General features: G+C 38.0%; 1 long non-coding RNA gene across 1 annotated transcript; it reads right to left on the reverse strand.

Annotated features, from left to right (window-relative positions):
• Window positions 1-8,828: 8,828 nt before the first annotated feature.
• Window positions 8,829-34,099, reverse strand: LOC124168244. The gene is made up of 4 exons (XR_006866881.1): window positions 33,986-34,099; window positions 33,164-33,523; window positions 27,971-28,074; window positions 8,829-9,132 (listed from the first exon to the last, which is right to left on the reverse strand). It is a non-coding gene; the product is annotated as an uncharacterized LOC124168244 (long non-coding RNA).
• Between the last annotated feature and the right edge of the window lie 37,990 nt (window positions 34,100-72,089).

Raw genomic sequence — 72,089 nt, forward strand, 5'->3', positions numbered from 1 at the left:
TATAAAATACGTATATGAACAGAGTAAGGACGTTTACTTTTTTCAATTTTCACGATTTTGCCCAGGAAGGATGCCTTGCCTACGACGCAGCTTCCGAATCTCCAGCGGCTCCAAGCCATCATGGGGCAAATCATTGCATAATCTGACGTATGCACGATGGCGCAGTCAAAGTTGCGTCGTGTGAAGCGGTGAATTGCTAGAACGCATGCGAGATGGCAAAAAAGCGACTTCTATGCGACTGGCCAGCTGCTAGTTGGCTGGGACTCTACGTGGCTGCGAACTACAAGTGGGTGCGGGCAAGCTACACCTCCGCCGCTATGTCTTATTCCTTTATTTATTATTGTTCAACAACATAATTATTAAAAATATTCTGTATTTTGTCATATAACTGTGTTTCACTACATTTCATCGTCATCAACCTCATTATGAAAATAAAAATATAGACGCTAAAAAATGCGATAAACTGTTATTGAAAGAGCGATTTTCACGTATCTCTAACCATTACTAAATGGCGTCTGTAGGACGCCGCGCGACTAATTGCGTTCCAAAATGCGACGCGACTGGCAGAGGGTTAATCAACCCTTCTGACAATAAAACATCGCGAGGACATGAGTTTCGTCAAGGACAATTCCAAGCGTCCATTCAAGAAATGAAGTACAAATAAACCTTTCGTTGCATTTGTAGGCAAACGATCCGAAGGATGACGTTACGCCTCGGCTCCGAAGTACTGAACCGTTTTCAGTTCTCTCAACGAGGCATAAGGAACCACTTACCGCCGCGGAGTCGGTCCCCAAGAGGGGAGGGGGGTCTCAATGGGCGACAAGGCGTGCAAGCGACAGACGGCTCGCTGAACTCGAAACTGAGTCGATTCTCCCCCTCCTCCCCATTAGTCAACCGCGGCGGCTCAAATTTCGACTCGAGTTACAACTCCGCCACCGAAAAGTATATCCAGCCCCTCTCTCTTTCGGCAGAAAATGCTTTTGTGAGATACACCGCCCCAACCCCAAGCGTAGCTCTGGCTGGACTGGCGTCCGCCACCCTGCCTTGAATCAGACAGAGCGAAAGTATTTGCCACACATTTTAGGCATTTTTGTCGGTTACATTTACTTACTAACTAGAAAGAAATGGGCTATAATTCGTCATGAAAGTAATCAGTACAATACACATCAAGCATTCTTATTTCCAGCAAATAGACGAACTCCTATTTACATAATCCCATCAAGTATAAGTACAGATACAAACATAGGCGGATCTAAGGGGGGCACAGGGGCACGTCTCCCCCCCCCCCCCTCCATTACCTTAAACAATATGCAAGATTTTTAATACGCTCCCGTAATCATTGCGTTCGTTTTATATTACGAGGCGTACTTGTGCCCCTCCTTGAACAAAATCCTGGATACGGCTTTGCTTCTGCCCCCCAGAAAGAAATCCTGGATCCGCCCCTGGATACAAATGTATACTACAACAATAAAAGGAAAGAAAACACTTTAATGAAACATATTCGAATTATTTGTTCGTGTGAATTTTGTTTGCCAAAGTAGCATACTCATTTTAATTAGAAATTGAAATAAAGGGAAGTCAAAACACGTCAACTGCAGGGGTTCTCAAAATGAATGTTACAATGTTTCCCTAAGTCAATTTTTACACATTCATTTTTTACATCATACGTCAACTTAATCCGTAAAAGATCGTATTCCATGACCATGAAGTACGCCTAAGCTTTCTTCGAAGGTATGTAGATGACACCAAGAATATGACATAATTTGCGAAATCAAAGAAATGTCACAATCATGGAAAATGTGAACACGTATCTTTGAACATCAATACTCCGACTCGTTAAACATTCTATTGCAAAAAATAGATGAAAAATAAAACAATTTCAAAAAATTTACCAAAACATTAAGCCTTTTGATCTTGACTTCAATAGGTACTTACCAATTTTTTCTACTTTTCGAGCTTAAAACTGGAATTTCTGTCCCAATCACTGCTAACTTTGGCGCGCATGTTCCCAGGAAGGTAATTATGTATTCCAAATCGATTTTAACCAACGCCCACTATTTCCCAACAGCAGTCGTTACTCATTTATCTCAGGTTGATTTCAGCCCGGCGACTTAATTAGTGCCCGCTATACAAGACTCTGAATATAAAATAAACTCGAAAGGCACTCTTTTTGCACGGCTCGAGTCACGATACATGCTTCTACACCGGAATAAATCAAGTAATTGGATCACGATTATAAATTAGCCTATGAACTCCATCGCAACTTGAATAAACATTGACTAAGGTATCTTTTCTTAAAATAAAAATTAATTCATCTATGCCGAGTTTTGTGACGTAACGCATCTAGTTCATTATTATAATGCAAATAAACACCAAAAAGCAAATTGAATCAGTTACCAAGAGCGCAGTAAAAAATTAACTGCGACACATTTTAATGCACTGAAATCATTTCGTCCCTGCAAACCTACATCAAAACCGTAAAAAAGAGAAACAAACATCACAGCCACGATACGATAGCTCCATCACCCGCCTTCTAACTACTGCGTATCTGCATCGCGCCTCCCTGGATAAGGCAACCATAGGCGGAATTAGGGGGTGGGCACGGGGGCACGTGCCCCCCCCCCCCCCCACCGCCCAGACGCTAAAAAATTATACAAGTTTTTAATACGGTTATCATTAAGTTAGTTTAATTTTATGCACTACGGAACCTCCATCATTTAATTTGATATTAATAACTAACTATATTTTTTATTTATTTTGATAATAATAACTAAGATACTAACAGTAACAAGGAGATTGTAAATACACTGGAGGCTCTATATTCAAGATGAAAGCGTAGTTAGAAGTCCGCCATCTTGGTTTGACCTTTTTCGGACTTAGTCTCAAACAGTGTAAGTATTCTGTTCCTTGTATCGCCTCTGATTCATAAAATGAAAATGCAACAAATTACTCCTTGATTGTCGTAGGAGTTTCCCGATCGTAGTCATACTGCTGTGCATATTGAACTGTCCACATGGTCATATCGTGATGATAATATATCAAGAAGGATTTGGTTCTGAAGACTGGAAAGATTCGCCCTGAAGACGATGGCAGAGAAGGCCATCGAAACGTTGGCAGCAATGGCCATCATCACCCGGCTGATTTCCCGAGAAGATTTCATCAATGATAATATATCGTCGTGAATATACTTTCATACTAATATTGCGACCGGTCCGCTACCGTAGGATTTCCTGTGGCTGCAATCTTATTAATTACCAGTAGAAGTGCTAGGTAATGGATATTTTACACTTGTGAAAATGTTATTTTCGGCTAAGCTAGTTGCACAGTGGAACCGTGGAGATTAACAATAAGTTTTCCTTGGGGAAAGATATTCGAGGCATATTTTCACGAAGCCTTCCCATAATAATAGAAAAAAGGTTTACTGCGTTCGTTTGCGATAGTTTAATTTAACGTAACAACGATCATGACCGAATATTTCACCAAATATTTAGCATTGACTCTTATGGGATTATCAATGTTATGGTCAAAGTATTTGGCGTGGCTATCTTACCCAAGCACCCCCATTCCTGCCACACTGCGCTCAACGCTCGGAACCAGTTAAGCCCCCTCCAGTACGTTTACAACCTCCTTGTACAGTAATAATTGTTGTATTTTGTTCTTAATCTCAAGTATAAGAATACCAATGAGACCCTAATGCTCTTCCCTCCTAGAAAAAAATCCTGGATCCGTCCCTGAAGGCAACGGCGCAAATGATTATCATCGATCGACACAAATGATTATCATCGATCAAATGGCGAATTCTGATATCCTCGAAATTGTAGGTGGGTCGAAGTCTACCGCTCCTTCGCCTGTCTATCAGTGACTCGTCGCCTTCCTTCACACGCCTTACCCAGCAATAAACAGTAGTCCGGGACAAATTCAGCAACCCAGCTGTTCAGGCCCAACTGTAACCCTATACACACATATTGATATTTACCTCCAAATCCATCAAAATGAATGCATGAAAATTAATAGATGCAGCTTTTGCATTCATCGAAAAACAATAAAAACTCATTATAAAAAAATTGATAAAGCACAGGACTTCAAATCTTTAATGATCACAGCTGATTCTGTTTACACTTACAAAAAATAGTTTATATACAAAGGTAATCGAATAATTATCGCTATTATATAGCACACACAGACCCTACACACCCATGTAAAATAAATAAATAACACATAATTAACTAAAAATGATATATACAATCTTGTGAAAAATAATGCATTTGACAAGTATAACCGTGTTTATTTTATATTACCTCAGTTTTATAACATATTTAATACATATCAATAAAGAACGATTTTTAGAGCAGTTAAATGTATATAGATATCACTGAACCTCCATGGGAATAAAATAAATTAATAAATAAATAAAGACAATAAATACATTTCAAATTAGTTTAATATTTAAAAAGAGACAGCAATACTTATTAAACAAATGATAGCAATGAGAAAATTAAAAAAAAATGCAAAACATTTGTCCAATACATATAAACAGCAACAGGTATACGATGATTAAAGCAGTAATATTACTTTAAAATGTATTTCAAACAAAGGAAATAAATAGTACACGATTAAACCAATAGAAACAGAACAAAATTACACTAGCAAAAAATTGGATAAAATTCTTCACATCCTAAATACACAGAAAATACACAAAATTACGAGCTAGATACCATACTGCTTTAGCCAGAGTAAAGTCTTCTGTCACAATTCAACCATGAGTTAATATTTATAATTCATTCACACCAATAATTGAACTGTATAGACTTTCCTCTGTTTATCCCCCTCCCCACGTAGAGGGAGCAGTTTGGATTTGAGGGGGAGGGAGGGTGGGGAGGGATATTTAGTAAAGGAAGGGACATTAGTGTTAGTATTGCTACTAACACTACCATTAATACTACTACTACTACAAGCAAACAAACTCACTCACTCACTCATACCAAACAACATTCATTCACACACCTACGATACACCCCCATGATAATCTAAAGTGGGTACCCATCATCGCAACGATCCCTATGGTCGAAATCAATACGGATCTAAGTTCCTGCCCCTAGCTAAGCCGCCTAAGTACAAAGTCAGTTCTATCTAATTCCCTGGTAGATAAGCTACGAATGTCGACGACCTAAGAATCTAATTTCCTACTCTCCTGCCTATATTCCCCAAATGCTGTAAAAAAGCAACACATTACAATAAATAAATTACAATTAAACGCACAGCAATAAAAAAGCACACTCAAATAGTCAAAAGTCCACTGATGAGAAGAGCACGAGTCCAGGTCTTGTGCTTCTTCTGTTTCTTCAATCTTCGGCTCTTGAGAAACCCTTCGGAGCACCTATTCTCCAGGTAACGCAGCATTATGCAGATCCACCTGTTACAATAAGAAATATCACTTTTACTAACGATACAACTAACTACGTTGTAGAGGTTTTCCCCTCTGAATGAAAAAATAAATATGAAACAAGAATAACTAAAGACAGATAGGTTTAGTCAGCAATGGACGAGGAACTTCAAATAATTCATTTTCCAATGCATTAAGAATTATACATATATATGATGATAATTGGAATAAATTGGTACCTGATGAGTAAAAAGAATTTGCAAGTTCCATATGTTCTATCAAATGAACACGAATTTAAAGATTTTCAAGTGCAAATGAACTACTGCATACTTTATTCCATCGACTTCTTTAAAAAGACGCACAGTGATAATCTTACGTATTTATGAAATGCAGAACAGGATGGGATTACAAAATATACTAGAGTAGTGGTGTAGATCTGAATAATTGAATTTATGCATGAACTCGGGTAGACCCTTTTCACGTTAATGTCACACGAAAACATACTACAATTCCAACAAGCTACTCAGAAAATTATTACTACATTTTTAAATATTCCATAAAACGAAGGAAGTAAGAATATAAATTAAACTGAAAGTCTAAAGAGAAATAAGAACAAATGGCATCACAAAACTGAAATGAAGGATAATAATAAATTCAATGAGTCTATTCGGAAAAAAGAAAAAGCTTCTTTCATGATGCATTTTCGAAAAAAAATCACATCAAAGAATATGATTAATGGGACTGTCTCATGACGCGAACTTTTTAATTCTACGTGATTCTAAAAAGAATAATAGCTTACTATTACTGGCTCATAATTTTTTATATCGAAATGGAAAAGTAATACGCTAAGAAGCAAGTAAGCAAAATGCTATTATTTATAATAAGTCAATATTACATGTTTCTAAAAAGTTGCTTACTTTTTCTTTATGTATGAACAGGATAATTTTTTGATTTTCATGTGCGTGAGTTGAAAAGATAAAAATTAAATCCTTCCCTACCTCGTGCGTGACTGGTACAATGCCCTTTGAAGTCTTCTCAACCCACAGCAAATCTTTTTCTCCCAAATTTCGGGAATGAATCACACCTATGAAGAGAAAAATGCGTACATTAGCTTAAAGTCAGCGTTGCAAACGCGAAAAGACCGGACAAAGACCTCTTAAAAATCTAATGAATGAGGCAGTTACTTAAAATAATATATAATATATATCGTCATTAACAACAGAATTTTATAGGTATTTATGATAAATCGTAAAACGGATTTATCGTCCGATTTAACGGACGAAAAGTTTAGACAATCCTTGGAGTAAAAATACTTATAAACTGCACTCACTGTTTATTGTAATGGAATTGCGGCAAAAATATTTTTTTAATATTTTCTCATTGACGTTACATGTAACTGGAAGTGTAAAATGTGACACCAGAATGAAACGAAGTGCTAGCTCGAAAATGAAATTACTTTTACTGAAAATGTTCTCGATTACTCAATTGATTTTATAAAATTTACAAGCTTTTTAATTTAAAAGTGAGGTCTCGATACACATGAATGTGAATGAAAGTGGAATTTAATCTTACTGTGACGTGATGGCGCCATTAACTTATGTTCTTCAAGAATCGGAGAACAATGCTCTCCTCTTCGACCGAAGTCTTCTGCTCTTCGTTCCCGGGGATGACTTGAGCCTAGGGAGAGGTAGGATTAGTAGGCACACACAAAAATAAAAAAGCCCTTGCACTAAAAATCCCCAAGACGCATATCGTCTAGCCTTACGTTACGCAAATTATTCGGCTCTATAAGCCCAAATCAAAGCTAACACTCGCATTATCTTCTTGTCTTGGTCCTCTCGACCGATGTCTTCCATCTTCTGTTCTTCAAATCCATAGATGACTTTGCTGTCTTTTCTTGGTCCTCTTCTACTGATGTCATCTGCTGTTCAAAACCTGGGGAGAGGTAGGATTAGTAGCACATACAAAAATAAAAAAACCCTTGCACTAAAAATCCCCAAAGCCTCGCATACACTCCACGACAACATACAGGGGGTATCTTATCACTTAAACCAAGTGAAAGTCCCATTCCTGTACGCTGCAATGGATTAGCGTGCATACTTAACCTTGGTTCAAAAAGCTAATATTAACGCACGGATATAATCTCCTAGCCTTACGTTACGCAAATTAATCGGCCCAAGCAGCCCAAATCAAAGCTAATACACGCATTATCTTCTTGTCTTGGTCCTCTTCGACCGCTGTCTTCCATCTTCTATTCTTCAAATCCAAGGATGACTTTGCTGTCTTCTTGTCTTGGTCCTCTTCTACTGATGTCTTCCGTTCTTCAAACCTGGGGAGAGGTAGGATTAGTAGCACACACAAAAATAAAAAAAGCCCTTGCACTAAAAATCCCCAAAGCCTCGCATACACTCCACGACAACATACAGGGGGTATCTTTGCACTTAAACCAAGTGAAAGTCCCATTCCTGTACGCTGCAATGGATTAGCGTGCATACTTAACCTTGGTTCAAAAAGCTAATATTAACGCACGGATATAATCTCCTAGCCTTACGTTACGCAAATTAATCGGCCCAAGCAGCCCAAATCAAAGCTAATACACGCATTATCTTCTTGTCTTGGTCCTCTTCGACCGCTGTCTTCCATCTTCTATTCTTCAAATCCAAGGATGACTTTGCTGTCTTCTTGTCTTGGTCCTCTTCTACTGATGTCTTCCGTTCTTCAAACCTGGGGAGAGGTAGGATTAGTAGCACACACAAAAATAAAAAAAGCCCTTGCACTAAAAATCCCCAAAGCCTCGCATACACTCCACGACAACATACAGGGGGTATCTTTGCACTTAAACCAAGTGAAAGTCCCATTCCTGTACGCTGCAATGGATTAGCGTGCATACTTAACCTTGGTTCAAAAAGCTAATATTAACGCACGGATATAATCTCCTAGCCTTACGTTACGCAAATTAATCGGCCCAAGCAGCCCAAATCAAAGCTAACACACGCGTTATCTTCTTCTCTTGGTCCTCTTCGACCGTTGTCTTCTGACTTCTTTTCTTCTAATCCAGCGATGACTTGAATCTGTGGAGAGGTAGGATTAGTACGCACATACAAAAATATACATGAAACTCCCAAAACACAATCAAAAAGGGGGAAACACAAAAAATGGCCACACACACGCACTCACACACACACGCACCCCTACCTACGTTTGAGCTCATAATCTAAATAAACCATACTAAAGGTTTATAAGGCCTTTCATTTTAGTATTCATTTGGGGGCATACCTTTAGCGCTTTTTTCATCATTTTCTTTACCTTGTTCTTGGCCAATCACCTTTGTGATTTTTTTATTCACGTGATTTGGTACCAGTTATTATAACCTCACATTAGTTGCAACCATTTAACCATGTGTTTATTTTTTATTCTCGAGTCAATTTTGACTCTTTGCATTTCGTTCATTTGATTGATGTCACCACAAGTGTATCGCAGACCTTTGTACCTTGATTCATACCATGTGTTATTTTTGTGTTAATGTGAATGTATGTGTAAAGGATGGATTCGTTTAAACCCAGGGCATTGTACAATAACATCACTCTTCAGCCATAACTCCTAGCGATGAAGAGCCTATCACTCCCCCTCTCCTATCCTTGAAGATGTATTTCTTCCTTAAATTTCTTTTCCGCCGACGATTTGAATTTCTTCATTTGGTGATTTCAATTTTCGTTTCTTCGAAGACACTTTTTCAGTATCCTTTCATTCTGTAAAGAAAAGAAAAGATAATTCAAGTGAGTTTGTAAGTCCGACATTACCCATGAGAACAGGACCGCATTGCATAAAAACCTTGCTAGTCTATTGCTCAGAGGATTATAAATAAGTCAAAAGCTAAATTTACGGCATATAATAAATGATATTCATCAATTAATTATAGAGAAATGACAACTATATGTACAATAAATTTAGTATTTTATACATTAATTGAAATAAGGCCAATATTTAATTAATGGATGAGGTTTCATTTTCTTTGGCGTATTGTAAAGTTTGAGAAACTAATCTACGCACATGAGCTAATTACAAGTCATACGAAAAATATAAAATTTACTAAAACCTAATGTTCTTTTAATATTCCCATACATTGATCTTCTCTTCTCTGACCAGCTAAATTAACAATAATCAAGCCAAATAATTGATAACTATTAGAATAAATATATAAAATATATTTTTGTTCAATTGATGTTATATGATTACCATGTTCGAAGGGCTAGGTTAACATTCAAAGTTGTATTTTATCAATTATGTAGATTTATTATATTCAAGCTATATGAAGGACTGCAAAAGTTATCCACGGGCAGATATCGATAGTGACCGTAACTTAGTTATGATGAAATGCCACCTTGAATTTTTTAAATATAAGAAAGCCGTGAAAAATACATGGCAGGTTGAAAATTTGAAGGAGCTTCATCATCAACTGGATTTTCAAGGAGCTGTAGAAAAGAGAAATAGGGGAGGATACGATCAATAAACCAGTGGAAGAGAGTTGGAAAACCATTAGAAGTGGTTTGCAGGCAGCAGCTGAGGAAGTTCTTGGTAAAAGAAGAGTCGTCATGAAAAAAAGCCATGGATTACGCAGGAAGTATTAGATCTCATTGAAGAAAGAAGAAAATACAAGGCTGCGGAAACAGAGGAAGGAACAGATGTCGCAAGAGAATTAGGAACGAAATATGTCGTAAAGGGCGGAAACTTTCCACATGGATGAAAAATATTTGTGAAGGCGTACAAAACAGTCTTAAACATGGAAAAGTTGAGGCAGCCTATAGGACAGTGAGATACCACTTTAAGGAGAGGAGCGTAAGATGTAATACTCTTGGGGACAAAAACAAAGTCTAGAGTTTTTCTACAGAATTTTATGCTTTTACGATGAGTGAGAATGAGCTACAAATATTGACAGTATGCAACCCGCGTGCCACCCACAGTGTTTAACGGGGGTGGCGCGCGCTCACTCTCGGTGCGATATCTCGGGATCCAATGAGCAGAAATGAGAGAAATTTGAGGTGATACTCTAATGGTGATGTCTAATGAGTCGTTGTAGAAGACAAAAAAATGATTGAAAATTCGAGAGTGACATCACATTCTGTTATGTCCGAAAAACGCCTATAAATATCAACATTTCAATACTTTAAGTGCAATGCGGCACGTTTTCCCGATATCCGATTGCAAAAATAATTTTCATGACTTATTTACTCTTCAAATGGAACAAAACTGGGGGGCGTCTCAAAATAAATGCGAATTTTTAAAAATAAGGACCAACCTAATGGAACATTGTCAAAATTACGCGTCCAAAATTAGAATTATAAATCACATAACATTCAATAAAATCTGATCTAATGGGAATGAAATTATCAAAAATTACAATTCGCTAATAGGAGAATTTAAAGATCCACTGCAAGGTTAGTATTGACCGATGAAATTCGCTGGGACATCCATCACGTCTTAAAAGTATACATCATTCCATTCATTAAGTCACACTATATAAATTGTAGAATTAACGCCTTAGGCGTTACAGCCCATTGTTCCATACATAAATTAAAAACATACGGATAAGATAGCATGATATCAGCGATATAAAAGGGATACATAAGCTACATATTGAGATATACCGAACTTCCTTCTTACACTAAAAAATGGGCGAAATCAAACACAAGGATGCAAAATGAATTTACCTTTATAAATATTTGACGGTAAAAATAGTTGATAACCCGTACCAACTCCAATAAAAAGTGCAGGAGGAAAGACGCTGAACAAGCTGCACAAAATCACTTGTGAAATGTATTCGACAAATGAGATACCTAAGGACTTCGAGAGAAATATTATAATCCCAATTTCCAAGATAAAGTGTGAAGATTCTGCAATAACCATAAATTAGGTTTACTTCACAAACGAAGCCAACGCTGGTGCCACACATTCAATATAGAATATTAAATTTTTTCTCCTTTCGCGGGACCTACATGAATATTAATTCTCTTAAACAGCCACTACAAACAAACGCGTAAATGCATCATTGTGATGTACAAAAATAACAAAAATATCTATGACTATCAAAATCACAACCGTATAGGGATACTAAACGAAGGCATACTTATGGAAGACCACGACTCATAGATGTCTTTCCCCTCAAAAAAGATTCATTCCCGTGATACTTCGAAGGCCGTACGTGTCCACGTTATTCCGAGCGAAATGGGAAACACTGGGATAACTACGTTTAGGGTTAGCGTTCTGGGAGTCAGGGGGGGTATTTGGTCACTCATGACCAGAGACGAAAGCAGACCTTCGCATTTGGAACAAATATGTCAAATGGGCTCCAAATCTAGTTCCCGTTGAGACGAGAAATTGCACGGCCTAATGCAAAAGCCAACGTGTAAAGAAAAATTCAGGGTGCAAAGCCGTGATGAACAAGAATAAATGAAAAAATAGAGCCTGTTTCAATTCTGAAATGAATGCAGGCCCAAGTGAGAAAACATCACCAGCTGGATGATGTGGAATTTCATGCTCCGTGCTTAATGAAGAAAATATGGAATAAACATGCAACACAGAAAAGTAGGAAGGCATTGTTTCAGATCTATTCGATCGCCGAATGTCATTAAGTAACCGACAGTCAGTACTCGAAAATCTCAACAACTAAGTTTCCATCTTCGTTGAAAATTAATCCTTTATTAATTTCAAAGAGACTTGATAGTAAATCGACTGCTTTATATCATGTAAAAAATATCTCATTTACAGTTTCCCAACTAATTATCCTTGGAATTGAAAAAAAAGATATCGTATTGAAGTTCAATTGGGAAAATATCAACACACTGATTCCCTGTGGAAGAGGGGCATGGACAGTGATAACAGCTGAGAAATCAAATGTAATGTGGTGCTTCAGATGAATAATGAGGATGAAAAGGATCGACCGAGTAGGAAATGCGAATTAGCCTAAGCAGGGCACGAGAGAAGAGAATGAAAACCTAGATAAGAGGACGGAACAACCTTATACGTCACATCTTAAGACATGACGGCCTGATGAAGACAATCTTCGAGGAACAAGTGGATGTAAATGACGGAAAAGAATTATATCGTGTAAGATATCCGGAAGAGACGATAGAGAAGAGAGCAGGAGAAGAAAGAAAAGAAATATGTGAAATTGAAGAAATAAGTTGGTGCGAAATGATTAGCCGACAGGATTAATTATGCGCAGAGCTGCGAAAAACCAATGCTAGGATTGTTGACCAGTAATGTTGAGTTAGCATGATTCGTTAACACTGAAACCATATGTAACTAAAAAATTAGTGGATTCAAAATACAATAATGTTAATAGATAGTAATTATTCATTTCTAAGCATGTTATTTGACTAATTAAATGGAAAAAGACGTCTCTAAAAGTCTATTCATCTGGCACTTAACATTTCTGTCGACACACCTGAGTATAGTTGTAATAATTTTAGTCGTATGCGCTGTTTTGTTTTGCCAAAAAACTGTTTCTACGATACTTCGAGTGCTGCACCGGTTTTGAGTGGGGAAACAACCCAACGGCGAACCTTTGCTCAGTATTTGTTTTTAATGAAGGCGAACAGACTATTTGAGAATGTGTGTCGACAAAACTAGAGGAATCTTCGGCTCAATTTTCAACCAATCATAACGCACGCCCGCTAACAGCAATTGGAAAATGGGACGGCATGAATGACTGTTTAATTAAGGAAATGATGGGTCGAGCAATCACTCTTTAAGTTCCTGAAAACCTATCGCTTGACCTATCATTCTAAGGGATGGAAAAATCTGTCTTGTGATTCCGGCTTTCTGGATTCCGAATCAGGAGTTAACCTTGCAAACTAAAGAGATTTACTACTGATGTTTAGGCTAAATTTTAGTTCAGTAAGTGAACGAGTAATATTATGCACGATTAATAGTGAAATGCACCTTAATACGATGCCAAGAGTTTTCGGCAATTAATTGAAACCTCTCGCGGCTGAGCTTGTGCCAGCCACCGAGTGCGTCCACCGGGTTGCGGATGGTGGGTCAACCTCTAGATATAGAGGTTGGCTGCGATATAAGCGAGTTTACTTGTCAAATAAGCAGCCGTGGCATTCCGAGGTGGTATGAGTCTATCCCTGGGTAAGATAGGCCATCTAAATGATACATTAAACCTGTGAAGATGCCGTGATTTGGTGATGGGAGACCGCCAACAATTATGCCTCGCATCACCCGGGGGCGAGGGCAGCAGCTCTTCTTCATATGAGTGAAGGTGGAGACCACGGTGGTTAGTACAGCGACACTACTTTTACTTCAGGCGCGATAACATTTACTTTAACGGCTGCAGTACTGCAATGTGGAAGGCAAGGGGAAACCACCACATTACTATCCCGAGGAGTCGCATCTACTCCAACTTTAAATCATCTGACATGATGGAATTATCTCAGGTAAGAAATTCTGGATATAAACTAGTCCCCCATTCGTATCACCGGGCGGGGACTAGCCGAGAGAGTACATCGGTCAATTGTGATAAAGTTATGAGGATAGGTAAATAGTACGTGAACGTAGGACTTGCGGTAAGCTAGAAACCCATATGGTAGAATTGCGAAGATCGAATATCGACGTGCTAGGAATCAGCGAAATGATGTTGCCTGAGGACGGAGACTTTTGGAGTTGAAGCTATAGAATTATACACACGGATCTCTAAAGGGTAATGCTGGGGTTCGGATAATGTTCAAAAAGAGCGCCGGAATGCGTGTGAAAAGCTTCCTACAGTACAATAAAAGATAATCGTGGTAAAGTTAGAAACTAAGCCGGTAGATACCGTAGTGGTACAGGTTTGCATGCCTACGACAGACTACAAGGATGAAGAAGATGAAGACGTCTACGATGACATCAGGGAAGTAATCAAACAATGAAGAAAACCTTATAGTTTGAGGTGATTGGAACGCTGTCGTCGGCGAAGGTCAGGATGAAAGATCAACCGGAAAATATAGATTAAGAAATCGAAATGAAAGATGAGAAAGGCTCCTGGAATTATGCACAGAACACAAATTAGAGGTTTTGCCAACACGCTATTTAAAAATCACATGCGAAGAAGATATACATGGAAAATGCACGGAGGCAAAAGAATATTTCAACTGGACTATATTTTAGTGAAGCAGAGGTTTAGGGACCAGATAAAGGACTGTAAAAGCTACCCGGGGGCAGATATCGACAGTGATCATAATCTAGTGATGATGAAATGCTATCTGAAATTCAAGAAATTGATGAAGTCAGCGAAGAACGCATCGCAATTAGAGAAACTTAAGGAGCCAAAAAATCAACAGACCTCCAAGAAGTAGCGTAAAGTAAGATAGGATTAGATCAAACGGAAAAAATCAGTGGAGAAAAGCCATACAAATATCAAAATTGGGCTTCAGGAGGTCGCTAGAGAAGTTCTGGGAAAAGAAAATTTGTTAAAAAGCCATGGATCACGGATGAAGTCCTGGACCTCACTGAAGAACGGAGAAAGTATAATAATACGAATACTGAGGAAGAACAGGCTTGCTACAAGAGAATATAGAACGAGATTTGTCGCAAAGCGAGGTGAGCCAGAGAAGAGTGAATGAGGGACATATGCGAGGACGTGCAAAATAACCTCGTACAGGGGAAAGTGTAAGCGGCCTATAGAATAGTGAGGAACCATTTCAAGGAACGAAACACAAGGTGTAATACCATAAGGGACAAGACTGGAAATATTCTAATTGAAAACGAAAACAAAGCCGAGAGATGAAAGGAATACCTGGAGGAATTATAAAACGGAAGCAAACTTAGCTAAAAAAATATCGGAGAAGGAAGTGAAGTTGAAAAGGATAACTTTGGAGCGACCAGATTGAGACCGGAATTTGACGCTGCAATAAGAGACCTACGAAACGGGATATTTACCTAGAGAATTCGAGAAGAATATCATCACTCCCATACCCAAAAGAAGAGAGCAGCGCAGTACGAAGACTTTAGGACCATATGCCTGACCACACATGCGTCGAAGATTCTGACAAGAATCATTTACAGGAGAATAGAACTAAGAGCAGAAGAATTCCTGGATGAGAAAAGCAAGGGCGCAAGAGAAACACTTTGGCTCTTAGGCTTATCATAGATAAGATGGAGATAAATAAACCAACTTACATAGCATTTGTTGATTTAGAGAAGGCATTTGATAACTTGGAATGGAGTTCATTGGTTAGAATTCTTAAGAAAAACCGAAGTTCTCTACAATGATCGTAGAATTGTTCATAGTTTGTATAAAAAGCAAGTAGCTGTGGTCCAAAAAGTGCAAAAGCAAGAATAAGAAAGGGGATGAGACCAGGGTGTGCGCTTTCCCCCTTAATTTTTAATGTTTACATAGAAAAAGCCATCAATGAAATCAAGGAGAAAGCTTCGGTTGTCAATATCCACGAAGAAAAAATTAGTATGCTGCGATATGTTGACGACATAGCAGTCATAGCCAAGTCAGAGAAGGATTTGAAGAAGACTTTGAAAAATATGGAAAGGACAATGGCCAAATATCAGCTGAAAATCAACAAAAGAAGACTAAGACATTAGTTTGCAGCAAAAGAGAATAGGCTAAGACAAACATTGAACTAGGAAAGCATGAGCTTGAAGAGGTGAAAGAGTTTTCTTACCGGGGAAGCCGAATTACCGACGATGGACGAGGCAAGAAAGAAAAAGTAGAATAGCGCAGGCGAAGATGACTTTCCACAAAAAGAAAAATCTTCTTACAGCTAAGAATACGCGCATAGAAGTAAGGAAACAATTCTTCAGATGCTACATATGGAGTATGTTTCTCTATGGAAGCGAGGGTTGGACGTTGACAGCAGCAGAGATGTCAAGAGTGGAAGCATTCGAAATGTGGTGCAACCGAAGAATGATAAAGATAAAATGATTGACCGTGTATGTAACGTGGAAGTGCTAAGAAGAGTGGGAGAAAAGATAAGTCCTGTAAAAGACGGGACAACTTAGTTGGCCACAATATGAGGCATGATGGCCTGATGAAAACAATCGTAGAAGGACCGGTGGAAGGGAAGAAGAGCAAGGGATGCCCCCGAATGAGTTACATAGAACACATTAAAGAGTATGTAAAAGAGAAGAAATATGTAGCTATGAAGAGATTAGCGGATAGGAGAGAGGAATGGAGAGCTGCGTCAAACCAATCTTAGGATCGTTGACTAATGATGATGATTTGAAACCTTATTGAATTAAATCTTTCAAAGGATGCGCTTTAACCAATGAAACGGTAATAGTAACTAACAAGATCAATGAGCGGATTCATTCACTATCATTAAATATATTAAGCGTCACAAATGTCCAATAGAAATCCAACTTATGAGAGCCATAAAGGAACTCTAAAGGAATAATCATCCGACATTAAATTTACACGTTCAAACACGCCGCACAGTAGACTGAAATCGAAAAAAGGTAACAATTTTTTTTTCACTATTGATTCAGGAAAAAACGATTATCTGCCGAATTATAGAATAATCAGTGAACTTATCGCTGAAATAATTTCATTTCTTTGTCACTTTTTAGAGCAGGATGCGTCTGTGAAGTTGACATTAAATGATCTCAAAATGTTTTGAGAAAATTGACTTAAGTATATTGCTGCAGTAGCGTTTTTCTTTACAATGCATAAAATTAAAAGCGAGCCATGATAAAAATGAACTTTTAGAATTTTTAAAATAAGGTAGGGGAAAACTATGTATTTCTCTTTTCTTCACAAAGTGTTTTACGCCACATTAGAAAACTAACTGTCAACTTTAATTCTCAAATCATGCACCAACTCGCCCCCCAACCGATTTTATTGTGGTAAATGAAAATGATGTCGGGAGGTTTTCGCGCCCCGTGACCCGCAATACACAGGGTGGGTCCTCGGGAACTTAGCGTTATATGCGCAGCAGTCCGTTTAAGAGACTGTATTTTCCCTAAATATTGAGTGAATCGAACTCAATTACTTATTATTTGCGGTGCCTTTATGGTATGTACCGTTTTCTGACGGATTTACAATTGGGTCTTTGCGAGGAAGCCACGTTCGGACGGCGATTATCCTAACAGTCCCCCCACCCCCAAAGGTATTTGTCCTCGGCGGCTATCCCTTTATGCAATCAGATTTGATCTTTTACTTTGAATATGTGAAAATTTTGCCATTATACGAATTGGGTTTTCCCAAAGTATGCCGTCTAAGCGATTGGCTCGCTCATTCCAGCCGAGTGCCCATCATCAGCCTCCCTTCCGTATTTCTTGCCCAAATTTATGCCAAAGAACATTCACCATGTAGTTGCACAGTTATTGATACAACGATTGTGACTCGCGAAGATTTACAAAGCATGAAATCCTTAGATTCTCCGATAAATTGCTCTCTCATACTGAAAAAAATATGTTGACTACAAAGTAGCACTCGTGACTAGTCAGCTATTTAAGTTTCAGCTGTATCCATCCCATAGTTTCATTGTTGTTACCGATTGTAGTGAGCAACTTTCATTTGTTTACAAAAATGGATAAAAGGAAGTTTCGTGCGGTGATCAAACACTTGTCTTTGAAAGGGTTAGCGCTGAAGGAAATCAAAGCTAAGCTGCATAAAGTTCATGGCACATCTGCTTTTGCGTTTGCCACTGGTTACAATTGGGTTAATGAATTTAAATTAGGCCGTACATAAAATATGAACATTGTTCCGGATGCCCTGTCGAAGTGTCTACCGCCGAAAAGCACCTTCAAGATATGGTGGTATGTGATAGACGATTCAAAGTACGCGATATAGGTAAGGTCACAGACATATCGCAATGAACTATTACTTTAATTTTGGTGTGAAAAAATCTCGGTATGATCGCTGCCGCGTTCGCCACAGTGGAGAATAGACGCAATCGTGTGGTAAACTCAGAGGCTGTCTTGGCGCTTTTCCTTCGCCATCCTTAAGATTTTCCGCATCGTTACCTAACTTTTGATGAAATATGGACCCATCACTAAGAGATAAAAACGGTAAAACATTGGAATTTTGATGATGAACGGGCTCCAAAGCAGGCGAAGAGGGTGGGACGGGCTGGTCAGGTCATGGCAACGATATTTTGAGATGTACACGGAATAATCTACATCGATTACTTGGAAAAGGAAAAAACGATAACAGGCGAGTATTATGCATCGGTATTGGACCGGTTGATAGCAAAATCAAGATAAGCGTCCTTATTTGAAACAGAAAATTTTATTCCTTCAACTAGATAATGCACGGTTACACACCTGTTCAGTTGCAATAGCCTAAAAAGTTAAAGTTCCGATTATTACAACATTCACCCTATTTACCAGATTTAGCCTCCAGTGACTTTTTCTTAATCCAAAACTTGAAGGAATGGCTTCACGGGCAAAAGTTTATGTCAAAGGAAGAGGTCATCAACCAAACTAATGCCTATTTTGAGGATGTCCTGAAATTTTACCTTTACGATGGCTAAAAATGCTTTGAAAAATGCTCAGAGAAATTTATCGAGCTAAAAGGAGACTAAAATGAGAAACATAAAACAATTGACCCAAATAATTCGTTTTTATACCTATTTCTAAAGACTTATGGAACGACCCACGTATATCGGTAAATAGAGGGGAAAATGAACTTCCAAGAAGGCGTTAGAAGCATGGCACAAGGATACAAGAATGACACGTGAGAACAATCCAGATAAGTGTCTAGGATTGCCACAAAGCATGACCCTTTCAAAAGGCTTCTGCTTACATCAGATCCTGTTTTAGTCACCATATATCACCCGAAAATAATATGGCTAATTTTTCATGTCGGGGATGAGATCTTGAAATAGCTGTTGCTATCATTGAAGTTATCAAAGCTGCTGGCAATGAAAATGTCCCAAATAAATTGCCAAACAATCGTGAAATACAGTCAATATCTGATATCTCTTATGTCTCATAATCAAATCCTAATTTGATGTCCGTTACTAATACTTTTCGCAAAGGGTTTTGCATGATTTCAGTGAATGAAGAATGTCTAATATTCCGTAAAAGTGGATGTACCATCACCGGCGATTTGGCAGCTGTGGCCAAAGACATCGATGGGATTTAACAGCTGGAACTCGAAACTAGGCAAGGTTTAATTGAGCATGAGAATCGACATGTCTGTCTTTTCACTACCAGTACAAAAACACGACATGAGCAGGAGAAAACAAATCTAAATGCTGAGGCTGAGGATCTGTGGCATCGGAGACTGGGACAGCAGGCAAGATATAACTAAATTAAAGACATTAGCTTATGCAGTCACTTAAAATGCACTACGAAGATAAGTTGCACTCCATGCACTTTTGGAAAGATGAGAAGATTTCGATTTGAAGGAAGCTTGTCAAACAAGAAATCGGAGCTTGTGAACGCTGATTTCTGTGGGCTAATGAAAGAAAAATCAATCGGAGGGGCAAGGTGTTTTGCTGACAATGAATGAAAATTGCATAAGGATATTTCCTTAAGAGTAAAACTAATGTGATGGAGCTGTTTTAAAAAAATGCGATCGTCTATTGAGAATCAGATAGATGAAACTATAAAATTTCTCTTCGAGAGTTCGAATCTATTGTTAATATCCTTTTTTCATTTTTTAAAAGAGACATTTTTAACATCAACACAGCAGATACAGATGACTCAAGAAAAAATCACCATTGGATATTTTTACTGATTAAATTTTAAAAATAATGAATCAATGTATTCTGAGAAATTCATTTCATTTGCTTCTAAAAAGGTTCATTCACTGAGAGGAAATCAGCAGGGGAAGTGGTTATGGTTGTATCATCGTGGCTTTGCGGCTAATTACTGTTCAATGTCCGTAGAGTATAATTTCTACCCTTAGAATCGATAACACTAAATAAATAACAAATAGATTCTTAGTTGAAATCATTTTGTTAACCCTAAAGCATGAAAAATGTAATTCCATCGATAATCATAGTAAGCAAATTTCTAATGCTTTGTCACGAAAAAATGTGGAAAGTTATGTGATTAAAAACACCATCGTTTTCCTTCCTGCATGTGTGCTAACCACAATTAGCCGTAAAGACACGGTGTAGATAAACTGGGATATGAACTCTTTCACCCGACTATCTGACAAATTTACTATACACAAATATTACAAATAATCCGACGGCTATTAACAAATATAAATTTATGACCGCATGAGTATAATCCATTTCTTCAATATTTCAATAACTTTTGAGTACTCATACTGAAATATTTCTAATTGGAAATCTTATGATCTCGCCTTCTTATTTCACTGTTAGCAAGTAAGCAGATCATTACACCGGATCATTCACCATTCATATACCCAATACAGAACTAATGGAGAATTATGACTAAGGAATGGCAACTGAAGGACGCAAAAACAGTATGGGTGCTAGAGGTGCATGTTCACGACTTGTGGAATCCATTTTGGAATTACATATGCGAGAAATTAGTTGGATCAATGCCTAATAGTTTGCAGAAAGTTGTAGAGATAGCGAGTGACGAATTAAACTTTGAAGACAGAGGGGTCATCCGTTTCGGTCATTTCGATAAAAAAAAAGATTGTTAACGTTGATGGTCAAGATAAAAAAACATTCGTTAAAAATTCAGTATTAATTTTTTTCTTGGGGCAACTGTATCATACGTATAGATTTAAAAAATGCCTCTTTTAAAAAAATAAAAATATATCACTTCAAACTCGAACCTCCACCTCAGCTTCCAGAACTTCCAGACAACCAGAACTTCACCTCAACTACCGCGCGTAGTATATGCCTACTCGACTACGGAGCCACGTATTAGCAATACACAAACGGTGAGTCAAAATATGAATCTAAAAAGAGAGGAAAAACTTCTCCAGGGACGCGAAAAGAAAACACTCCGAAGGCCCTAAATGTGTGTTTACGTGAGTTTCCTCAGTGTATTCCATCCGCTAATCTTAATTTCGATCGGTATTTTGCTCCTAGTATTTGACTCCAGCCTCGTTACCCCGGTCGCGTCCGCGGCTGTCCTCCTCGGCTCCTGCTACCGCGAAGGCAAAGGATGCAGGTTGCTTCATATGCATGCAGCTAATGTTAACGGCCTTTAGGCGGGGCTGGACGACACGGAAAAGGCAGGCAAAATTCACTCCACAGTCAACTGCCCAAATGGTTATGCAATATAGAAGTTGAATTTCAACAAATAAATAAACGCGTAAGAATTCAATATCCATGCAACATCCTCTGGAACCTGAGATAGGTTTTGCGAAGTTTTAAGATGAGAAAAAATTCCAGTGTGTGTGTGCAGCATCAAATCGTCCGTCACTGAGACTTGATCCGACTCCTGTTGCGTTGAAGAACACTTTACCCACTACACCACCAGAACGGTCGTGCCCTAAGGCAGTCTCAATGCCCAATATGCTTAAATATGCTTCAATTAAAGTGTAAGCAGTGTGACTCTGAACCATATGTTTGCAAAATCACAAGAAGGAAGCTTATTCTTATTGTTGCGATATTTGTTGATATTATTTATGTTTTTTGGAAATAATAGTGTTGAAAACGAGACAATCAAAAGTTTGAATTATAAATATATTTGAATTGAATGGCACAAGAGGGTGAACTCATTATTTTTTCTCCGTGAATGAATCTGTTTAGAAATGTGTTAACGTAGATATCATTTTAATAACTTAGGTCGTTTAAAAAAGTCAGTACAAACTTTTTCTTGAGTCATCTGCATGGTATATTCTGATGTTCAGGATGTCTCTATGAACAAGTGAAAAGAAGTAAGATAATTTCGGATTCGAACCCTCCCAGAACTTTACCTTGACTACCGCTCACAGTATAGACCCACTCGGCCACGGAGACACATAACGGTAATAGATAAGTCCAAATATGAATCTAAAGATATCGCTACGGATCCCGATAGAAAACACTCCCGACGGTCCAACGTGAGTGTGGACGTGAGTGTACCTCAGTACATTCCATCCGCTAATCTTAATTCTGATTGGGCTCATGCTCCTGCAGTTTGACTCCAGCTTCGGTAGCTAGGTCGCGTCTACCTCCGTCCTCGTCGGCTCTTGGTATACGAGTCGGCATACGACTGAGGGATGCCGGTCGCTGTATGTGCCAACCTCACAATTTTTCACCGACCCGGCCCCATCAGTTAAGTAGTACTCGTGGGTGTCTACATACTTTAGAAAACGATAGTACGTTATCACTTTGTAAGAGAAGCTGTAGAATATAAATTGCTATATATTCGGTACTCTTTAACTGAAGAAATGACAGCTGATATTTTAACGAAATCTCTTAGAATATTTAAAATTGCAAAATTTCGAAAACGGTTGAGCTTAGCTCAAAGTGTCATCATTTGACAATAGTTTGTTTTTGGGGCTAGAAGTGGGCTCTGATTAGGTGGAGAAGTTGCATTGTAAATCTGCTATGCGTGGGTAACTAAGAACCCACTTCTACATGTTGACAACACTGTTTTGATGTAGTTGTGTCATTTTTCACACGAGACCGAGTCAGTCAGTCTATACCCTGGCCTACCACAGAGCAGATGTTCTTGAATTTATTTCATTGAATTTTTACGAGGTAATAAAGGTTTCCAATGCATTGAAAGCAGGGTGAACATTTTAAGGCTGAAATCCCAAGAGGGTGAACTATTTGAGGGTGTTTACAAAGTTAATCAGTTGATATTAGTGATGGAGCTCCGAAACTTCCTCCATCAACGAAATATCTTTGGCCCAACGAAGTAGCCTTTCAACTGCAAAAACCAATCAGTAGGTTTACATTTACCTTTCAAATAGGAGTAACTCTATGTTATCATTCATGTAAATTAAAGGGATCTGTGGCTGAAATGAAGGAATAACTTTGTTTACGTTAGTTAAAGAATACGCTAGATAAGATTGATAGGAATAAAAAAGGCCTTTGTAAATATCCAGGTGCATAACTTCTCCCTTCATGTAGTTACAATGTATTAATGTGTTATGTACGGTTATAACAGGGTTATCGCAAATTCATAGATCAGGAAAGTTTGCGAAAAAAATTTTAAAAAAAATCTTGAAAACAAGGCATACGACTAACTATTGATATTTGTTGCAGCTTGTGATTTCTTTGTTATGTTTCAATAGGGTAGTTTCATTCATCAAAGAAAACGAAAGACATTGATTGCAATTCATTGTCCACCTTAGTGTATTCATAAAATACAAATTATTTGGCTTTTAGAAATCCCAGTTTAGACGAATGGCAATGGTCAATTTTAACCTCATTTGAAAAAGGCCAGATTGGCATATATGCGATGCCACTCCATGTGACGTCACAAGGACCTAGATTCTATACGAGTAGTCAGGAGTGTTACATCTGAGATAACCAACGCATGCATGAGGCACAAATCTCAGGGATACATATCTTAATAATCGCCTATTAAAATTGCCTAAGGTCGAAAAGTTTCCTTCGTTTGATAAGGTATTAATAATTCTTATTTAAGCCAAGCGCTACCGGCTAGCAGCCTGCATCGTAGCGGTGCTCATATCAAGGTGGCCTCACACGGGATTTTCCCAGCATTCATACTTAGCCGTCGCGTTTTCGCGGGCTTGAAATTTTTCACTTTTCATTTTATCGCGAAAAATAGATTTCGTCATTTAAAAATATAAAAGCGTGACATACGTACTCCAGGAGTAATAGTGTTTCGATTTAGGCAATTTAAAAAAGAATAGGAAACCAACCCTATTGAATATTCAAGTGAAATAACTCCCGATAGGAGGACGCCAACTAATATTCCTTTCATTTCGATAGGGAGAGGACAGCAGCTCTTCTTTATACACGTAGAGGCGCAAGTTGAAGTGACCATAAAAGCGGCACATTTTTCACTTCAGGCGTCAGAATTTCATCTACTCAACGGCTAAATTACTGCGAAGCAGAAGACTAAGAGTAACCAACAAATATCCCAAAAGGACTAAGGCCTTTCCACTACACTCAATACAAACATGATGGTATCATCTTTAGCAAAATGTGTCTTAGTTAATCAAAAATAGTCGCCCATTCGAATTTAAGGGCGGGGACTATACGAGGTAGCACATCGATCAAATGCGATTAATTCTCTTAAAGATAGGATAATGAAACGAGAGAGGACTTCGAAGTTAGACGGTGCAGTCTCCAACGAGGTCAGAGTGACTTCTGGCGTTCCTCAGGGTAGTGTCACTCCTACTCCTTCTTTACATAAACGACATTGGTGAAGTAGTACACAGTAAGCTACGATTATTTGCAGACGACGTTGTAGTTTACAGGGGAATCCGTTCAAGCAAAGATAAGGATGAACTAACGAACGACCTTGCTGCTATCCAAGCGTGGTGCAATGCATGGCAGTTAGAATTAAATTTTAAAAGTGTGTAGTAATGAATTTCTGGAAGAAGAATAACTCCCCACAACATAGCTATATCATTCGGCGCACCCAATTAAAGACAATTGAATCCATGAAATACCTAGGAGTTAGATTCAATAATGATCTATCGTGTATTAAACATGTTCGGGAAATAACCGATCAAGCTATTCGTAAAATGGGTTTTGTTGAAGGTTAGGAAAGTGCGACGACAAAGTGAGAGAAATTAGCTACTTCTCCCTCCTTAGACCCCTTTTAGAATACGCTGCCAGTGTTTGGGACCCTCATGAAAAAGGCTTAATAACAGAATTAGAACGCGTGCAAAGAAGAGCTGCCAGGTATGTGAAAGGTCGTTAGTGTAACTAACTTCTTGTTAGTGTAACTAACCTCTTAGATAAACTCGGATGAGAATCTCTGTCAGACCGTAGATTGAAAAATAGACTAAACATTTTAGATAAATTCAAGAGCACTGTCTTTTCTGACGAAGTTAACCATATCTTACGGACGCCAACGTACTACGGAAGATCAGATCATTTAAATAAAATAAGAGAGATAGACTGTAGAACAGACAGATTCCAAATGTCTTTTTTTCCACGATCAATAAAAGATTATAACGGCAGCAATAGAACTCATAAATAGATTGCATGACTTGTAGTATAGCCTACTAAATTATGTAAAAATTAATGCATGTTTCTTAATTCAATTATTATTTCTAACAGCATATGGTAATTTCTTAGCATGCGTGACGTTTTTTGGACCGCGTGGTGTGTGTGTGGGGGAGTCCAATTGCATGCTGAGTGCTGATGATTGATCAACCCCTGCCAAACACCTTAAACGTTGCTCTCAGGGTATTATGTAGATGTAGAAGTTTCAGAAGGCCCGAAAACCTGAAGTTGTAAATTCGAAGAATGATCCTGGACGCATTAGGAATTTGCGAAATAAAATGGCCTGAAGTGGGAGAAGTACAGAATGGAAGCAATAAAATAATACACACAAGATCACTAAACGGTAGTGATGAATTGGGCATAGATCGAAGTAAGAAAGCAGATAAAAAGTTACCCTTATTTCATTGAAAGGTAGGTAATGTTCAAGATATAAACCGAAACCCATAATTATTGCAGCTCATATGGTTTGTAAGCATACACAAAATTGCCAGAGGATGCAGAAGAGGAGCAAGTCCATCAAGATATCTCATAAATAACCAAGCAGGTAAGAGGTAAAGGAATTGTAACCATTATCGGTTAAAGTAATGCTATCATCGGCGAAGATCTTGACGGAAGAACAGCCAGGAAACAGTAATGATGTAAGCAAAATTGAATACTGACACAAAGCTCAAGCTGGTGGTTGCGAACACAACATTAATAATAACAGTCGAAGAAGATACACAATGTAAATGCCATTAGACATGAGAGCATGCTTAGTTGATTAAATTCTAGAAAAAAAGATTCAGCAACTAGGAAAAGGACGGCAAAAGCTACCGTAGACGCCGACCGACACTGGCGGCTTTACCTTAATAGATATGTAATGTCACCCAAAATAATAAAATAAAATGAAGCAGAAAACGGTAAAATCATTTAGCATGTAGCAAATTTAAACATACTCGGTATCAAGAGTAATTTTAAGAAGCAGAGGAGAACAAAACAGCATCGGATGTGGCCGAGAAATCAGAGGAAGAGAGTTTGAAAAACTATTACAGTGTGCTAAAAGAAGTAGTTGAATTTCCTTGCAGAAAGATAATCATCAAAATGGATCACGCAAAAAGTCATGTATTACGTCGAAGACACTGCGAGAATACGAAAACTGAGTACTTCTAAATGAGAATAAGAAAAGAGATTTGTTGCAAAGCCAGAGAAACCTGGACGAGGAATGAATTCGAGAGCGCACAAAAACCTAATGTACAAGGAAAAGTAGAAGCTACCTCGAGGATTGTGAGAAACCACTTCAACTAATGAGCGTTAGAAGAATTGCGCAAAGCAAATTGACTTACAAGTAGTACGAAACCAGTCGAAATGGATATTTAGTGATAATTTGACGTAACAGTAGCGTGTATTGGAATTCAGTGCTTAAAATCCTGAGGGAAGGTGGGGTGCTTAACAATGACAGATGAATCACCTGTAATTCGTTTAAGAGACCAAGTAGGGGTGATAAAATTAGGGCTTAGCTACGGGGAATCAAGCATTAGGCCTGAGAGTCTTAATGGCATGAATATCCTCGAGCAAAAACTGTCAGAAGCTTACGGAAAATTAAAAAGATCCTAGTAAAGATGGGTAGGACAATATCCAATGCCATCTGAAAATCATCATCAAATATCAGAGTGTACCTACCAAATGACAGGAAGTCAAGATTATCATAGAACTAGAGAAACAAACTGGTGGAAAAGGTCGACCAGTTATACTATTAAATTTACCTGCGATGAAAGAAGCAAGAAATAAATACGTAATCAGTAGAATAGCCCAGCCGAAAGGAACTGCTAAGACAAGTAAAGGATTAGCTCCCTTAAAGGAACAGAAAATTTGATCATAAAGTAAGGAAACAATTCATCTGAACCTACGATTTGAGTGTGCTTCTCCATGGTAGTGAGTCATGGACAATGACAGAAAATGAGAAACTGATGGTTATTCGGTCATATGAAAATTAAATGGATCGTCCGATTGAGAAATGCGGAATTCCTCGGAAGAGCGGGGGAAGAATAGAAGCCTAGTGAAAACTTAGTAGAAGACAGATTATTCTAAGCGGACATATTTTGAAGCATTTACTTTGGTGGCCTGATGAAGGCAATACTCGATGGACGAGTAGATGACAAGAGCGGAATAGGAAGGCCTCGGATATCGTATATACGAATCCAGAAATGAAGGTCGTGAATGAGTATTCGAGAGATTCCATTTGTCTTCATGTGACACCATTAAATCAAAAATCATCAATTATCATTCAAAATTTACGCGAGCTAAGTAACCTAGTAAAATGTATATTTCCTCCTAGATGCCTTCATAGTATCACAGTCACAAAGGATCATATAAATTAACAGCTGAGTATTCGTAGCATAAAACACTATCAAAAAATAAAAAATGATGAAATATCCTTCACTTGAAAAAATTATCACAGAAGTTATTTATTGCAACCTGTTGACTATTTGGTTTAGACGTGATAACTAAGAGATGAAAAGAGAAACAGATGACATATGCATGGGAATATTTAAAGATCTATCGAATAATTTTCATAAAGAGAATGATATTGACTCACCATTTTTCTTCAGTCTTCTTCTTCCTTGGAACCTAATCACAATTCCCCATTAAACCCCACGCATTTCACGGAATTCATCCGCTATCCCTTAATTATTCATGCACCTGAAAAGAAAATTCGCATTAATGGCTGGCAATAATCACGCACTAGAAGTTAACACGGGGCATAATTACAACAAATTGTCTTACTAATGACCTCAAAGGCGAAATATGTGAAAAATATAAATTCCAAACGAAGTACTTTAGATCCAATTATGATCGCCAATATTCTCTTACTTTTGCTCCTCTTAAAAAGTAGATGACCAATAATTGCAGAGCGGTTTCGGAGTGGCAGTTAAACACCTTAACTAAATTAGTTGACAGCAAATTCCTAGGCTTATATATCAAGGATTTTTCAAAATACCTCTTAGAACCTGTAGAATAACTCACAATTCAAGTACCAACAAGAAAAATCATAAAAAGGCAAATAACAGATATCTGGTAACTGAAGCAATCACGGATAAATCTTGAATTTCACGGACGGATTGACAATCATGGACTTCATTTTGATATTTCAGTTTCTCTCGTAATCTTTAACGAATCAGTGTGGCTAGCATGAAGTACACTGTTCTACGTATACTGTTAATACCTCACATTTACATTCACAGCGATAAAATTCATAAGTTTGAGGTCCGTTAAAAAATAGTCACAAGCTACCGGAGTACTTGAAATAAGCCACCGGAATGGCGTAAGGATGATTGATGAAGTCCTGTATTGAAACTTAGATGTTCTAAGTCACGGTGAAGGTAAAGATAAAACTACTCACGGGTTACTTATTCATTTCACATGTCGACACTCCATAACGTAATGCAATTTTCGTAAGTTACAGATATTCCACTCGGAAGCGAATACACACGAACAGAAAGGGGGATCAAACAAGTTAAGTTATTGAGTATCTGTCACATAAAACCGCTTTGGAAAAAAATCAAGCATGGCGTTTCGTCCATTGCCGCAACACAGTTCACCGAAGGAGTTATTTCCATTCAAAATTCACAGGGTTGAAAGTACGATTTTAATCAGAGATGATGTGTCCCTATCACTCGTGTTCCTTAAAAAAATTACTCTGAAACTTATTTTAACTTCAAGTCAAATTCCTCACATGGCATAAAATGTTGGAACGTGAATACGGTCCGCGTAATAAAAATCGTTCATTCAAAATAATGGCCACAAAAGATCACAATAACTTAATATAGTTGCATAATAAAGTACATGTTTGCGAATTTTCTTCGCTTTAGAGAATTAGAAGTTCATTGAAAATAATATACAGAAATTTTCACTTAAGGAATAGTTTAGGTACTCACCTCTTAACCCCATGAGAGCTCGCCGCGAAGTGAAGTCCAAGATCGGAGGGACTTAGGACTTCTGGTACTCCGTCAGCCGCGTGACGTATGCAATTGACGTCACGCTGATTATGAATCTATTTCTTTTTAAGGCAACGAAAAACCTATTAACTGCTGAATATCGTAGATGTTAGGCTATTTAAAATTAATCCAGTAAAATACATCAATAAATACGTTGATATTCTACGTTATAAATAAAAAATGTATCGCGCGGAAAACCAATAAAACGCTTAACCAATAGGATTTGTGCACAAGTTAGCACAAAAATAGCGCGGAATTTTTTTAAAGCCAACGGTCGCAACACACGTGATCAAGGTTCCAGAATATTCTAGTCTTCTACGAAGGTCACTGGGTACTTTTGCAGAACTCGTAATCGCATTACGAAAAACAATACATTAGACTTTCAACGACCTGCATTCAACTGTCGCTTCTAATCCAGCACTCCCCCCCCCCCCCCCCACTTAACGAAGATCGCGCAACACAGGCCAGTTCGTCACCAACCGTCCATGCAGCAGAATCATATTTTTTCGAGTTTGAAATTTATATAATTAATTTTCCAGACCATTTCAGCCGTTTCTTCGTTCGTTGAAGTCACTATTTCTTTCCGAGGAAATGAGAATGGAGAGCGGGGACAAAGAAGAAATGCAGCAGTATTGATTGAGGTAAGTGAGAACGAGTATTTTTATGGTATAAGTGAACAGAGGTTGTAATTGTAATTTTAGTCTAATCACAATAATACTCACGCAGTAGCATGTCACGAATATGGCTCATGTAAATTAATTGCATTCGAAAGTGAGTGGTAGAGATAATGAGTGTACCTACTGATATTGCGGAGTTCATGTGCTTTAAGAACATTTCTAAAGGCCGTTTTACACGGGGCACGGAATTGCGCCGGTTAGATCTGCATTTATTTCTAAAATTGGCGTGGAATTGCGCGATTGCATGAACGAAATTAGAACAGGGGCTATTTTGCCATCTCACGTCCACGCATTCTCGCATGTGTCCTAGCAATTAGCTAGCAATTAGTTGTCCTAGCTTTACACGACGTAATTTTGATTGCTCCTTCGCACGTACGTCAGACTGCGCAATTCCGTGTACCGTGTAAAACTGCCTTAATCCCACTATGCGATATTCACAAAAGCGAGAGGTATATTTGTGTTTCCATTAGTGATTAAAAAAAACTCCCCTTCACAATTCACTCCATTGTCATTGATGAATGAAATGTATGGTCGATTTAAGTACAAATACCTTAAAATTGAACGAAAACCACATTGAGCATTAGTAACTTCCAGTCAATGCAAGGATCGCATTCATCTCTTAGGGATATAACTGACCAATTCTCCTTCAGATCTACGTATTATTTCGGTGGTAAAGATTCTACGAAACGGAAATATTCTGTCGATTTCCCAGATGCGAATGTGTTATTCGATATTCTCATAATTGCTTCTTAACGTTCAATCGCAGATGAAATTTCAAATGACATCCACAAATTATTTGTTGCCTTGTTAACAGTGAAACCAATACAGCCCCAAAACAGATCTTAATAGCAATCGCGGTCTCCGATCTTCCCAAGAATTTATGCTATTAAATTCAGTCAACAATGTTCTTCCACTATGCCACAGATTTCGCTAAAGCTTTCTACGCCTTGTTGCATCTGTTCATTTGTAATGCCGTAGGTTCATTTATAATGCCTTGCACACATTTATTGCCCTCAAAATAGTGTCACTAGTATAATTATGCCATAATTCTCTCATCTGAATGTCGATGACATTAATAACCCTTGAATGAAATGTATAAATAACATAGTAGTATTTATTTTTCTGGTCATTTGCAGATTCGTTTCCCAGATAACCATGCTCAACTCAAGCGATGTCTTGGTTGATTATCCTGATGCCGTCATCATTCTACGAAAGGGTTTGCTGAATGGTTCATTGGAAGCAACATTGGAGCCTCTACAACTAACTGAAGATATAATTTACCTGCGAAAGCTGCTACTAAGGAAAATTTGAGGAGCGACTGATGGAATTGATTTCTTTCCGTGAAGAAAGTCAAAATTCTTGGTCTTCATCATCGAATCTTACTGTAGGTAAGTCATATCGTTATCATTTTAATTGACCAGTTTGTCACCACTTAAATCAATTTTCGTTGATATATTTGTCTTTGTTGTTAATTAATAATAAAAAACTGGCATCTTGAGTAGGTTTAAGCATTTTTCCAAATAATTAGAAAGTTTGGTTAAATTTTCCCCAAAAATTAACCATTGTCAGTTACAATTAATTGTTCACTTTACGTGCCACTAAGCGGAATACCTATGATATATTCTGAGGTTAAAGCGGCTAAGCGTAGGAGAGTTAGTTAGCGATCAACAAACCCCCATTTTGACAATAAAAAGTTGCATGCGAAAAGAAAAAGGCGTCTGAAAATAATTCAGTGAATGTCAGCTTCAGCGTTCTCCAAGTTCATACCACGGTCAACCTAATACAGTGATTTTTAATTACTAACTGCTTAATTAACGAGTCCGTGGATTTTAATAAACGCGTTTTGCATGAGAATTTTAATGAATGTTTCACCAGTAATTAAGACCGAGCCTGTGATTTTTGCTTATCAATATAGCGCAATTCAATAATAATATAGGTCGTAGTCCACTAAAATTGAAGAGAGAGCCTTCGCCTGCCTCTAAACCTTTAAACATGAGGGAAACTGACAAAACTTTTGCCGAAAACTCGGATATTCCGACGAAAATTAACATGAGTTTAAGAAATACACTAGGAAAGTTTTCTCTGGTTTTACTTCAGCTATCAAACGGTTTAAAAATTTTCAATTGCCATGGACCACGTGAAGAAGAAAAATATGGGGAGGGGGTTAAACTTTGATAAACACAGGAAAGACATAAATACGGCCGAAATTTTGAGTCAGCATAAATGGCTTGCGTTGCGTCGAAGACTTATACGGCATGCAAATGATTAAGTGAAGGTATACCCTGAATAATCCAAAAGAATATTTCGTGAAAGAGATATACAACAAATATAATCATAATTTAGAAGATGCATTCGGACGAGCGGTTGTGGCAATTCCTTTGAATTCGTGTGATTCACGAGAGAGAAAAGTCATAGTAAGCCTGCTCAGAGCATTATCCAGCCATCACCATAGGGGGTGAAATGGGAGAAAGACGCGGTCAAATACGGGCATGCCCGCCGCGATCATTGCTTCACGTAGGTTTACAGGTCCAAGTGTCCAGAGCGCAGTGGGAAGGGGGATAGAGGCTTTCCACTTCCCCCGACCAAAAATGTATCTCTTTCTAACCCACTGTTCCTATGTGGTGACTCAGATGTTCTTCTCTATCACACCCTATTTTCACTCGATACGTACTCCCTTGAGAATTTTGTCTGTAATTAACTTGCTCTTACAGACACCTTAATTGAGTTTAAACTACTAGGACTGACGAATGAGAGCAGTTAAATTTAAGTATTATGACATAGCGAAGTTTATTATTCATCCAATGAATTCGTAATTCAGCTAAGTCGAGCCTGTAAAAATTAATGGCCGAATCACCCGATCATAAAAGGACAATAATTGTATTTAAAACCGATTGAGTCAATCTGATAATAATTCTTTTTTTAGTTTATCCCGCTATATTACAAAAACCCTAGACTCAGCATTAAAATAAAATTTCGCATTTTCAAAAAGACCCCACATTTTTTCAAAGAATTTTCCTTATCGCCAGAAAAAGAGGGAGCTAAAAACAGTTTTTTAACATAGATTTCTGCAAAACTGCTTAAGCTTCACATTGAATGCGAGAGGAGAAGGCTCCCTACCTTTCATCCGATGACATATCCATCGGCGGCAGGGCTCAGCTGTGCATCGGCGATTCCCCAAAATACACATATTCACCAGCACTTCACATTCAACACACAACTGATAATGAATTTTTTGATGCACGCATGACACTTTCACTTCACTGAATATCTAGATAATCACTCGTTGCTGCCCTTCAGTAACACAACAGATAGCTTCACATTATTTCCATGAGACATGCACACTGCTTACAGTATGACAGATGAGAATACTCCAAGGGCTGAGGCAAAGGCTTCACAGGGATCGTTGAAAGCTTGATTTTAAGCTTGTACTTTCATTCAAGGCATTACATGAGTTATTCACTCCACCTTTCGGTAACTCTAAAAAAACAAGAAACGGGCCTTAAACTATAACTCAAAAAATTTGTATTGATGACACTATACCTCTAATCATACGTCAAGGAGGAATTGTGGCAGCGGAAATACATGATATGCATAACAATTAAAGCCATTCTTAAAGGCCTGGATTCATAATAGTGTAACTAGTACAAGTTTATGCTCATTTCTGAAAATTTATAATTGAATGAAACATATGCGAATGCGTTAACCAATTTCATGAATTTATACATAAACTTGTACGAGGTAATATACCTAGTCCTTGCTTTGAGAGCCAGATTTTGACAATAGTTAAAAAACATGAAAAGCCAAGACCAAGAATGCGGGTACAAAAACACCATTAATTTTGACCAAATCCTATTGCCAAAGAATGTTGCCTTCATGCACAAAAATTATCATAAATTATGATTAAAACAGCATGGAATAATAGAATATTTACGAACTTACCAGTACTCTTCAGCGGTAGATCATGCACCTCTCAACGCTAACTGAACTGCTTTGAGACTAAAACTGCACTATGACAGACCGGGGACTAAGGGGAAAATCCCAAGTGACGCGCTGCTTCTAACTTGCAGCCATGAGAAGTACTGGAGGGAGGGGAATTACTAAGGATATCAAGGGAGGTTGCCTGGCACAAAAAGCCCAGGGCAGAGTCAAAATTGTTGGCCTTGATTTTGAGTGCATCACGAAGGCGGTCGGGAGTGGTTCGGTTTGCGCGTCGTTGGGTGGAGCTGGTGGTTAGGGGGAGGCACAGAGAGCGTCGGAGGGGAGGGGGAAGGGCGCCACCCTCAGCACAATAAAGACCCTGTCTAGTGACGTCACATATTGAGTTTTAGGACAACGTTTGGGGCGCCACTTCTGCTTCTCGAGAAATTTTAGTTTCGCTTGCTCTTTTCCTCTTCCTCGGTTATTCACCGAAAATATTGCATTTGCGAGTGAAGATAAAGGCACTCAGAAGGAGATGTTGCAAATTGGCCAATTGATCATTGTTTCGATTTATGTCTTATTTAATGGTTATTTCACGTGCATTTAATGTGTACTTGCCCCGGTTTTCTCTGTTGGTTCGTATTGTATGTATTATAAGACTTCCTCTGCTAGCAGTAGCGGTGGCCTAGTGGAGTAAACGTGCGACTGAGATACGAGTAGTAGTGACTGCGAGTTCGAATTCCCAACGTGGAAGCAATGCTTAAATTTAAGTGCTCCTTTGCGCAATGACGATAAAAAGGTGTGCCACTACAATAAGTCGTAAGATCTTTAGGCCTTCTAGGTTTTGCATTCGCAACAGGAAGTAACATCAACAAGTTTTCTTTATGAATCCGTTCTAAGAGATTACTTGGATCGTTCCATTAATTGAGAACCAGAGAACGCATTCAACGTGAAACCCTAATGAAATACCAATTGATGATTATGAAGCTACATAATTCATCTAAGACATCATATAACGACGCATAAAAAGGAAAATTAACCAATATCGATGATCACAAAATGCGAACACTCCACAAAGGTGCAAATAAGTTTTCAAATCTTACAGAACAACCGAGAAAACCGAGGAGAGTTCGAAGTAAATGAATTCTAGGAGATAATTAAGATAGATATTAATCGAAAAAGAATAATAAGTTTCTAGTAATGAAACAAAAACTACTTACACCAGCCTTTGAACAGTTTATTAACGCTAATTCCGGGGTTTTTACCCCCCTGTACCACCGGCTGACCCTCTTTCCCTTGCCTTTTAAATGTAGCCATTCTTAAAAAGGATAAGACCAACTTGCCTTATTCTTAACTACTGTGTGGCTCATCAGTTTTTAAAAAGTATACGATGCTATTGCTGCGAATTTAAAATTAATTCAACTGTATAAAGAAATAAAAAACGAGTGAATGACCTGAAAAAATGTAGGCAATGTTTTTCCACGTTGGAAATACGATCTCAACATCACTACTATGTCAATCGCACGTTTACTCCACTAGGCCACCGCAACTGCTAGTAGAGTAAGTTTTATATTACGTACAATGTGAACGAACCAACTGTGATAACCGAGGCAGGTACCATCCGATTCATAAGTATTCTAAAGTAATTTCACATGTATTCAGCGCCTCCCATGAATTAATTAACTGACATTGAAATAGAAAATGTATAGCGTACAATTAAACAACGAAATTATATTATTACAAAAACTCCAATGCCTTTCCCATTACGTCGATCGCAATTGTAGATTTCAAATTTTGGAGGAAACTCTACGCTGTCGCTCATATCCTTCGTAAGGCAACTCTCAGTTCCTATGACTATCTGCGTCCTGAAATTTTTACTCGATTTTAGTGCTCTTATTTATAACGCTATGGCAATTAATTGCGACAAAGTTTGATATAATTGCTGGGGTAGGTGTTTTGGAATTTTCGTTATTTTCCAGCATTACCACTCCTAAATTTACTTCATGTGAAATTTTTCGCAATGCGGATTACTTCGGAGGATACGTTTAGTCGGATAACTTTTCTCGGTAAAAAATTAGCATTGGATTTTTCTTGAGTAACCCGCAAAGATTTTATTGATGTTAAGAGTACGTCTTTTAAAAAATTAAAACAAAGTATGATTACTTGGGACTCGATCCCCCCAAAGACTCTACTACCACTACCGCTCTCGTTATAAATCTACTCGGCCACGGAGGCACGTATTAGGAATAGGTATAAGGTTATTCCAAATATGAATCTAAACATAAGAAAGACCTCGCCACGGAGCCCGAAAGAAAATACTCCCAACGTCCGCAGGAATGTGAATAACCTCAGTGTATTCCATCTGCTAATCTTAATTTTGTTAGGGCATATGCTTCCGTAGTTTGACTCCAGCTTCGGTAGCCCGGTCGCGTTCGTGTCCGTCCTCGTCGGCTCTTCGTGTCGCTAAGGCACGGGATGCAGGTTGCTTCATGTGCCAACCTTCCAAGTTTTCACCCACCCGGCCCCATCAATTAAGAGTGTCTCGTGAGTTAATGCAGATTATTGAAAACGACAGAACATTCGGGTAATACGAAAAAGGACTTGATGGACTGAATGCCCAACTGAAATATTTACCGTGTAATTCGTGCATGGAGATGATTGAGATTTCGATAAAAAATGAAAAACGATATCCGCAAAAAAAATAAAAAAAAACGAATATTCGCAAATCAAAATTTGATATCGTCAGCAGTGGTTATTATGCGTTAAAGTGGATAAGAATAATATGTAACTGCCATGCTATATATCTGAAAAAAATATTTCGGAGAGAAATGAACCAGCGGAGTCATATGTCTACCTAGGTAAATTCGCTGTTTTATCACTAGGACAACTCACTCACTGACTTTAATGGTGTTTCATCGCGATATTTCTTAAGTCATGCAAGGGAACGAACCAGTATTCGCTATCGTATTGACATTAATAAGCCTAAATTCATTGTTAAGTTAATGCCATTGTAAGTATGTAGACACCCAGTAGTACTACTTAACTGATGGGGCCGGGTCGGTGAAAACTTGAGAGGTTGGCACATAGAGCGACCTGCATCCCTCACTCGTATGCCGACCCGACGCAACCAAGAGCCGACGAGGACGGAGGTGGACGCGACCTAGCCACCGAATCTGGAGTCAAACTCCATTAGCATAAGCCCAATCAGAATTAAGACTAGCGGATGTAAATTACTGAGGTAACCCACGTCCACACTTACGTTGGGCCATCGCAGTGTTCTCTTTCGGGCTCCGTGGCGAGGTTTTGCCTATCTTTAGATTCACATTTGGACTCATCGTTTATCTCTTACTACTACGTGGCTCCGTCACCGAGTACGTCTATACTGTGCACGGTTGTTAAGGAAAAGTTCTGGGAGTATAACTGAGCTCATCACAGGCTCCTAGGTCTTGTACTGCAAAAGGTTTTCGGTCTGGTTATTCTTCTGTTAACTTGAGTCGCGTTGAGAACTCGGAGCTGACAGCTGTTGTTGAGTCCTAGTTCATAACCGATTATTTATACGGATATCAGTACTCCTTTTTTAAACCTTATTTAGGCTTTATATGACATTTGTTACAGTTTTCATAAGGTGATCAAGTTGGCGTGGAATGCAGATACGCTATTGTGAATACATTGTTGTTGACTTAGTTTATTGTAAGTAATACTATCGTAATATGGACGAGCTTTAGGAACCCTTTAACTATAAATGAAATACGGGAAGAAGAGGCAGGGATATACGTCATAAGAAAACATGAAGTGAAAATAAAATGTTTGTGTGAAATATTATAATTGTCACAACTAGATGATTCAGGAGGCTTCAATAAACTAATAGGAGCCACCTGCGAAAAATTTGCCCTGCATCCCTTCACGGAGGGGTTTCGATTTAATCTATCCTTTTACCTTATTACTGAGAAAATGTTTTATATATACACGGCTTCCGGAAACATAGCTCGCGTTCTTTCTTCACGATGTCCTTCAATCTGTCGAATGGAAAAGACAAGATTACACTTTATTCTTACATTTTAAGAAAGCATTTGACACGGTACCTCACAATTAACTCATATACTATTTACAGTCATGCGGATTAGATGAAACAGTGGTAAACTGGTACGCGACTTTCTGAGATATTGTAAGTAACAATTTGTTCAATATGGAATTAGCTCTGATGTAGTTGAAGTGACATAAGGTGCCCCACAAGGAAGCGTAATGGGCCACGTTTTGTTCATTAGGCATATACATGAATGACCTATGCCCTAGCATTAGCAGTAAAATACGCTTATTTGCTAACAACGCCGTCATCTATCGCGAAATTAGTGATCACTCTGACGTTGAAATTCTATAATCGAATTTAAACAACGTTCATTTGTGAAGCCAAGAGTGGGGACAGGAACTTAATTTGAGAAAATTCATGTCGGTGCATTTTTTGCAGAGTTCCTCTAATTTTAACCATGCTAATGCTGTGGATGGTATTAACATAAAGGCTACAGAGGAAGTGAAGATGGCAACGTCGCGACGTTGCCATCCATCCCGCCATATTAGTGATCACTCTGGCTTTTAAATTCCACCAACGAATTTAAACAACGTCCATGTGTGGAGCCAAGAGTGGGGACTCGAACTTAATCTGATCAAATGCACGACGGTGAATTTTTTGCTCGTGTCGCTTTCATACATACCTTCTGTGGATGTTTTTAACATTATGGCGACACAAGAAGTAAGGTACCTGGGAGTTACCATAACCTCGACCCTATCTTGGGGAACGCATATAATGGCCTGTTTACACGATACATTAACACGTGCGAGTTAATGTCTGTTTCCATGAATTATTTTTGTGGATCGGAACGGAACACGTTTGAATACATGAACCAAATTAGAATAGGTTCTATTTTCTGTGCATGCATTCGCACAAGTTGGGTGGTTACACGGTGCATTTTGGCGTTTATTGTCGCGTTCATACATTTAGATCCGTACGTGTTAATGTACCGTGTAAACAGGCCTTAAGAAATATTTTTGTCAGAGCCCTGAAGATGCTGGGATTCGTCAAGCGTTTAGTGGGTGGATTTTCGGATGAGAAAGTAAAGAGAGGTGCTATTTCGCACTCGCCAGGCCACACCTTGAATATGCAGCGAGCGTATGGGATCCGGTAAAGAAAGACTTAATTCGTGAAATTAATAAAATACTAAGGAAAGCTGCACGATTCGTAATAAACCCGGTTCGGGCGTACAAAAAGTGATACTCAAATGTTAAACGAATTAGGTTGGGAACCGCTGTAGATTCGGAGGCTGCGCGTTAGACTTGGAATGCTTGAGCAATTGACAATGGAAATCTTTCGAAGCGAAAACGGAGAACATCATATCAGAGCCCCACCACATTTCCAGGTCTGACAGAAACGATAAATTAAGAGAGATATTTTGCCGAACGGATAGATATGGGAATTAGTTTTTGCCCCCGTCGACAATAAAGGACTTTACTAAATTCTGGGCGTAATTTCGTTAGAGCATACCCTTCTTATTTGTAAAGGGCAGGTGCCCTAACAACCCCTGCCAAACGCCTATTGAGGCGGCTTGCGGGTTAGTATGTAGATGTAGATTTAGGTGATCAAAACAATTTTTTAATAATTTAAATTATGTTATGGATTAGTTCTGTAAAAGTTTAACGCGCCATCTAAGTAACGCCCGGATGACGTGTAATGATCAATAGGGAAGTGCACTAATTTTTTTTTATTGCTGAATTTGAAAGTTTAGCCTAAAAAAGAAACATTAGTATAGTCACTTTTATTTTCTGCATCTGGGGTACGCACTTTAAAACGTTTTGAAAGTCGGAAAATTTCATGTTGCGCTGAAACACAGTGCCTCCATCTTGATTGAGATGTGACGTCACAAGGCAGTAGTCACCAGTGGAGTATCGCTGAATTCCGTCGCCTTCTTTAGCGCAGCGAGAGTTTCCGGGAATCGGTGGAGTTTGCTTCCTAAAAATGTCGTCTAGTACCGAAAACATGAATTCAAAATAGAATTATAAATGATTTTTTGTTCCAAATTTCATCTCGACGTCGAAACAAAAGCCTGGAGAAGATATTCATTCCCGTGCGTTAAGCACAAGCTATACGGAATATATGGTTCAAGGCTGCTCCTGACTCTTACCTATCGATGATATTCTGTTTTGAAGATCATTTGAAGGTATTGTAAGATCAAATTGATATTTATATTATAATAATTGACTTAATAAGTACCTCAGTCACATCAGACAGTGTGTTGAGTCAAAATATAGCATCTTCCGCGTAGACCTACGTAATTTATAAACTGAAAGTAGTTTGGTTAAAGAATTATGGCGCGACTGTTTTTTTACACGACCGGGCAAAATGCGTACTTTGCCCATGATATGTGCATATATGATAACAAACGATTTTTGTTAAAGTTAATCTTTATTTGTTGAAATTAGTACATTTATAGGTGATACAGATATAAAGGTACACGGCAGGTCGCGTGGCGTAATTTGTACTCCACTGGTGACGGGTCCACCTTGCTGATCCAAAAAATTAGCTACAATACCTCGAACTTTGAAAACTCGCAATATAGGCAGTCAAAGTACATTGTAAGAATACACGAGACCATTATAGCCCAGAATGTACGTACAATGTCGAAATCCTTGGTTTTCAAAGATTGACGTATTTTATACGCCAGCGCGCCCGGTCCAGGGTTATCAACTTTTATTTCATCCTATTTGTTAGTTGAAATTATATTTCAGAATGGTTCTTTTAGCACTGCTACTGAGGTAAACTGGTAGGTACTGAGGTATGTACTGAGTAAGTAAACTCCCTTTGGAGTAATGTGAATTACAAGTGTTCGAGATATATGGCATTTTATATTCGCTTTGTGTTCTTATTAATTATGCCTGTACGCATATTGTTGCTTGCCGCGAGCCTTTAATGGTATGTGGTCTTGCAAGAGTGGTTTTCATTTTTAATGTGGAAGTTGGTCAGTATAAGCAAAGAAAAAATTAACATTTTAGCGCACACCAACCCTTGTAGTCATCGTATCTCTGCGTTTGTAATGACACTGCTAAAATACCTAAACGCCATAATGATGATAAAAAAATTGTCTCATGTCAATGATTGCTGCAATTATAATTAATGATAAACTTGATGCCGTATGATCACAATGAAGACAACAAAAAATAATGCCATGAAGCAGTCTTGAACCACGGTCCTTCGGGTAAGATATATCCTTAGAATCGCGCACGCTACCTCTACCCCAACCGACCCCTCGGAATTAGAGGACATTTTGTATTTATATACATAACTTGTAAAAAGTAACGCATGAAAATTAATTAATTACAGCCTAACTAACGCCCTAATTGCAAAAGATGCAGCAAGGTACGCGGTCTCCCCTTGTTAGCCTTAACGTCTCACATTTCTATGGAGCGTTGAACCTGTCCTTCTCATTCAAAAATTCAGTAACCATAACTACATCAAAGTTTGGTATACCATTTATAAATCGTTGGAATTTTCCTTCTCCCAACCAAGCTTATCTTTTCTTGAACCCATCCTGGACAGCGAACCATTGCAACAACCAGCCAGCTCGGAAATAAGGCTAACATCCCATGATTCTAGTTGCGAAGGGCGAACGTTCCGGCCGGCGTGAATACATACGCAACGAATAAGTCTTGCAGCAAACGTCTGAAATAGGTTTATTAGTTTGACTCGGTTCTTACAAAAAAAAGTTTTGGCATGATAAACGGCATTGTGCCAAAATATACCCAGCGAAAAATAAATGCCATCATGCATTTATTAAAGATTCAATGTGCTATTCGTACTACTCTTTCCAAACTTGACAAGTTGACACGTAAATGAATATTAATATATTACGCAATGATGAAGTCGTTTGCTCAAAAGAGAGGCAGCCACATATGTAATCTGAAGATATTTTATGACAGCAAAAAACGGATACCCTCTAATTCAGTAATTTTTCTATGCAATAATAGTGGTAGAACTAAACTGTGTAGAAGCTGCCTTCTGCTACTGCCTTGTGACGTCACGGCCAATATTCAACATGGACACCCGTTTTCGCGGCCTTTGAATTTTTCCATATTTCAGACGGTCATCTCGAATCAAGTATTCACTATTAGGATTTAAACTGTGGTTTTACGACATTATGTTATTCTGAACTCTAATTTAAAAAATGTGTTTGGTGCATTTGAAACACTAGTGCACTTCCCTATTAATGATAAAATGCGTCGATTTAATGCTTTTCTTTACGCTGACAACAATGCATGTACTCTTCATTCTTCATTTCGTTAGAATTTTTCACACTGCCCCTTTGTCGAGAGTCAAAAATATTGAAACTTTTACTTTGCGGTGTTCGAAGTTGAGGATATTAGCTCTGAAGAATTTCACAATACAGAGATTAATAATGGTTGCCGAAGAGAAGCAAGTTGAGTAAAATAACGTTATATGTTATGCACTGAGAACAATCATAGGAAAACTACATATTAGTTTTGGTTCTGTTTGGTTAAAATTAGCTTTTTAATTGTCCCAATAAAATTGAGTTATTTGTTTACGCGAGTATAAGTGGAAAAAATTGAAAGGGGCTTCTTAGTTTAAAGCTGATACAATAATATGAATCTCTATAATTCGAATAATTTCATTGGGAATCGGGAAGTACTCATCATTGCCCAGGAAAATTACTGGAATATTAGTTAGAACATTGCCACATGACAAAATTGATTCTGTATACCGCCAAAGAATAAATTCAGATTAATTTTATGGTGTACGTGTGCGATAAATCTTGAGAAGCAAAGAAGTTAGGACGCAAGATCGCAGTACATTATATATTAAACGATAGTTTCATTTGAAATCACGGACCAAACTCCTCTTCCATTACTATTGCGTTCCGTAAAAATTTATGGAAGGTAGCTCACATGCTTGTGATAGGCCAACTCCGCCAACAACCTCTTCAGTTTGCTGGCTGGATAAGTGTTTCTTTTTTTATAAGTATACCAGGACTAGCCACGGTGCTAACTTTACGAGAATCACCCGCAATGCACAAGTGTGCTAAAATTCACTGAGAAAAATTCATTCGGGGGGGATCCGGGTTCGAATCCTGGCGAATGGTCTTTTTCTCCGTGGATATTTCGCACAATGCTGGCTGAATATTATGATGAGTTAGCATTTGACATCAGGATACATGTCTCACTCTCATTGGCGCTAATTTACTAATCCTTCAAAGGGCATCGGAAAAAATGTCACATGAAACATGAATAAGTAAAGAAGCTGATTAAGTGTAGAAATAGTCTCTCGCGTACAGAGAGCTAGTACGTGATTCGATTCAGTGAATGAGACTAATCATTATGGGCATGAGTAAATGGATAAGACCTTTTTTTTATTATTTATTTTTATTATTTATTTAATATAATTATTTTTTATTATTATATACCTCACCACTGAAGTTGAAACGTTTGAAAAATTATAATATATTTATTCAATATTTAGCATTTCATACTTTCAATTTCATAATTTTTTCGCAGATGGAGTTTTCATGCTTATCTTTTACGTGTCCGTACTCGATACTAAAGCCTTCATACAGGTGAAAAATAAGAGAACCGAATATTATTATCATATTATTCTCAAAAATCCTTTTCATAAATTGATAGACCCTTCACTTTCCCCTTGACTTGTAGGCACAACAGAGCCATATTTTTCGGACGTTAATGTAAAATAATGCTTCGTTGGTTTATTACTCCACCTTCCTTATTTCCTGAAAGGACTTTATTTCCTTTTTTTTCAATATTCAAGCAAAATATACCACTTTCGTCTGTCAACTATGTATTTAATCTGCATCATATAAGCCAGTTCTTATGAATATTACATCTTTGGGGGCATCCATTAACGCTTTTGACACAGTGGTGTTGTTTCCTTAGCATGACTGTTAGACTGAGCGTCAAGGGTCTCTTCCGTCCCCTCAGTAAGGACCATTTTTGCAGGGCATTGGTTAAGAAGGGTCTCACGGATAATCACACTCTCTCAGCGCCAACCTTTTTCGACTTTTCCTAGCGGGGACTCCGCATTATCTCGGATTCTAAGTATAGTTAGTCTTCCTCCTTTCCGAATTGATAGCCCTAGCAGCGGAATTGGTTCCGGGTCAACTAATGATTAGTTTTTGTGAATTAGCTACATGGATAATTGTTGTTTTCCCGTATATTTCAGACTTCGAATTCAATTCCTCGGTTTTTTTTCTGAGCATTGTCAAGTTTTGAACGGAGCTATACCGTCCTAATTGACGGATTTAACGCATCAACAATTTCGATGTTGATGTTTACATTGAAATCGAGATATAAGTTAATATTTATGGTAAAATTTCATTTCAAAATTGTAAACGCTCCTTAAAAGACAAAGAATTCAATTATTAGTTGATATTTTTTTGAGAAAGGAACAAATGCTTATTTCAAAATCTGACGTAATGATCGCTATCCCTTACCACAAAAAGGGGTAATAGAAGACGAGGTATTCGGGTACCTGCTCCCGGATTTCGAGGGTACGGCCTATGTCCCCGCTTTGTTGTGTCCCGATAAGACATCGCGTAGCTGCAACCGGCATAAAAGGGCAACGAAACGGATATTTGCGGCATTCATTCGCCTGCGTAGGAAAATATGAGAAGAAAATTTGCTGCTTTCGTTTTCCGTGTCAAAAACCGTCCGGGCGAATATTTACTTTGTTAGTAGCGAAAGGGTTAATTAGATGCGGCGCTTAGGAAGGGCGAGGGGGTCAAGCCGATTCTCACCCAATCTCACGTGGGAGACCAGAGGGTCCTTGCAAGTATCACGTAATTTTTTTCATAAAAAAATGATAAAAAATTATTTTTTGATAAATCTAACGAATGAAGGTTTAAGGTAGATTAACGTATTTACACTGAAAATACGCATTCAATTCTGTCGCGATAATAACGCATGGTTATGTGTCATGGTTTTAAGTTATTGATTTTTCATTTTACCACTAAGATAACCCGTGAAAAATAGAAATAAGGTTCACTTGACTGCGTCCTTTGTTTCCAGTTATCAATTTCAACGATTTATGTGAAAAGAGAAGGAAATTTTTATATAAATATTGACTCTGATTATTGATTTAAAATGAGCTTCCGTACTAATTTATCCAAAATAAAAGTATCAAAAATAAACTAGATAAAATTAAATCGTGATCTCGGTGGAACAAAGCAACTTTGAATTCCAATATAGTTAAAGAATCTTGCTCAAGTTGTAATATACTAACATCGTGTGGTCAATAACTTCAATTTTTTGAGTTGTATATTTAACTTTTGCTATTTGCCTATTTTTTTAAACAAAATAGTTCATACAATGTAATATTTCCAAAAATGTTTGTTTGCTATGGATTTCTTCGGTACCGCTTATTCTACGAATTTTCTAGTGTTACCATAATAATGATTAAAGTTATATATTTCATTTTATATTGTTTCTTGGAGTTTAGGTCAATGTAAAACAAGTTATAGCCAACGTTTCGATTTATTTAAAATCATCCTCAGGGCTATGAAAGAGAAAACATGAACAATATAAAATACAAAGATGACAACGATATACAATATTTTTACATTAAAATGTTACGATCGCGTTTTTTATACAGTAATATAATTTAAAGTATACACATATAATATCAAGTGCATATAAAGAATTCCACATTAAAGTACAATAATTTAATCTGTTTACTACAGATTTTAATATACATACCCTAAGAAGGGGAGTAGTGAACGAAAACAAAAAAACACTAAGGGACTATACAAACGCGCAGCTCACTCACGCACCACGCAGATTTTCTCCAAGGAACAAATATTCGCGTAGGACACACGCACTCACTCATTCAGGTTTGTGAAGCTCTCTTACGACAGTGCCGCACGGGAAAAAAGTAGGCTTACGACAGTGACCCACTCACACAAAAGAAAGTGCGTGTGTCCTACGCGGACATTTGTTCCTTGGAACAAATCCCCGAAGTGCGTGAGTGTGAGCGTGTTTGTCTTAATTTTGTAATGTTGTCTATTTCTTATTAAAAGTCATTGAACAAATATGTGAATTTCTAGAGACTTTGTTGGGCGTCCTCCTTTTTAAATAAACAGCCTTTGTTTTAGCATCCATTTCTATGATTTTTAAAGACAGACGGGTATAATAGTTTGAGTCATTCTACCTCTATTCCAAAAAAGCTTGTCCCCTAGGGTATCAGATTTCGATGAATTCATAATTGATAGTTTACAGTTGAAGCTGTAGGTCATACTTCTATGATGTAGACTACCAGTCTATGAGTACACGTCCATAGACAGGTATTAAAAGTAATCAGAAAGCCGCACGGGAAAAAAAGTAAACGTTTAAATATTTTCAAAAAATATCATTCAGAAGTTGATCTCAATTAATTTTTGTAATTCTAAGGTAATGTTAAATTCTAAGGTAATGTTAAAATGAGCCTACATTGTAAAGAATAAATGCTTGGGCCAATTCTCAGATGGGTTTTTTGAGAAAAGTTGATTAACAATGTTTTAAACATTTGAATATAACAATAATAGGGAAGTGCACTTTATAAATATTTTACTCAGAGCGACTTCCTAAAGGAGCTGTAAAATAAGCAATACATAATGGCTCTACGACAATTTGATAGTTGAATTGTGGGATTTTTATGATTTAAGGTTATTTTTTGGGAAAAAAATTCGATCAAGTATGAAAACCACACTTAAAAAAAAGATCTTAGGGTATTTAGTTTGAGGTTGATGTAGACCCATACAGATATCAAAATCTAAGTCTCTTAGGGACAAACGCTTGTTGAATTAAGGTGGGGTGGCCCATATTTAATAATATAACCCCCGTATTTAATTTATTTTTTTGCTCTCTCCTTAGGTGCAAGCCATCCCCGGACTTTAGGGGAAGAATGAAGGGTGGAGCAGGAAGAATGAAGAAGAGAAGAAGACGATGGCCTCGCGGGACACCCAATGCTAATTCCTTTTTTTGTTATTCGGAAATATTTGAGTTGAATTTTTATCCACATTTTTGCTTTTTCAATTTCAGGATGAATATTGAAGAAATTAGAACACCATTCATCGACTTGAGTTGAAGGCTGGAAAGAGTGCAGTTTTCCTCGGATTCTGTGCATTGCCGTACATTTTCATCAGATTTACATCAGGTTATTTTGAACGTGAAATGGTATATTAGGGCCGACCTGAACCACACAACTGGAGTTATGAGAGACTCCTGGTGGAAAGTGATATCACCCTCGATTATCAAAGCACGAGCTCTAGGTAACAATAGTACATTAAACGTAACGGCTCAAAGGAGCAAGTTTAAAAGGGTTTCCTAACAGCCCTTAAACAAAGGTACCATAAAGTGCACTTTAAAGTTATTTCCTACGAATGAGACCGGTCCTAGGAGACAAAGAATGCATTCTTAGGCAGGAAATCCATGTGTGTATTTTTGTGGGTGTAGTTTTTTTAAGGTATTTGTGTGGGTTTTGTACTAACACCATTTATTGCAGGAGTGAAGAATGAAGAAAGAAGACGTAGCTGAGGCCCCGAAGATTGAAGACATCGCAGGGGGCCTCGAAGAATGAAGAGTGAAGATAATATGTGTGTGTGTATAGGGAATGAGTGGACATTGATAATCCCTCGCCTGAACTGAGAGTGTGTTTTTTGTACTTAATTGTAACATGTCTGTAACTCTTTCCCTTCCAGCCATGAAGATTGAAGACATCAAATTGAGCTCGAAGAACGGCAATAATCCGATTGCGTGTGTTTTTTTTTAACTATCGTGTGATTTCGTGTGATATTTTTCTGCGTGCGATTATTTATATTTGCGTGTGCTGCGAGTATTTTTCCGTTGCATCGCGTTAGGGCTTGCATGTTAGTGTTATTTATTTATTTGTTTGTGCATGCACTAATCTTACCTCTTCACAGATTCAAGCCATCGATGGACTTCAAGGAAGGAAGAGTGAAGACTGGGCGAAGAAGAGGAGATTGAAGACGCAAGTATTCACAGAAGAAAGAAGAGGAGCATCGTCAGAAGACGTGTGCGATATTTGCGGCTTAGTTTTGGGCCCTTCTGGCCACTGAATAAAAGGCTAGGCGACTGAATAAATTTGCGTAAGGCTAGGCGTTTTTTCCGGGCGTTAGATTTAGTTTTTTGTGCCGTGGTTTTGCATTACATATTCCATTGCGTCATGCAGGAATGTGGCTGTGGCTAGGTAGGAAGTTTATGATTTCCTATCGATGCCATTGTCACGTTCTTCTGTGCCGCTTGGAGTGATGCAATCCTCGGAAGGGTTATTTATTTGTGTATGCACTAACCCGCTCTCTCCCTAGGTCCGCAAGCCATCGCTGGATGTGGATAGAAGAATAAAGATTCATCGGAAGATGAGAAGACAGAAGAGGATGGCGTCGCGGGACCAGAAGAAGACTACATCTTAGCTTTGGGCCCTTCTGGTCAATGAACATAAATTTGCGCAAGGCTAGGCGTTTTTTCGCGCGTTAGTGTTAGTTTTTTTGTGCCGTGGTTTTGCATTACATATTCCATTGCGTCATGCAGGAATGTGGCTGTGGCTAGGTAGGAAATTAATGATTTCCTATCGATGCCATTGTCACGTTCTTGTGTGCTGCTTGGGGTGATGCAAATCTTCGGAGGGGTTATTTATTTGTGTATGCACTAACCCGCTCTCTCCTTAGGTCCGCAAGCCATCGCTGGACATGATGATAAGAAGAAAGAAGACACTTGGAAGAAGATGGGATGGTGCACCTTACCGAGCCGGCTTCTTATGGCTCTACCTGATTTGCAGCAGATAAGGAGGGTATGATCTCATAATATTCATTCAAATTCGGTTCATTTTTCCCATATAATTTTTTAAATTGACGAGTTGCTTGAGAAGATTCAATTTTGCATTCATTAACGGAACTCAATTGTGCTCATGCTTATACTGAACTTCTAATATGCCCATAATGCCATCAAAATTAACAAATAAACTTAATGTCCTCCTCAATTTAGTCATTGACTACTTACAATTAGTTGGAAAATTGTACTTGGTACTTAGTCACTGGAAGTGATATTTCATTTATGAATATCACTTCCACCTTCCTGAAATGGAATGAAAAGTTATGAAAAAATATTCCAATGGGCAAAATATTTTTTTGTACAAACCTTTTTCTGGATGACTCATAATCACACATCAAAGTATTTTCTTTATAAATGTTTTCGAGTCAAAATATCACCTATCTTAACAGTCTGCGCAAAATATTTTCACGTTATAAAGCAGTCCAAATAACTTTTATTCATAATTAATTTCTAATTATCTGTTTATTCATTATACATTTTTTTCCATCATGATTTTTCATTCTGAATCAGAATTATTTCACAACTTTTTGTCCTGTGAAAGGTTACCCACTTCAAAATCAATCCTTAATTTTTCCTATTTAAACAAAGAAATAGTTCCATTTAATTGGTATTATTTTATTATAATAAGTATAAACAATTAATTTAATATTATTTTAAGTTCCTCTGCAATACGGGAAATTTTTTTTTTCACTCGAAGTTTTTTTAATCTAATTATAAGGTAAGCCCATTCACTCTGTAACATCCATGCGCCATAAGAAAATGCATTGATTGATTCGGTTATGAAGCCGATTTTCTAGGACATTGCTTTGTCTCTTTATGAGTGTTCGTTTTATTTTCAATTGCAGAGTTCGTTGGACCGTATTGTGTGAGTTGACTACTCGAGGCCTCGATGAAAGCACGTGCGAAGAGATCGAAAGAATACAGCTCGTTGCCGCAGGCAGACGGTAAGATTTCATTCATTCCTCTTCCAAGTTTTGACTTCAGTTGTGACTTTCAGTTAAGAACCATTATTTAGTGATCACATAGGTACACTATAATTTTTACATTCAAGAACCTCGATGATAAAAGTAATGATTGCGTGAGGAAATAAATAAATATTTTCACTTTTCCAACGCGAAAATATTTAATTAAACCGCACCCAAAATTAAGATCTCGCGCTTTTTTTGCAACACTCACAAAACTTAAATCCCGCGCTGAATCTCATGGCATTGATTGGTTAACGACGACGATAGCGTTTGCTTTCATATGTTTCGATTTGAAACTTAATTTCCATTAAATTTAATAATTCGAATGAAGGAAAGTTATGGGGATTTTCGTGAATCTATCATAAGTGTTTACTTTGCTGTTTAATTTTCTCATTGTAATGTGGAGGTCGAGGTTTCCATATTGGCCTTGCTTTTGGTAACTCAGCAACCGTCATGTGCGCTCAAGTAATTACTTCCTCGGAGACCCTACCTGAGGGAAACATGAGATTCCGGTCATATTTTCTACCTTTTCTGAATTTAATGAGTATAAGTGACATTTCAAAAACAGTCGCAACAATAATGTTACAATGATTGATTCTCTTTTTTGTTTAATTTTGGGTACTTAATTTCCGGTAACACGTTTTTCCTGGCCATTAAATATTTGTTAAGCCAATGGTGTCGGAAAAATCAGTATATATTTTTCATTTTTTTCGGCTGTTTTGTTTCTGAAGTGATACTCTGACCTCTGGCTCTTTGCATGATCTTGAGAATTAACTTATATTGTTTCTTTCGTATCAGAAGACTTAATTATTAAATAACATCCTTCAAGAAATTATTAAAATACATCCTCCTGGATCGGTATGGTGTCCTTAATATGGATGCCATATTTGCAACTTCTGTTTTCGTCTCTTTAAATAATTTTATCGTATTGATTTTTATAATTTCATTATTGTTTTCCAATTCATTTAATATTACATATTTTAAATGCAAAATGGTATATATTTGCTATCAATTTTAAGTAATGTCCATGAAGTCCATGTAACTCGTAAAAAAAAAGTTATTAAATAACTCACTCAGCTCACTGTAATGATTTCCGGAAAAATTTTTAATATTGCCCAATCATATCTTTAAAATGTTCAAAGAATAATGAAAATACATTGAAATATCGCCGATTAGATAAGCGTCATATAAATTGGAACTACCCACTTATGCATTTCTTTAATTTTAAAATTTTCTAGACACTTAAAAAGTTAATATTTTCTGAACGTCTTCCTCGAAATGATATGTCTAAGCTGAGAGATAAGTTTTTAGGTCTCCCCTTCGTTGGATTATGAGAATGTTTTTGTTATATTACCACAGGTCAAGCTTGTGGACAACGACAGCGGTTGCTTTTGGAGACAACTGTGGAGGTCCATGAAATGGACATTTGAAGGTTACTGCGCCGACAACTAGAGACGTGAGGATTTTACCGTGAAGAAAGGAAAAAAGGAGATAGGAAGAAAGAAGACACCAAGCATGAAGATAGTTGTTTTTTGCATTTTTTGTTGCAATTATTGTACCAGGTGTTTGTATATTTTTTATTAATGCATGTTTTTTCCAGCTATAGTTAGGATTTGCAGCAGGAGAGTAGGGATTTTATATTGCGTCCTACCGTCAAGTAGAAATAACTCAGATTAGGCAGGCCTTCGTATATCGTGGCCACGATTCCGTATTTAGGCGTTTAATTAATTCAGGCGTATAAAGCAGTATTTAGGTAGGCAGGGCTGTTTGAATGGATGAGTGTGATTTTATGAATGAGTGAATGGAATGTGATTTTATGACTGAGAGAGTGGAATGTGGTTTGATGAATGAGTGAATGGAATGTGATTTTATGAATGAGTGAATGGAATGTGGTTTATGAATGAATGAATGATATTAGTAGTAGTAGTTCTTGATTGGTATGAATTGCTAATTATATTTTGTGTGCTTTTTTTATTCTTATTAATTTTGGTCGTCGTGTAGTAAGTAGTATAGTGCATGCCCCCCTCAAATCCAAACTGTTCCCTCATCGTGGGGAGGGGGTTTAACAGGGATAAGTCATTAATATGCACCAAATGCTTACAAAATTGCACTCTTATTGGGAATGTGATGGAATATTTTTTCTTCCAAAGTTTGTGGTTTTTCCGCAGGAGTTGCAAATTGTAAATGTTATTTGATAACATGCAAATATGACTTATCCCTGGCTAAAACAGTTGGTGCATTGGTGATTTGTATTAAAATATGTGAAACCATTGAATATAATGTACGATATGTTGCTGTGATATTTATTCCAGTGCTTAGTACTATTTGCATTACTGTTTTTGTGATGTTTTTCGATAATATTGTACAGAGCCTTTTTTATTTTTGTAACTAATGCATGTATTTTTTCCAGCTATAGTTTAGACTTGGGGCAGGAGAGTAGGGATTTAATATTGCATCTTACAGTTGATAAGAAATTACTCAGAATAGGCAGCTCTTCGTATATTGCAGCCATGAAAATATAATTAGGTAACACCCCGACCAGAATAAATTGTACCCATTGCTAAGGTCGATTTGTATTATTGTTGTTGATATTTTGTATCGACATATAATGTATAATGTAATAGCATTTGAAATTATTAATTTAATAATTTTAAATGCTATTTTATGGTATGCATGTAATTTCTCCCTACTACTTTGTACAAGTAAAGGCAGTAAAACTATTTTCTATACACCTTTGACTATGTTACTAAGGAGATGTTGTGAAAATAAAATATTTTAATATCTTTGTGATTGATGACATAAAATAAAACATTCTACATGCATTTTTTGTGAAAATTAAAAAGCTGGTACAAATCAGTAAAATGGAATGTCGTTAAGGTATTGGCAAAATTTTACATTCGGCTGTTGACAATTAACCTAAATAAAGTGAACACATTCAGAAAGCATCCATCAAGGTGCAATTACATTGGGCATATATTATGTGCATAACAATATTTTAATTAATTCAGTTGTATGCAAATAGGCAATTTATTAACATTGTTAATCCATTTTGGTAATGATAATATGACATTGTTACACAAAAAGATTAGGAACATGTATTTTTCCGGCTACAGTTTAGACTTGGAACAGGTGAATATGGGTTACATATTATTTATGTAATGCTGTCGATTATAAATAACTCAGATTAGACAGGCCTTCGGAAATCGTGAAAATGAGTCCATAATATGGCGTTAGATTAATTCAGGCGTGCATGTTGAGGTATTTAGTTAGGTAGGCCTTTAACAATGGATTGGATAACAATGGATGAATGTGATTTTGTGAATAAGTGTAATAGTACTGGTAATGCTTGATCAGTATAAATTGTTTTTAATAAAGTACGTAATTTTTTTAACCATAGGGGTGTTTTGGGGGCATAAATATCCCCCATATTTTCCCCTGGGGGTGATTACCTGCAACGCATCTGCTGAAAAGACCACAAGCCCTCCAGCACTCCAAATTTCAAATTATGTGGTTACATTTCATTATGTCTTCCAGTAATCAATGAATTGTTATAATGCTGAAAGATTATTTCATCGTTAAGTAGCTGAAAAGTTTGCAAGGAGTGTATCGTTGTCTGATACCTCCAAAGCGACGACAAAAGAGTATCAGTGCAGGCAAACCACATAACACCCAAACTCTTCATACCTTTCCGGCTATGTGGCTGACTGAGAACTCAGCAGCGATCTGCCAGGTCAGTTCAACCATGAAAATTAGAGCCTCATTTGCATTGTGGTTTTTTAAAAATATAAAACCCTGTTATACAGTAAGATTGGGTGAATATGGGTCTCCTAGTTCTTTATGGGGGGGGACCAAGCGCGACCGTATCCAGGATTTTGTTTTAGGGGGCACAAGGATACTTCGTAATACAAAGCGAAGGCAGTGATAATGGGACAGTATTAAAATTATTACATAATAAAACGATACAATGTTTGGGTAATACGAATAAGGACTTGACCTGACTGAAATATTTTCCATATCATTGGTTAACTGATATTTCGGTAAAAACGAATAATGATATCCGCGGGAAGCAAAAAGAGAATTTTCTCCATTAAAATTTTTAAAAGTACAGCAGTGTTTAATTAAGATAATATGCGTTAAATTGGATTTTAAAAATTGTTACTGCCATACTGTAACTGACAAAAATTTATTGCAGAGAGGTTCGAAACACCGACTTCGGATTACTACCGTGGTAAGTGTTCTCCTTATCCACTAGTCCATCTCACTCGTTGTCTCCGAAGGGGATTCATTACGAGCTTTGTCAGGAAAGGGAATGAACTAGTCTTCCAGTGTCACTAAATCAAACTGAATTTTAACACTCAGTGGCATTACCTGCTGGGATATTGCGGCGGATATTTCATATGTATATTTAGTTCGCTATCGCTGATCGAAAAGCTTCAGCGTTAATTGTAAGACAATATAATTCGACGGATCGGCCAACTTACGAGAGGAAGTAAAGTGACGTTCTGGACGTAGATTTATTATCTAGCATGAGCTGCACAATTTATGTGGTATCAAACACTGCACATATCCCACATGTATTTCCCTTTAATGATGTTGTTATTAAAATATTGCGGGAAGTGGGAATGTTGCTCAAATTTCCCTCCCACTGGTGCAATAGAAAATACCGAAACTCGATTTCAAAACTGCGGCGAAAGTGGCACCGCTCCATTTGTTGCAATACTTTTGAATCCGACTGTACAAATCCTATGACATCTATTTTATAAGTACCACTAATGCGTAAAAAATGTTTTACTGAATATAATGATGATATTGTCGAGGTTATAATGCATTTGGAAGCAAGTTATTTCTGAGCGAAGAAGATTTTTCGGCGAAGGTGTTTGTCCATTCGAAACAATTGTGCTTCACTGAGGTAAGGATATACTGTTAACATCATTTAAATATAAGTGCATATGTTGTTGTATAAGGGAAATCGTTGCCGGAGAAATGTCCGTTACGTTACGTATCGTTTGGTTTTCTTGCGCATTCCTCGCAAACCGGCGCTCTCTGCGGTAGTCTTCCTACCTCCCTCCGCCCGCCTACGACTCGTGCTACTACGGAGCGCTCAAGCCTTCTCTCTCGGTGTTCGTGGCCCGGCCCAGTGGCGCAGCGAGGGGGCGGTTTTGGGGGATAAACCCCCCCCCCCCCAGAGCTCAGAGAAATTTTTAAGTTTAATCCATTTAACTTAATTGGATTGATATTACTAATAGAATAGTGTAATGATTATTAAAATATCCCTCAGAAAGCCGTAAAACTCACCATTTTCTATCATTTATCTTAAAAATCTCGCCCAAACCTCTTATCCTGGTGGGTATACCATACCCCTACACACCCCGGTATTAGTTGCACCTAAACCCCCCCCCAGACTTAATTCCTAGCTGTACCCCTGGCCCGGCCCACCCACATTCCAATTCCTGTCCTGCTGATAATGAAAACGTCTGAAAATGGCTAAAATGATAGCCAAGTAATCCCAGAGCTAAACTGTCGCAGTTATTATGGCCCCTTATTGTTCGCGGAAAAATCGGCATCTTGAATCGATTGGTTCTGCGGTCTATTTCCCTTTATCGTTTCTACCTTAGCAATTACGCTCTTTCAAAATATCTTGAACATTACGCTAAAAGTATTCTACAAGATATTTCTACAAAATATTTATTCTAAATTTTTCCGTGCGATCGATTACTTTTTCCCGTTCTAAATCCTAATCAATTCAGTTGCACTACCATTTTTATCGAGAGTAGTGAGGGAGGAGGGCGGCGCTGACGTCGGCAGAACTCTAAGTCCTGTCCTGTCCATGGCGTCTGACGTCAGGCGTAAAAGGCAGGCGTCAATGGCCGTGGTTCAATGCAACCCAATAAACGATCAGATCCCAGTGGCGGATACGATCCGAATAAATCCACGGATAACGGCAAAGCAATTTGACAAGCATCCACGTTCCCTAGACGCTAAACAAGATAAACGTCAGGCTCTCACGATTGCCCAATGCAGCCACCATTGTCTCCGGAGTCGTGAAGACGACTTTGGGGAAAGACACCATTGGACACTCGACACACCTGACACAACTGTACGGTATCTGTAATGTCGCGACGAACGGAGGAAGAAAAAAAAGACAATCGGAACTGAATGCGACGACCTGGGTGGGTAGGCAGGAATCGCCACAATCCATCCTGGAATTCATATTGTACTGAGGGCCGCTACAGCGGGTTGGAAGAGTTTAAGGAGACAATTGACACGCGACCGGGCGATTTGAATTGGGTGGCACGATCCCCTCCGAGCCCAAAACAATGCTCTTTTCAAACTGACCCCACAGCCAAAAACCCCTGCGTGGAAATTTTACTGAAGTTCCGAGAGCAACAGTGGGCGAGCGAAGCTGGACAATGGAAACGACGAAGAAGGTTTGGGATTAGAATATTCCATGCAGGAGACATGCCATTGAGAAAAAGAGAGTGGCGTGGGATTGTCGATTCGGAGAAGCGCGTTAAACTCACTTCATTCGGATGAGGACACCATTCACGTCGATGTGCTAACTGAGAAACATATACCCACGGGGTCGCTGTAATTCGAAAGGAAGATTAATTAGATAGTGAGTTCGCACTTGTAAACACTTACTTAGGGACCGTGTTGTCTACCGCTGGCTCGCCAAAATAATCTGACAGAACCTTCTCTTCGCAGGCCAAGGTGTGGGAAGTATTTCCTCGCTCTAAAGGCAAAATACTACCAACTTGTAAAGTAGGCTTTCGCAGCGAGATATATTAGTATCGGAGGCTTTCGGGAGCAGCTGCGTATGCCATGTATGCATGCGAATGGTCTGCGTCAACCTTTACTATACCGCTCCGGTGGGGTAAGGAAGGTTGACGAGAACGTTAACGAAATCCACCTTCCAATTTTTATTCATCGTCTGACGATGCGTGCCACAATGGCCGCGAAACCACACTTTACAAAGCGTAATACGCATTTTCTTACTAAACCCTCCGATACTAATACATACTGTCAAATTGAGAGTGCAATTGCAGGAACTAAAGTAATGTAATGAAATTTTAGTATAACTTTAGAAAAATGATAAAAGTAGAAGATATGATAAGTGATGATGGTGTACCTCATCAATCCAGAGAATGGTTAAACGCAGCTTCGCACTCAATTCTCATATAAGCTAATCTTTAGACAGCCACATTATTTTTTCTGCTTCATTTCCTCCATCGCCTGATCCACTAGAGCGTCCCAAATAAACTCAAAAGAGCTCTTTCGTTAATACTTAACATTAATTATATCACCGCGGTCATGAGAAAAATTTACCTTTTCGTAGCTGATGACGTTGTTTACGGTGAAATCGATGGCTATTGCTATGAATTGGCATTAGAAAAGGGCCTCGCTGCCACTTTATTTTCAAATTTATCTTGAAAAATGTAAGGTGATGAATTGAGCACCCCCTGCCAAACACCCTAGAGATGGATCGCACGGTACTACGTAGATGTAGGCCACCAAAGGCCGGAAAAAGAATCATCAACTGTTATATTCGTGCGCACGACGCTGGAAATCCTACATTCACTTGTTTATCTCGGATTTTATTACAGTCGGACTTGATGAGATTATTAATTTTTTTAGAGGTTTCTGGATCTTCGTGCCCAAACCTAATTTAACATTTTTCAAAAGCAGTTTCTTGTATAAAGGTCCAAAATTCTATAACATACTGCGTAATGCATTAAAGAAACTATTAGTTTGGGTAAATACCTGCTTACTTACATACTCCCGCGGCCTTTTATAACCTAGATGGTATTTAGCACCACCAACTGTCTGTCTCCAATTCTTCCTATCTTCTATATCCTCTTCGCTGACTCCTATTCTCCCCATATCAAACAACACCTCATCCTTTCATCTTTTTCTCGGTCTTCCTGGAGGTCATCTCCTGTCAGAGCTTTCTGCCCAGACTTGTTTTACCAGGGCCTCTTGCACTTTTCCTATTATGCGCCCTGCCCATCGCAATCTGCTGCTCTATGCTTCACCTACGACGTCTGACGAGTCGAAAAGGTCCCTGATTTCCCTGTTGTTTTTTATTCTCCAGGTTACATTCTCCCTTGTTGGTCCAAATACTTTCCTTAAAACTTTATTTTCGAAGATATTTAACTTCTTTTCTATTCCTTTGTCGATAACCCATGACTCAGCTACATAGAGAAAGATTAGTCTTATTATGGTCTTATGAATTTTAAATTTGGTTCTGTTGGATAAAATTTTTGATGTTAGCAGTTCGTTCAAGACATACATACTTCAATTGGTTGAATTTATTGTTTTGTATCTCATGTGATTCACTATTGTTTGAGCCGACTATGGTGCCAAAGTATTTAAATTATTTTACTTTCTCAATATTTTAATCCTCAATTGTAATGTTCCTGGGGTTATCAGGGTTTCGACCGAAGGACATATCTTTGGTCTTATCGCCATTGATTTTCAGTCTAACTTCTTGGGTTTCTTTCATAAGAATTTATGTCATGATTCTTAAGTCTACCTTATTTTTCGCTAGCAAAACTAAGTCATCTGCAAATGCGAGCACTAATATATTTTTCCCTATTCTTATTCCTAAGTCCGTATTCGTGATTTCTTTTAGTGCCTTTTCCAATGCCTGTGGGATCTTGTTTGTGCAGCGGGACAATTATTGCTTTTTCTCAATCCCTAGGAATTTTTCCTCTTTCCAGATTAGTAACATCAATTTATGTATTTTTATTGCCATATCTTTACCCCCTGCCTTAATCATTTCCCCATTTATACTATCTATTCCTGGGGCTTTATTATTTTCCGGTTTTATTATTGCATGTTCCACTTCCTCTAAGCTTGGTTTTGTTATTTGTGGCTGTACATGCTGGAAGATACTTCCTTCTGTATTGTCCAAACCTTTATCTCCGGATTTAAGTAATTCATCAAAATATTTCCTCCAAGTTTCCAAAACCACAGCCTTTTCTGTAACAACTTTCCCATTCTGTTTAACTTCAAATGAACACTGTTTGAACCCTTTTTTGAAGATATTTACCTACTGTGTTCTAATGTGCATTGGAATTTTGCACTTTCACGTTTAAAAAAATGGATAATAACTTTTGATGATACTGAAACGTTGTTTTAAAGGTTCTGATAATGTAAAGTGTATATTATGCTTATATTGTGTCTATTATGGTTAATATCATATTCTGCATTGCTGTTCATTTTACAGTCACTACAGCTTTTGAAATTTTTACGCAAAATTCCATAAATGTTTTAATTGGGTGATAATTTATTATGTTTCCATGTTTTTCATTTCCGCATTTAAGAAAAATAAAGTTAGCCTAAACTGGCGACTTACTTCCTTGGTACGAAATTATTTACTGTTCGTACGGAAGAAAATATATACTATCATTACTTGTTTGAGCTCTACTATCGTATGATTAACGCAGAGCGAGTTCTACGGCCTTTGACTCTATGGTGTTATCGGGAAGATGTAACCTCGTGCTGATGGCGCTGTGTTTTCCCACAAAGAGGCGATCTGATCCAACGCAAATGGCTGACCACCGCGCCACCCGACCTCTCCCGTTAACTCGCCCCTCCGGCAACGTGGTTTGACCCCTGCGGCCTCCGCTTCTAGGAATACCACCCACCCGCCCCCACTCTGCCCCGGGGGGGCCACTCATTGGATTGATGGCCCCGCGGGGCCGAACGCGTGATACACACTCCTGGGAATCCGGGCAACCAACACGATCATCCTCAACGGCGGAATGAAGGCGCGGCGGAGCTCCTTGCTTCTCGGTCCACGACCAGAGCAAGCTCCAAGGCTCACCTCGTTCACACCTTAGCGCGCAAAAAAATATCAACACTTCTCTCGAAGATTCGATCACGAAATTCTGGAAGGTTTCGCATCCAAGGAATACATTTCATCACGCCCAACTGAATGTTCCGCGGATAACAGACATATGTAAGGGTGGGGTGGGTATGGAGTGTTAGAGGCCGGCCATCACCTCCAAAATCCAACAAATATCAACTTCCATAACTGCCTTAACCCGTTATAACCCAATGCTGCTTCTAAGCAACATCAAAAATGTATATATTATATGTTCCTTTTAGGAAATTACTAAACTAAGCATTATTTTGTGGCGTGTAATTGGCATTGTATTGACGAAATATTCAGCTGCCACGATAATTATGATTGATTGCAAAATTTTCAAGTTTTCATGGCGAAAACTCTTGAAATTTGAATCCTTCCAAAAGTAGCTCTGGGTTAGAAAGGGTTAAGAAAAATTCACACGCTTACATTGATATCTGGAAAACGCAGCCAACAACCACAATCCATACAGTCTCCTCACCCCATGTAATCCTCCTTATGTCGACTTGCAGTGGACAGAGGTCAGCGCCTCCGATGGTGAGCAAGTACAACTACAGTACAGTATATTTTTTGTTTATGAATATTTAACTATTTCAAGTCAAAATATTTTAATCTTTCCAGTGTCAGTTTAGCTGTTTTAAGTTTTATGTCACCGCATAGTTAAACTTTTTTAATTTTGAACATCTCGTGTGGATCACCAATTTTTCAACAATAGCAATATTACTGATACGTGAGGCTGCGTATATTAAGGAATATGAACTATTCACCTCTTGTATTAGCTTAAAAATATTGGTTTTTACATCTTATAATAAATTCTGACTAAATGATGAAGCATGTTGTTAATCAATTAACACATTACATTAAAGCATTTTTGTAGTAATACTCGCTCGCCGCTTGGAGTGCTGCTAACATCTACTGCACAAAAAGGGTCCTGCTTATCGCGACTGTATAGCGGCAATTCCATTTGTGACGGAATCACCTTTAGAGAAAACTATGCCATAGGACTTTTCGATAAAATTGTTTTAAAATACAAAAAAATGTCAAACTTCTAACTAAGCATGATCAATAAACATTTATGAAGGTGATTTTCATTTACAGAAACAAGATAAATTGTCGAAATGCAATTTCCAACTAAATATGCCAAAAATTAACATTTGACGGAATTACAGCCAGGTCATCCTCCTAAGTGTAATATTTCATACGTCTTCAAAACTCTGTGAATCGAAGAACAATTTGAAAACTTTATTTAAAAATTTCAAATTATACTCTTAATTTTTTTAACCCGCGGATAGCAGACATATGACAGGTGGGGTGGGTATGCATTACCTCCAAAATCCAACAAATATTAACTTCCAATAAGGTAAATGCTCAAAGAAAAATTCACACGCTTACATTGATATCTGGATAACGCAGGCTACAACCACAGCGCATACAGTCTCGTCATCCCATTATAAAAATGTTGAATAGTGTTTCAAATACTGATTTCATAAAATTAAATCATTTAGCTGTAGATTTATCAAGATAAAATATGTCCAGCCTAAATTTTAATTTGAGAGAAAAAGTTGACATTTTCATGGAAATGCCCATAGGCAATTGGTGGTACAATTGAGGGAATGGGTGCAATAATATTTTGACCGCATTTTTCGGACATTTCCATGGGCTCTGCTCAGGTGTGCTATATTTAAAAACTGCATCTGCCTCCTTCCTCGGTCAGAAGTGTAAAGACGCAATTCAATTATCTGTCCGTCAATTACTCCGATTTCGTACTTCAACAAAAGATTTATCAAAAAATACTCGAAGGCAAAGGCAGAGGCGTAGCCGGTGGTGACAGGGGGCATGTTCCCCCCAAACCTAAGCTAAAATTAATTTTATTTTTTTAATTATTTAACTGTGTAAATTATATTTTTATTAATTTTAATTTAATTAATTTTAGCTAAAACACATTAAACAATGAAATTTATTCTACTCCACCAATATGTTTGAGTGAAACAGCTTTCCGACGACCCATCAAGTGTGTAGTTTAAGTGTCAAAAACATAAAATGTGATTTATAAAGAAATAATTTAGGAGATTTTCTCCAGAGGGGGTTCAACAACCCCTCGGTCCCTCCAACACATCGTCCTGGCAACGCCCCTGCTAGAATGCGCATGCGCAGTAAATGCACGTAAGTATTTATTGGGGCGCGAGGTGCAATAAAAACAAGATGAATAGTTCATGTTGAAACAGCAAGAAAACCCTAATACCACAGGGCTATTTCTTTCACGACCATTGCTTCGTCAAACAGTCGATATCATCAGGTATCTGAAATAATAATGCTTACATCGCTTGAGCAATAAAAAATGCATATCCTTCGGAACGACACGGAGAACATCATATTTTGAACCGTTCTATATTTCCAGACCCGAAAGAAACGATAAAGTAAGAGACATATTTTATCCGAATGGACACATATGGGAAGAAGTTTTTCCTCAGAAATATAAAATGCTTAAATAAATGCAAGGAGGAACTTCTTCAGAACATTTCCTTTTCATTAGTAAACAGCAGTTGTCATAAATTCCCCCGGCACACGCCTATTGAGGTATTTTTCTGGGTGGTATTTAGATGTAGATTCATATTATAGGTATTGACAAAAACACTTAAATATAATGCACTTATAAATTGTATACATTGAATGCACAACACAGTATTTTTACCTTTAAGATGATGTGTTAACATGGAAAATTAGGTCGGGAATAAATTTTATGGTCGTGTAAAATTACAAGTGTCTATTTCAATATAGAAAACTTCCACTCCATTACGCTTGGATCTCCGGATTTTATTTATAGTTTAGGTCATGGCGCACGTAAGTAGATGAAGGAAAAGTAACAGGAGCCATGAAATCTAATAAGACATTGAGAAAATATGTGCTGTAATTTTAAGAAAAATATTTATAACTTTTGATGAATGACTTAGCCCCCCACCATCAATCAGCACCAAGGTGGCACCCTTCCGCGCAATCCACTTCTTCCCCGGAGAAAATTTCTCGCTCCGTGCCTGGTGGGGAAGCATTCTCAAATAATGTTTGTGAAATGAATGCCTTACCAGGGCATTTCGTGCCACTTTCGGCATGTTTCGACTCCAAGGTAACTAACCGGAACCTGTCCGAAATAACGGGAGATATGGGGTTAAAAAAAATAATAAGACCCATCATTCGAAACTTTCCCTCGCGAAGTTCTGGAATTTGACCTCCCGAGATGACCCATCAGGTTGCTACGAAACGTATCCGAAATGTTTCTTCGGTGAGATAGAATCGCCTTTCATTATATGATGGACGCATCACGCCACTTCAGTTTTTTTTTTATCCGTGGAATCGGAAGCGATATGAGAGCTGGAGCGTTCTCACGGTTCCCCTTAAGTTTCCCATTATTTCTCTCTAAATGGAAATTTTTCGCAATCTTGGGGTGAATCCAGTTGCGAGTGGGAGGCAGAATTACTATGAAAATAAAATTTAAATTCTAAATGTCTTACCAATCAGCACAATTTTGTGACCTTTAGCTGCTTCACGCAGTTCCTCTGCACAAATATGTTCCCTAAGAAAATGCCGATAATATGATAAACGGGATAAATACATAATTGGTATGGTAATGCATACACGCCTTATACAGTCGCACATGCCGGGAGAATGTGGTTAGCACCTACCCAGATCAAATCCCCAGAACCTAAGTACCTAATCCATTAAAACATTAGTATATTACACGGAGACACATTTTCTAGCAAGAAATTAACGGCTTTTAAAGCAAAATTGGGGTTATTCGAAGTTTTAATCTAAATATTTGAAATTTAAACAATCTAAATATGGTTTGAAGGACAGGCGAATAAGACAATTTTATATGAAAAATATACCATCCTAACAGCTTAGCATGGGCAAGTATTCTTGAAGAGTAACGTGAATCGAAATAAATCCACATACTTAGCATTAGAAAAAATGCATGCACGTCGTGGATGTATCTCACAGTCAGAAAAGAAAAAACAATGAAATTCATGCACGTCGATAGAGATAAAACCTTTTCTCCAGAAAAAAAACATTACCATAGGCTTTGAGGCTATTGAACTACGACAAGCATTCTCGTCTTCTAACACCTCAATAAGGATATCCTGAGGGCACGATTGGCTTCGTCTCCTGGTGTTTACTACTAAACGCATGCTGAAAATGCACCACGAATTCCTCAAAAAAGTGTAATTCGATTGAGGTCGAGTTACTATTCATAATATTAGCAAGAGAGAAAAAATAGTGGAGCAGAATCACTGTGTTTTCATAGAGGGAAGGAGATTAACAAGATGAAGATTCACTAATTATGAACTTCTGTTGCGACGTAGGTAGAGCAAATTCCTATTTTCTATCAATTCTTGGAAGGGGAAAAGTAAAGCTTCTACCACCACTTTCGTTGCGATGCAATTTAAAAGAGAAACTTTAGACAGTTGACAGGTAAATAAAGTTGAGGCTTGCTGACAGGTGACAGCTAACGATCGCTCTTCTGTAAATTGTCTTCAACTGTGGAGAAATTTCGTAAACTGAAGGAATAAAGACTTTTTGATTATACCATTTCATGATCATCTCAAAAGCTCGTGATACTCGGGAAACTCAAATCAAACACACTACATTCACGGGTAGTTTGGCATCATGAACCATAAAAAAAAGCCTGACAATGCCAAAAGTTATTAATCTTCTTTAGAACGTGAACGCATTCAAGAAACTTTTCCAACCACAATGAGAGAGAAATGACGAGAGTTTAGCCTCATTTCAAAAGTCCCGAAAACAAGCGGACGCCATTTCCTCACCACAAAGCCCAGCAAGGACGAAAGCAATGGCAGTAATAAGGATAACACAACGGCAGCAATCATGTGAACGGGATTATCTCTGCTCAGGAGATAGCCTCCGTCCTGGAGTCGATATTCCGCAGCATATCAGTCGGGAAAGGAAGCATAAAAAACAACAATGAAAAAAGTCACGAACCACCCGCACAACAATCACGCCAATCTCCCGATCCCACAAACAGTTGCAGCCCCTGGATGAGGAAATTCAGAAGAAAAATTGAAAGGGAGAGAAAAAATAAATAAACAAGAGCCTCCATGGGGTTCCCATCTCGATGATCGGTATAACACCAACCACGCCTTTCCATTCTGCGTGACCTTATTTACCATCTCATCCCCTCGCCATTCGAGGTATCTCTCTCCAGGGACTGAACACAATGGCCGTGGGTCTCTCAACCGACGGATATCACTGCAGAAGAAAAATACAAAGGAAAAGATATTCACCACCTCAATGCCTCGATTGACCCAGTCACCGTTCACGCATGACAGGAGGAGAGGACGCTGACCACACTTGGGAGAGAACCGAATGGAGATTTTAAACATAATTTCACGATTTGCTAAAAAATATAACCATTTCATCAATTCCATTTCTTTAATGTATTTCGGGAAAACAATTTACTGATGGAAAACTGTCTCAAAACCTCCACTGATAAACAATTTAAGTATTTCTCAGAATATTGTTGAAATTCGACCAGAATGTGTAGCGTATGATCAAATAATATTTAGTGCATGTTCAAATGTTTGGACAAATTCTAGCTTTACGTGGGATTCATATTTTAAGCCGAGCGATGCTTCCAAAACCTTTTCAATTAGCTGAAATTGAATTGAATTTAAAAAATAATATTCTATAATTACTGGGAGCGTATAAAAATTATGTGCCATTTCATTTTGTCTTTTCAGGACTACATTCTATGATAACTAATCACTTTATCTCGAGGGGTAAGGTGCAAATAGGGAAAAAATATTGGTAAAATAATCCTATGAATCCTATCATTTATTTTTCTTTAGATATTCACCCCTCTCCAGTTGTTTTCAAAGCTTATAGATATATTTCCCACCAACTTAAATTCCATTTGGATTCCAACTCTTCGGACTAATGCACAGTAGCCGATTAGTAGCTCAACCTAATTATTCCAATTTATCCTAGAATTGTCGGCACATGATGATTATGAGAATACATATCACTGCCCGTCGAATGGTGAGTCGTGTGGTTCAGCTCCATAGTTTAGGGATGAATGAGTTGAACACGATATCGCTCGGTTCGCCTGCGAGAGTAAAATGGCTGCCGACCTTTAGCACAGATCTGCCTGTCACTCCGACCGCAATCGCCAATTCCATTTCATTCTGAACCACAACATAGCATTTCCGTAGAGCAAAATTGCTTTCGAAGCTTTCCTTTTAGCGTTTGCTACCTCACAATGCATGAGCAACAAAAGAATTTCATGGCCTCTCCCGGCAAAGAATAGTTGAATCGGTCTCCAATCGTAATTGGGTGGTAATCTTTTGAAAGCAGATCGATACTTCCTCTTTCCTTGCTTTTACCGAAATACTTGTGCATTGAAGAGAAAGAATAATTCTGTTCAATAACTAAAAATGAAGTGCGGATTGAGATTAAGTACCATTCAATTAATAAATAATGAAAATAATCCTTTAAGTTCGAAGAATAACATTTGTGTTCCTTTTCCATTTGGAGAGTGTACTTGGGATGTAATAATTGGTTTAAAAAGATAGAAAAATCATTGGATCGTGAAACAACGCATTAATAAATGATTACTGAATGCCAACGTAACGTAAAAATAGGAATAACGTATTTCATACGATTGATTTCCCATTTTTGGTGCAATGGTTCATAAAAATTGTTCGTAAAAATAATATAACTTGTAGATATTGAAATTGATAGAATTCAACCAAACAATTTATTAATTTCTAGCTAGATAGTTTCGATACGCAAGCGACCATAATACGCATTCTAGTGAAGTCAACATTGAATGGGTCTTTTTCCTCCAGACGTCCTACTTCCTCCATAAATGAGATTGAAACGCATTTTCAAAAGAATGGGAAATATTGCATTCGTGATAAGCACTTTAACAAAAGCTCTTCGAAGAGAATAATTCGCGTCATAATCAGATACGTCATGGCAATGGGAAAAATATGTTTCGTACATAACAGTTATTAGAAATATAATAAACTTGATTTGAGGGGTTGAAATGTTAAAAATATGAACAACATTATTCAGTGTTAAAAATTTTAGTACTATTAGTTGAGATATTAGAAAATGGCTGAAATAATAATATGTAATTTAATTCTGGTCGACATGGAAGAACTTCACTGGCCTTGCTTTCACGGCCATATGATAAAGATGTTCTCAAGGATTGGCCACAGAACTGAACTTTGAACTGTATATTTCACTTTTATCAGCCGATATTATGGAAGGGATCGTGCGGACCAGAGGCACGAGTTTGAAGGGAAAGGATGGCCACTGGTTACTACACATGGGGATTTCTGCAAAGATATTCCACCCAATTGACTGAACAAAACGAATTAACTGTTCTCACTTGAAAGGGTAAACCGAGAATTATCAGTGACATGCATAAGAGTTTTCATGGGTGATTTTTTCCCGCATTACGTTAATGAACGACTGATAAAAAATAAATAAAACTGACGCTTCAGCTAAAATATGATTCATCGATCCCCATCTTACAGACATTTATATGGAACCGCGATCAATTGATGACCAACTATAACTAATTCTGCGTTTCTGACGAGGAAATATAAATGGATGTGTATAAGATGTGAGCCCTATTGGCTCTTATATCATTGGTTATACTAGTAGTCATCTTAAAGAGTCACCAAATATACATATATCTATACAAATGCACCTTTTGGTAATGAAAATTCCTATATGCCTCCCTTATAACACATATCACACAAGTTATCACATAAAAATATAATCGATTACCTTTCAATCGATCAAAATAGTAAAATTTCTTTATCTCCATATATATCACGGCATTCAATAATCTAATTCTAATCATTTTTCATCAAAACTGAGTCCAGGAACATCAATCAAATATGCATGAAAAGGCCGATAGTTTGGCCCGATCCTTATCAATATTTCATAATCGAAAAGAAGAATGAGCGAGAATTTAGTCATCGAATTATATTGAATTTCAACACAAAAAAATAACAAAAGCCAATCCACCAGTTCCCAGGGGAACGCAATGCGCAGAGATCTTTGCCGGCGATAGTATCCGAATTTCACGCGCAAACCAACCGTTAACCTCATAGGCGCGCCCCTTCACCGCCTCCAAAACTGTGTATTTGTAATACCGCGGCAACTGTGAGGGGGAAATAGGGAATTCCTTTCCCCAAATCAAGTCCCGTAGCGTGCTTTTTTTCTCCCGAGTGGGTCAATGCGAGAGAGAGAGGGTGCTCTGTTAAAAGGGGTTGGATCATGGTGTGGGCGTTTTTAGAGGAGACCCCCGGAGATATCCGAGCTTTCGTTGGAACTGGGGAGAGAGAGAGAGAGACGGGCAGTTGCCTCATCTCCGCCCCCACGGCTGATTTAATCTCATGCCTCGGAAGGAGGAACCACGAGGCTCCGAAAAAGGAGGCTGGCGTTTGGGTCGTGTGTTTGCCCCTGGGGCGCAAAGGGCAGCCAGCGGTGGGCGTGGGAGGAGGTGTAACAGCAACGCAGACGGCGGAAGGCACTCGGAGGCGGAGAGAGAGAGAAAGGAATGGGTTTTAAGAAAAAACAGGAGAACAGAGGCAGATAAAGAAGAGGTGTCGGTGGGAGAAAAAGTAGCGCTGCTCGAGGGAAATCGGCGCCCGGGGCACGTTTACCAATTTGGGCCCTTCTTATGCAAACCGACTGCTTTTTTTCTATCAAACCTGAGGTTGTTCATGTATATCAGCGGTTCCCAACCTTTTTTTTCTTCCTTTACCCCTCTCTATGCATAAAACTAATACTGTACCCCCAAAAATGTAACTTGCACATTTTATTACATAATCTCACTACGGGTAGGTGACAATTTTAGTTATAAATAATTTCATAAATAGAAACTTAAAATACCCAATATCATATGTATTCATATTTCCTAGTTAAAAGATATACAGTTCCAAGCCGATTATTTTCGGCATACCTCCGACTGGTTCGTCGCATACCGCTAATCTAATCGGTATCCAGGAGGTATTGTGCAAGCCACCTCCAGGTGGTGATGTCACACCAGGCACGCTGATTATTTAACACTATTAGTGCTATCCCTTTATATCCAATATCTTACTCCAGTGCTGGACATTTTTCCAACATTTTAGAAAAGTTAAGTAATTTTACTGCAGTACTTAGAAAGTTGAAATAAAAACTACCATACCTAATACTCTACCATCTAGTGTATTTTCTATGCACTAACTCGTCTAAAGAACAATTCTCAGGTAGATATCCGACCATAATATTACGGCGGCAAAATAAAATATGATTCAAGCAGACGTAGTTTTACGTTGCCCGCAGTTGTACGAAGTTTCCCACGAACTTAATATTACGTCATTAGCACTCAAATTGTTAATACAATGAAAGTTCTCGTCTATTTTCTGGGTGAACATGCTGATGGTGAACGCCATTCTTGAAAATGGCGTTTGTGCCGAAATCTGGATCTGTAGAGATTAAGAAGTGTGTAAGTAGACAAGAACTTTCATCATGATAAATATCAAAGATTTACACCAAATTACGTCGAAAACTATCCTCTATCAGGCATGCAGCACCCATCCTAACCCTTATCAGAAACACGCTCGTTCACTGGACACGGGCTAAGTACACAGGACAACGACATGCGGTAAAACTAGAAACAAGGAGAGCCAACATGCCAAAAAATTTGTGCAGATAGTTAGTTTTGGCAAATGTAGTAAGTTATTAATTATACATGAAGAGCCTCTTTTGCCTAGTCCGAGACAAGCAATCCTATAGCTAATCTATAGCACGTATCATGGTCCTTACTATACGCGGAAAGAAATGACATCTTAAATCTATCGGTTCAGTAGTATATTTCCCTAATCTTATCCATGTGATCCCTTCCACCATAATAATTAGGGTATCTCAAGATATCTTGAACATAAGGCAAAAAGTATTCTACTTTAAATTTTCGAAAAAGATTTTTACTAAATTTTAATCTTAGATCGGTAATATTATTTCATCCTAAATTCCTAATTGATCAGTTACACCTTAAATACTTCAATAAATTAATTCAGCTACACTATCAAAACTTTGTTATAGCTAAAGATACGGCATGTGCTATAGAGCCTTGGAATATTTAGAATATTGCAGCGCACTAGCAACAGGTAAATATCATTGAGTCGCCCGCAAGTTCACAGTAAGTACAGAAATTAGGCTGAGAAAAAATAATTCTTCTTTTTAAAATTAGGATTTTGCAGGATAAAGACAGCAGATGAAGGTTGAAAAGTCGGAGAAAGGGTAGCTGCTTGGTAGTCGAGGTCGGAGGATATTCGGCGCCTGAGGTCACCAATACCAATTTGGAACATTTTTATGCAAAACGATTGTTTTATAACATTCATACCTGGTGTTGTCATAACTGTAGATACGACGAACGCACAAGAAAGTTTGAATTTAACCGTAAAAAAACAGTAAGAAACCCGCGGGTAGCGCTTAGACCCCGATAAAATTTTGCCCACTTAACCAGCGGCTAAAATTGAAGAAATAAGCAAGACCGTATTATCTAAGGGGAAACGAGGCAGAAAAAGCAGAATTATGCTGGGTCGCGGAGTATGCGGAGCCCGGGGCAAATTTAGCCTCCATTTATCCGTCCCGTTAGTTTTTACTTAAAAAAACCTGTAGTTGTTCTCACTGAAGATGTGTCATGAATAGGTTTCAAATTTAAAATATATGGGTGGTCGCTCTCAAAATTAATTCCACGGAGACGGAAAATGTGTTTCTGTAAAATTTTATGAAATAACTACGGACCGCAGGCAGTATATCTTTGAGGAGTAATCGGCAGGTTCACTTTCATTTCAAAGAGTGAAAATTTGACAGCGGGAAAATCACTTGCATCGTACCAGACTAGCGATGGAGTTATTGTGCGATGGACGGCCCAAAACTCATCGATTTTTCTTTCAAACATAGGTCTGTTGTAACTGTACAGTAAAATCCGTAACTTACTCTTGGTAACGATCTTGTACACGTACTCCAAATCAAACATGTACTCCAAAGAGTTTGGAAGTTAGCGTAAATAAGACCTTAGTATTAAATGGATCTTTTTCTCCCAAGCTGTAAGAACACGAATAACAACAAGACAAGACCCGTGTTTTTTGTATGTCCCCCAAACTTAACTTTGTATGACACCTTCTCGGAACACATTCATTTAATCAAAAGCAAAGCTATGTCACGTTTAAGTCTCCCCTACAGCTACAAAGAAATAACCGATCCCACAGCTCTAAAATCATACTTCTCGGCATTCATCCTTCCAGTCACCGGATATTGCTCTCCCATATGGTACATTGCAGCTCCCTCTAGCCTCACCTCTCTTGACAGTATAACCAGCTTCTTCACCAGAATCGTAAGACACAGAGTTCCCCACTTACGTGACATGTCCACCAGCTCACTCCTATCTTCTCTATCAATCACTGATCCCTCCCAACCAAGGATTAAAACAGATTTAAAACTTATTTACAATATTCTAAATTCACACATTGATTGTCCTGATTTGCTTTCATCCATTAATTTCAGAGTGCCTTGCCGACCCACTCATACACATTCCTTACTCATACGCCTATCCCCAGACTATCCCTCGCTAAGCGATCACTCCAACACCGCCTTTACTCCCTGCTCAATTCATTACCAGACAATATTGATCCGTTTTTTCTGCCCTTAAACTCATTTGTCAAACTCGCCATGTCCCATTCCTCGGCTATTAAATAAACCTCCCTCTCCACCTCCCTTTCCTCGTGCCTTCTATTTTGTTCTTTACTATCTTATGCCTGTACTCTTTGTTCAGATTTTTTATGTTAAAATTTCATGTTTGTTACTGCGTCACTATAAATTGGCAGAAATGCTGTATGTGAGCAACTCCTTAAATAAATAAATAAATTCCGAACACCTACAGTCCAAACATAGTACACAGTTGTTGCCACAAAACAGTGGAATTATTTGCCGAAACAGGTAAAAGGCAGTGCTTCACAGGAAATTTTTAAGTGAAATATTATCACACTCTTACTTTTCAGCTGACCCATGAATGCTGACTGAGTTAATTTTTACTGACCGAATCAATCGATTTATTTGTTTATAGACATGTTTAATGTTTATTTGGTGCTAGGAGAAGAAATTCAGTTCATTTTTCATATTGTTGAACGATTCCTTTGTTACCCTTATCTCTATTGTCAATTCACACCTTGTAAAGTGATGCTGATGTTCTAGAGGAGTTCGGACTCGACGGATGGAAATATAAATGAATTTTTTATTCATTATAATATTAAATATTTAATATTAATCACCTTTCTCTTGGGCTACAACCTTGTCGCGGTGGAAAGGCTTGCGCGTT

This window comes from Ischnura elegans, chromosome 11 (genome assembly GCF_921293095.1).
Source record: "Ischnura elegans chromosome 11, ioIscEleg1.1, whole genome shotgun sequence".
Lineage (NCBI taxonomy): Eukaryota > Metazoa > Arthropoda > Insecta > Odonata > Coenagrionidae > Ischnura > Ischnura elegans.